We start from the raw sequence: 72,089 nt of genomic DNA on the forward strand, positions 1-72,089 counted from the left end.
ACCCTAATTCGCCGTTAACCGTGATCAACATGGTAGGTGCAGAAAAGAACATCAAAAGTTGATAGAGAAGAAATCCAAAGGGATCGTAGGACGTCACGGGAACGTGCGATCAGGCAGAAGTTATCTAGAGTCAACAAAGCTGCAGCAGGGCCTCGTCTAACGTTTCCAAATCCAAAATACCCCAGTGACATTTCCTATAATTTTTTATTAATCATTCCAATAACACGGCATCTTAAGAGTCCTGTATTGTTATTTATCATCACTACCTCCCCGAGAGTGGGTAATTGCCGCACTCCCCCTCCTTTACTTTAAAGGTTCAGCTTCAATAATTTGTCCCACATTTCCCACATTTCCGCTCGATCACATTTAATTTCATACATTGACATCACTTGGATGTGGTTTCCCATTCTGAACCCTGATTCGCCGCTAACCATGATCAACATGGTAGGCGCAGAAAAGAACATTTAAAGTTGATATAGCAGATATCTAATTGGATCGTGGACATCACAGGGACGTGTGACATGGTGGAGCAGTATGTGTGCACACGCCTACAGGTACTAACTGATGGGTCTGCCCCTTCAACTTCTGGGTCTCCGAATTGGGCACATGGCCTGAGCTTGCCCTTTACGCCTTGCAGGTGCTGGCCTGCCCTGCAGCCAGTGTATTGTCTGAACGTTTGTTTAGCATGGCTGGAGGGGGTTATCACAGGTTATATTTCCCAATGTTTTGGGGTGTACCCTAATTTAAACAAAAAAAATAAAAAATAAAACCAAAAAGCAGTGTAGGCTACCTCCTACACCGCTGCTTCCACCTACACCGCCACATCAACCGTCTCCTCAATCTCCTACTTCATATGGACCTCGTCCCCCAAGATCAAGATTTTTTATTTTTATTTTTACGTATTTTATGTTATTTTAAGTCATTTCCATATCCACATTTGTTTTCAGAGCACTTGCCATGCTCTTAACCACATGTTGATGCCATTTGCTGCCCTCTAGCCCTTTTCATGACTTTTGTAGAGCCATTTTAGTGCTCCAAAGTTCGGGTCCCCATTGACTTCAATGGGGTTCGGGTTCGGGGTCAAGTTTGGGTACCGAACTCAAACTTTTTTGTGAAGTTCGGCTGAACCTGTCAAACCCGAATATCCAGGTGTCCGCTCAACTCTAGACACTATATGTAAATCATCTGGAGTATTGCAGCATAAAAACAGGCATGAAATATTTATCAAATGCAGAAATACAAGTTATTTTTTGGACACAGTGAGACACATATATTGAACAGAGGAGGTGTAAATGGAATTCATGCTTTAATAAACGTGTCTTAAAAAGAATGTTTTAACAGAAAATGGCTATTTTTTAAAATTACATTTTTATGTTAAACATATATAGGGGGTCATTTATCAGACTGGTGTAAAGTTGAACTGGATTTTTTGTCCATGGCAAGCAATCAGATTCTACCTTTCATTTTGAACAATAAAAGGAGGAATCTGATTGGTTGCAATGGGCAACTAAGCAAGTTCTACTTTACACCAGTTTGATAATTGATTCCCATATTTTTTTTAGAACTTTTGTCCTGTCTATTGTTTCTATGGCCTTTGTAGTTGCTCTTAAAAGACAGGAAGTCTTAAAGGGAATCATTCACATAGTTTTCACTAGTATAACTACCAACAATGGCCATCAGAATGTTGTACAAGCATGCTAAACATACCTTTATATCATTTGGCTGTTTAGCGAATGTCTAAGAAATGCACTTTTAAACAGTTCCTAAGTGCTCAACTGGGTGGGCTTGGATTTCAAAATGCAAGTTGCCCTTCCTTCCTCCTCCTAAGACTTCCATCCCTTCTCCCCTGGAGCTGCATCTCCCTGACGTCAGGGAAGAGGAGGAGGGGAGGAGAACAAAGGAATAAGGGCGGTGGGCTTCGGTACTTTGAAATCCAAGCCCAATTGGTGAGCACTTGGCAACTGTTTTTGCTAAGCAGACAAATGACATAAGGGTATGTTTAACATACTTGTCTTATGTGCTAGCCATTGCTGGCAGTTATGCTAGTGAAAACTATGTGACAGACTTCCTTTAACATATTTTAGGCCTAGTGACCTTAGACTGTGTCTAAAGTGTCACAAACTGTTAAAGGGGTTTTCTGCTTTTTCTATATCGTTCTTGGGATAGAGTTGAGAATGATGGACCACCAGTCGCAAAAGACCACATCAACTGTCGTGTGATCAATGGATTATTTTTATTGATAAAACAACGCTTTTCTGAAATATAATTCTCCTCCTTCATGGATAGGTCATCAATATCAGATCGATCGGATCCAACTCTTGGCAGCTCTGCTGATCCGCTGTACAAAGAGCAAATAATGCTCATAGTTGGACCCCAACGATCTGATATTATAACAGAGGTCCAATTTTCAGCTAAATTTTACAACGTTTATTTAGATATAATAAATACATGTAAAAGGTTTTGCAACCTTGTACGTAAATACATTGCATTACTTATTTGTATGATTCCTGAGTTGCAGACTGCATTATCGCTCAATATCATAGTCCAGTCTGCTTCTGCTGGTTGTCTGTGTCCAAAAACAACAGAATTGTGAAGCTGACTGGACTATAATAATGCAGTGAGACGGTATGTTTAGACATGGAAGAAGATTCTGGCCATTAGTATGGTCACAAATCTATATACTGTATGTGGATTTGCAGATTTCATGCTGTACATCAATTATCTAAAAACTATACAAACCTAATGCTTCTCAAAGCTGTGAGTTTGCAACAATTGTATCCAGTCTAAAAAATATATATATATATATATATATAGATACGAAAAATGGCGGCACTGACTACAAAGAAGGAAAAATAGGGTGCACGTTCCAGGGGAATCGACTTCTTACCCCAATCAATAAATCCAGAAAAAGGACGGCACTCCGGTCTTGAAAAGGTGAAAGTGGTTTTTAATCAACCTTGCGGTACAACGTTTCGGCTCCAATACTGAGCCTTTCTCAAGTGCTTGAGAAAGGCTCAGTATTGGAGCCGAAACGTTGTACCGCAAGGTTGATTAAAAACCACTTTCACCTTTTCAAGACCGGAGTGCCGTCCTTTTTCTGGATTTATATATATATATATATATATATATATATATCATACTATTTGTTAGACTCCTCACGGTAGCAAACTCTCATCTCTTTTTAGAAATGATGCCCATTATTATTAAAATGTAAAAATGCCTTCCAATGGCATGCAGCTTTGGAAAGATAATGCTGCAATTTCTTAGTTACTATTATGCTGTTAGGTATTGTAGTATTTTAGAGTGAAAGCTGTAACCATAGTTCATTCCAATTTATTGTTCAACTGAAAACGCAGGAACAGCAAATGTCTGAAAATCTCATTGAACAGACTCTGAATCTTGGCTATGTGTGGAGCTAATGCCTGTATCTGAATCTGTTTCATTTTGTATATCCATGCTAGACAACACATGAGTGATTTCACACAATTCTTTACCACCGTCTGTTTCTAAAGACATGTATTGCTGAGGTGCGTAGCATAAAAAGCTGCTTGAGCTGCTACCACATCCAGATTTTAGCTCATCCTTTAGGATTTCATATTCTTTTTTCTGCTGAAGCAGTATTGAATCGTGATACTGAATTTCTTTCTGCATATAGTTGTACAGACTGTTTAATTGTAATCCCACTTGAAGGCTTTCATCTATCTCTTGTTTAACGCATTTCTCCATGTCAGTGTACCCTTCTTCGACAAAGTTTTCATCTTCCTGGCACAAAGAAGACATCTCCATTTTAATTTCATCTGACAGCTTCCTAATAAGCATATGTTGATAATTCAACTTCTCCTGGATGTCCATTCCATTTTCCAGATTATGCATTTCTGGAAACCTGTCAGCTGAATCTGCTATTATACAGCTCACATTTTCTCCATGACACCCCATTTGACAAGAATCATACTCCTCCAGTTGGCTATCCACTTGTTTCATTCTGTCCATCTGCTGTTTAATAATGTTATTTTGACACATTACTACATGGATCATTTGCTCTATATTGTTTTCTTTGGGGCAGGTCATATCTTTTTTTACTTTTTGTAATTTTCTGAATGCTTTTCTTACAATTTTCTTTCTCATAACTAGCGGCAATTCCTGCACATGAAATGCTGCATTGTGCTGATTTCTGCACTTGTCGAGGTCTATGATTTTTTTCGAAGTCCACCATGTTGAGAATGGATATAATGTACATGTTTTAAATAGAAAAAAGGTCACATTAATGTGTTCTACCCCCCATGAATTTAAAAGTTTTAATATTTTTAATGTAGGAGGCAAAATACGATTGAAGCTCTTCCAGCGTTCCATAATGCTATACTCTTTGTGACTCCCAAATACCACATTGTGGTTTTGAGCTGAAATTTGGTATTCTTCAAGAAGTGCCTCCACCACATCTTCACTGGTTGTGTGCTTTGTTAATCCACAGACTATTTTTTCTTCTTGGCCGATCCAAACATTAATCTGCCTGTCTTCATCATTGATTTCTTCTCTTGATGCACTAAAAAAAAAAAGAAGTTAAAGCTAAATTTTAAAATAGAACAATAGGTAACTTAGCACATAATAATTATTCTACAATGCATTATATTTGAGAACAGTGTTATAAAGTTGCTATAAATAAGACTAGTAGACAGGGGTGTATCTATAGTGGGTGCAGATGTAGCAGTCTCTACAGGGCTTAGGAGCCTGAGGGGGCCTAAAGACCCTTGTGCCACATAAGAAGACACTGAGTTATAGAAAGTGCATGCTAGGAGGGCACTGTTTTTGATTTTGCACTTCAGAAATTTAAAGTTAGTCCTCTGGCTGGAGGAAAGGGATTGAGTCAAGAATTTGGCATGGGGGAGTGTTGTTTCAATTTCTTTCTCAGGCTGCAGGAAGGCTATGAGCTTTCCCTCCCCTGGACACAAAGCTCTGAGGGAAGGGGGGCCCACGCTCAACTCTTGCACCAGGGCCCATGAACCTTTATCTAGCAGAATTATTACTTAATAATAAGAAAAATTGTTACAGTAAAGCAAAGTAGTGATCTGACCATAGTTTAAATAGTGAATATCATCTTGGCATCTCAGATTTCTCTTAAATGGGTTGTGCAGCTCTAGTATATTGATGACCTATCCTCAGGATTAGTTAATCAATACTATATTGGCAGGAGTCTGACTCCCACCACCCCTGTTAATCAGCACTTTAAAGAGGATGTGGTACTTATGTGAGGGCTGCATCCTCTTCACTGTTTAATTGCATGCCGTTTATTTGTATTGGCAATGTAGTGTACAAACATGCATCCTATTCAAGTGAATGGGACGAGCAGTTGTAATTACACAGTATTTCATCTGCAAGTCAGGTGGCATGCTGTAAAATAGTAAAGAGGCCATGGTACCTTGCACAAGGGCCGCAGCCTCTTCCAACAAACTCAGAGACCTGCCAATCTGATATTGATAACTTATCTTGAGGTTAGACCAGAAAAACCCATTAGAAGTATATAAAAAAATATTATAACATGGAGGTACCTCTGAAAAATATATTGTTTTCCCTACCTCAAATGCTTTACCTGGTAAAGCATTGTGTAAAGCATGTATCATTCTATATTTTGAGATTTGTTTCCTGCATTACCTGTCCAAGTATTAGTCATCTTAAAGAGGCCCTGTCAGCTCTCTTGATATGTTTGGCTTGGTACATAATTGTACTCCACGTGAAATAACAATTCTCCTTCTTTTAGAACTCTGTAATGCATTGCTCCTTTGCAATTCCTCCTGGAAATGTATTAATAAATTAACAAATTAGTGTAACCAGTTGACAGTACATTTCTGACTGTGTAGGGACACACTCCTTTTACAAGAGAATGGTTATAGGTGTCAATTTATTAAAAACTTTCTAGGAGGAATAACAGAAGAACGACTCAATACATAATTATAACAACACTGCCGATGCAGAGAGAAGTGGTTGGCTTAGATAATGAACTGAGTTGGCGTGCCAGCCACAGTCATGATATCCCTGACACAGAGAGGAGGAAGAAGTTGACTGTGTTTAAACGCTAGAAGCACAGAACTTCTAGGACCATGAAAGAGACGCTGAGATGACGATGCAAATAGTTTTGAAAGAATAAGTGTATACGTTTGTTTATTTGAAATTTCAAAAACAATAAATAATTTTTTTCAACTGTCAAACTTTTTATAAATATTTTACAGAAAATGGTTTTGCAAGGAGAATTAGATTATATTCAACAGACTAATCTTCCTCAATTACTTACCCGTCGGTGTAATATTTCAACTAAACAAACTCTTTTTCAGGTCCATACGCAATAGGATAGGAGGTGCTATTTATCTTAAAATTAATAACATCCATTGTTTCGTTTGCATAGGTCCCGATGAAGTCATGCAGTACATTTCCTTTAATAACATGTAACACCCTGCTGCTTTTAATTGGTGAAGGGTGTTAAACATATCTAGCATACATAAATGTAATTGTGCTGAAATTAATGAGAAATCATTTTGCTAAGAATAGTAAAAAGCATACGTTCTTTATGTTACTGTGAATCTGTTTAAGGAGCAGCACAACATTTCTAAAGCCAAAAGTTGTAATTTATAATTATCTATTTTGAGACATTGTAATTATCCTTAAATAAAGGTTATAATATAACCTGCACATTAAATGCTGTTACAGTATATACTCATGAGCTTAGCAGTATTTTCTTGAGCAGGTTACTGGGCAACATAGCCAAACATAGTACAATAGGATTCTTCTTGTTTGTATATAAAACACATTACCTACTCATGTCAATCTAGCAAAGTAAATCTGGTCAAAGACATGCTGTATGATAGCATATAGCTCCCTGGTCTCACATAAATATGCACACTTGGCTTGGTATGCCATTTTAACACTATTTTTAAAGGATTGTGAAGTCTTGCCTATGACTTCCTGTTGCAGGTTTGTTCCATGCGGCCTGTGCCCTGCAGGCCCCTTACCACCTTTTCATTTTGGTATGCAGACTATGCCCTGCATGTCCCTGTCCTGTAGGATTTTGCCATTTATCATATGACCTGCAATCATCAATCTCTGATTTGGCCATGCAGCCAGTACTCTTTGACACCCTCCCCCCCTCCAGGATTACTCTAATCAGTCACAGTGTAAAATCTTTGTCCTACAACAAACTGTCCCCCAAACCACAGTCACCTCCATCTCCCTGCAGCCTGTCACTTAAATATCATTGTAACCATTGAAGTGGCCAGAGTACATTAGATGGAACAAAACTTGCACAGTAGAGTAGTAGGATGTTAGACTATGGTTGTGGTTTGTGTGGGTAAGTAGGCCTCAAGGCTCCCTTGGTGATGGTACCACCTGCAATGGCGGTGCTAAATAGTATAGCACCAAAAGAGAGGGGGAGGTATTGCTTCTCCCTCATTCTCTATGACATACAGCTGGACATTAACCCCTCCTCTCTTACCCCCTGTAAAGATAGCAATTTCAGTCTAGCAGGAACTATTGCTGCCTCTGCCAAGGGCTGCCCAAGACACTGGACTTCTAGTGCCTAGTGGCAAATATGACAGTGAGTCAAGTGAGAAAAGCAGACAGGTAATAGGGGGTATTTTGAGCACTGGCACCGATAGACCGGCCACATCAGCTCCCCCTTAACATCTACTAAGCCAGACAGTTGGCTCATCCTGATCAGTAAGTACGTGAAATGGAAACCTGGAGAGATTATTTTGAGTATCTGTATCGATTCTCCTTTGCTTCCTTACAGGTTATCTATCTACTGACAGGATTCAGCATCTTCAGATTCCTCCCACTGACTAGACATAGGAGCTAAGTATAATTTTTTGTTTATATTTTTGGTATCCTTTATTTGTATTATCTATCACCCCCTGATGATCTGCCAGGCGCAGGTGAAACGCGTCGTTTTTTTTTCTCTCCATATTTCTATCTTCAATTATTGACTATCTATGTAAATGATCTATGTAAGTAGGGTCATTATAGGTTGACTATAGCTATAGGTACGGGGACAGGGTATCTCTACCATCTGGGGATATCCCTGGGCTTAGGGCCTAGGTTATCAGGGACATCCAGGGAGAGTCACTCCCCTCCCTTTAAATACCCCCAATTACCTGTCCGCGAATATAAACATCTAATCACCTATATGACTATAGGTTTATTCCTATGAAGTATTTTTTATTATTTTTTGTGGTATCCTAATCACAGTAGGAGTTAAAAAAGACTTAACCAATCCTTTGTTAGGTCATGATCACTATATGAGCAGCTTTCTGCTCCATTTACCCAATAAACTACAATAAAGGTATTGTTTTTATGAGCACGCTATATTCTTCTTTATACGCTTAATACCAATTGATGACGTGTTAACTATCTATACTATCAAATTTATTATTCCTTATACTGTATTTGACACTGAAAATTTATTGGGGACCAGAATATCTGACAATTCCAAATCCAACCTTCCTTTATTATTGATTCTTATGATTTGAGGTGTCATGGATATGCAATTTTTCTTGACAGATGCTGTTATTATCACTCTAGAGATATCTAATTGACCAATGAATAAGATTTGCCATAAATGTATAATTGGATGTTTTTTTCTTAAAAAAAGAAACTCCATCATTACAAAAAAAAAAAAGGACTGTGGTACTTAATACTGTGCTCCTTTGACTATCCTCAACTCTACTAGGTAGACACCAGCTTAGGCCATTATAGTCTATGAGCTGACCTAGTTTTCCTTGTAAAGCTGAATGCAGCTGACAGGAGCCAAATGAGCACAGAAGACTGTTGCAGTCTCTCTGTTACTATGCTGTTCATCGGCCATAAATATAAGTAATTGAAAAAACCCTTAACTTCTTGTTTGGTGAAATGTACGTTTTCTATTATCATTTGATAAGACAGGCATTGTATGCAAAAGTATATTTTTGCTCCAGGAGTACTGACTTGATATCTGTCATGTGCATTCTGTATTTTTCTCACTCCCATCAATAGAAAGGGCTATTTTTGTCCTCAATATGAGCATGTTCTATATTTTTCGTAATAGAAAAAACGATCCGCAAAATACACTGATGTGTGCATGGCCCAATATAAATGAGTTTTGCTATCTACAAAAATGCAGATAGCACATGGAGGAAAAATTAAATTCAATTTATTGTCCTTACACCAATACAGAACTGTACATTTTTAACAAACACTATCAGGCTATTTCTGCAGTCAAAAAGTACAGCTTAAGTTCAGTTCAAGTACAAGCTTATAATAACAAAATTCAAGTACGGAAGCGAACAGCTAAATATACAGAGTGTCAGTTAAGTGCAATGTGCTTACAGTCGTGTGCATGAAAGCCTAAGATAAATACTGTATATAGTGAATAGTGTTAAATACAGTATATAAAGTCAGTCCAGGTGTCTCATTCTTCTATTCTTCTACAAGATCCTCGGCTCATAGAAATCTATTATTCATGACCGAGAAAAAAAAAAAAAAAAAAAAGAGAAAGTAATGTACACAGGTTCAGCAGACAATTACAGACATGTTGAGGGTGTGATAGGTTCTGACTCAACTTTAATAGTGTACAAGCTGAATAACCTATAAATTATGGTGCTGTATTTAGTTTTATAGTAACTATTACAACATATTAAAAAGGTGCATTTGTAGTGTTGCTTTTAATGTGTCAAACCTATTAACCATGAACATGTCAAGTAAGACTATGCACTAGCACTTATGGTCATGGCATACAAAAGAAAAGGTATGTCTGAAAGTTTAACCCTGATGGTGTTCTTGTCTCAATAGTGAGAACCCAGAGCACTTCTCTTGTGGGTAAGGTTTTTCATCTCCTGAGGTAACTTTTTCAGTGCCTATAACTTTTTTTATGAGCTAGTATATTCAGTATTCTCAAAAAGTGTCTGAAAACATGTGATTGTACTATTAGGGCAAAAGCCAGAGATATGATCCCCCACTCAACGTTTAACCTAGTCATAGTTCAGGCAGCAATCTCTGGGAGGTAAACTCCAATCCACCATATGATGTATGAATAATAAAAGAAGGGTCATCTTTCTAGGTTGCAGGTGAACTTCTTAAAGGGCCACTAAACCTAGAATCCAAAGAAAAAAAGAACAACCAACAAATGGTGTCTTTGTTATTTGCTCTTGTTTTATCAGATATCACACCTGCAGACCATGAAAATTACAATAGAAAAGCAGTGCATTGTTTCTCAGGCTGCAACCATGTCTTCTTCACCCTCCCTCTCCCACTATGATCTTTAGGAGGGGGCTTGGTTTAAACTGGATAATTTTTCTCTACATAGTAGGCTCGGTCATTTTGTTGGGAGGTTACTAGTAGTAGAAAATAAATGTGGTAACAGCCTTAAAGTTCAGGGTCCCTGCTGACAACACTGTGCAGCTACATTGATGACAACAGATTATGCTGCCCTGGCACCAAATGATAGATGCACACAGCATATCATGGCGGCACCATGTACATTTTATATAACCGATCTGCACCCATCACCACCCCACAGAGATTGTCACACAGTTTTCCCAGCCTGCAGAGTGCCAGATCAGCCTATTTATAAACTAGTAAATCCCAAGTATTTTACAATATCTAGATGGATTTGCTAGCCAGGAGCCTTGAAAAGCAGAGTAAGAATCCCTGTGACAAATCTTTCCTACTGCAGCATAGCTAGATTTTTCATTTGGAGTCCTGGGAAAGGTGAGTAACAAATTAATAATAACCGTAAAGTGATGCTGAATTGGTTGGGGCTATATACAGTAAGTGAGTAAAATAAATAAATGATATGGACCTGTAATAGGGACTGCTAAATAACAAGTCTACCTGAATAAATCATTCCCCTTACTCCTAATTAGTACTATAGAAAAGCAGGTTTGACTTTTAGGGTCCTGGGAAAGCTGGGTTATCACTATGTAGAGCTGTATGAGAGTCTATACAATAGTACATCTACCAAAGACAAATCCTACTCCTCTCTCCAAAATAGTGGCATAGCTAGGCAGATTTCACTTTCATGGTCCTAGGAGAGGTTGGTTACTTGCACAATGTAAAGGTAACATTATGTGGTCAGCTCCAAAAGACTTGTAATCCATGTCTTCAACACTGATTATAGTCAATTTTGCCTAGACAGACAGTGAGAAATCCCTCCTGGGTACATAAACAAACTGGACATTCAGGCAACTGGGAAAGCTGGGTAGCACTTTTTGTAGTGTAAGTGGTGTGAGCCCTTCATCAGATTCAGTACAAATATGTAGTGGCTCTTTTAATATGTCACAAAAATCTGGGTGCTGGTGCAATTGGCATGTGATTTAATAGGCTTTATATTTTCTTAGATGAAAAATCAAGAAAAAGCTAGTATATTAGAACAGAATCTCTTCTTATTATATGTTGAAAATATATATTCTGTATATCCTTAAAATTAGCTATTGACTTGGCTCTCCTTAGAAGATTTTTTGAACCCCCATTGGATCATTCTGTTCTTCATATTCTTACAATGAGGATGGTACATGTGCTCCATTTAACACTCCCTCTTGACCCTCACATATTCTCTTAGCGTTTATACCATAGTGTGTGTAGGATAGCAAATCATATTGTGTAATTCCTGACATGTGTTTCCTGTACAGTTGATCACTTTCTACAAGGATGGGAGAATATTCAAGTTCTGTTCTTGGCCTAATGGCTGAAACTATAAAGGCAAACATAGGCGGGGGCATTATCACTGACATTGTAGAAGAGGGCATTGTCTGGCGCTTTGATGGAAACATTGGGCAAGGGGTGGCAATGTTATGGAATCATAGTGACTGACACTGGCTAGTACTGTTATGACATCATGTGTCACATAAATGTATCCCTTGGTGCAGAAAGTCCTTTAGTCCTTTTAGCTAGTATACAGTAGCACCACTACTATGTACACAAAGTACAGTACAGTATTCTTCAACCAATCAGCACTCCCATGAAAAACAGTGAGGCTGATTGGCTAAAGAAGATCCGCAGATTGATAGTCCTAATGGGTTGTTTTCTTTTAGTACATCATATATTATCATATATTTGCATCCTGTAGAAGATGCATGCTGATTGGCTTGATATTTCAGCCAGTAGGGTCACTTGGAATGGCCCATTACAGTATATGGTGATTTTTACAAAGTACGTTATACAGTGTTATGCAGTAGCAAAAAAGTCATAAATGTTATTTTCATATGTGCATGTGTCCAAAAAATATTTGGGGCCGATGCTAACCATTAAAGCACCATAGATATAAGTAAGATCGACTAATTAATCTACAAAAAGAACATATGGAACACGTATACTAAGACTAGCATTACAAATGCCAGACTTAGTATAAAATCCATTGGTGCAGAATGCACTAAATTTATTAAGAGACACAGGTCTCTTAATCCTTTCAGCCCTGGAGGGTTTTACATTGCTAGTGTTGGTCTAGCACCCAAGTGCTCGGGTGCTCGAGTAGAACACCTCCAGATGCTCATGTGCTCTACAGAGCACCCAAGCACAATGGAAGTCAATGGGAGAACACAAGCATTAACCCCTTAGGGACCGGGCTCATTTTCACCTTAAGGACCAGGCCATTTTTTGCAAATCTGACCAGTGTCGATTTATGTGGTGATAACATTAAAACGCTTTGACTTATCCAGGCAATTCTGAGATTCTTTTTTGTCACATATTGTACTTCATGACACAGGTAAAATGGAGTTAAAAAAAAACATTTTTATTTATTAAAAAATAAAAAAAATTACCTGCCCACCCCCTCCAGGTACCTATCCCCAGGTAAAAACCTGTTGCTGGTCAGATATAAGGACAAAGAGGGATGTCCTTGTACTGTCCACAATTAAGGGTAACAGCATCACCCCTGTGCGAGGTAATGCGGCAACGGTCCTCAAGCCCGATTGTATCGTCGACTACAATCGGAATATGGGAGGAGTTGATCTCTCTGATCAAGTCCTCAAGCCATATAATGCCATGCGCAAAACCTGGGCATGGTACAAAAAAGTTGCGGTCTACTTGGTACAGGTTGCCATGTACAACTCTTTTGTACTGTCCCAGAGCGCTGGCAACACAGGGACATTCCTTCAGTTCTATGAGGCAGTCCTCAAGGCCCTAATCTTTTCGGACCGGGAAAGAGCAGGCCGGAGTACCTCGGGAACTGGAGGCACCCAGCTCGTCCCTGGCCAACACTTTCCAGGTGTGGTCCCCCATAATGGAAAGAAGGGACGAACGCAAAAAAAGTGCAGAGTGTGTCGCAGAAGGGGGATACGGAAGGACACCACTACTCAGTGCGACACGTGCCCCGATCATCCGGGCCTCTGCATTGACGGTTGCTTCAGGGAGTATCACACTTCCATGGAGTACTAAATTTATATCCCAATTTAGCCACTGACTATCGGATAAAAAAACTGGTTCTCAGACTTGAGACACCCCAAAAAATTGTAAAAACTAAAATAATAAAAAAAAGTATACAAATTAGGTATCGCTGCGTCGGTAATAATCTCTTCTATAAAAATACCCCATGACCTAACCCCCCAGATTAACATGGTCAAAAAAAAAAAAAAGGTGCAAAAAAAGAACTTTTTTTGTCACCTTACATAACAAAAATTTTAATAGCAAGCGATCAAAAAGTCATATAGCCCCAAAATAATGCCAATAAAACCGTCCTCTCATCCTCGAAAAAATTATCCCCTACATAAGATAATCGGCAAAAAGCACTGTCATTTGCATGCTTTATCTAGAACTCACAGGCATCATGGCTTAGTGCCCCTAGATTTCCTTCAGGTTATTTTCCATGTCACTTTATGAATAGGTATGTACTTTGCCAGATATTTTTACTTCAACATGTTGCTCATTCTGCTGTATACTGGGTGTATATATATGGCTGCTCTTTTCCTCCTTTGACCCCTCTGAATACCCTGATCACCTCATTCCAGCGCTGTCACTTGCCTGTATGCGACCGCACTGTAAGAGTTCCCCTGATACAAAGCGAGCATAGCGATGCTCCTCCCCGTGCTGGCATTATGCTGTAGAGAGCGACGGCATCGTCAGGGAGCGCATCACAGGATGCGTCTCTATCCCTGATTGGATGCTGGAGCCGGCACCCACTGGCATGGGGGCGGGTCTTAGATTATTTAGTCTCGGCGTGCGGCTGGCCACACATGGCCATCACAGTGCCGAGAGATGCACGTTACAGTGCAGAGCTTAGATTCTGACACATGATTTTAAGTGTAGCTCGCTCCTGATGAGACATGCGGTCACCCTAGCATGTTGAAACGCGTAGAGCGTAGCACTGGTGTCAGCTGTGTTTAGGGCAGAGGGCACACCACTACAGTGATATTATCACGAGTGCCGCTGCTTCAGCACAGTGTGTTGTACTTCGCTCAGCCTATAGGGGAGCAGTTCCTGGGCAAACCTGGCCCAATGGACTGTAAATACTAATATATGCAAGGATTAGTCTGCTAGTTACACCATTAGCAGCTGCAATAACATTGCATTTATATGGTACTCCCAGGCTGGGTGTTGTACTCATTATACCATATATATTGAGGCTGGATACCAATCAGTGTGCTCCAACACTGGATCCCTGCCACATATAAATTGGTGATTTTTTTTTTCAGGCGATCAGAGTTGTGGATGGTATATTACAGACCCCTCTCCACACTACTGATTCCTGTATGCCTGATTTTATCTATACCCACCCTAATTTTCAATAAAATATTTATTATTTTTGTTATAACGTTCTGTCAGGCTGTGATTTGATATTTAGTAAGTGAACGTATACCCCACACCATATTAATTTGTGTGCCCTGTTTAGTTTCATACTTTATATTGGGGAATGGCAGGTTTCCTGTCAAGTGACTGTAGTGCGGAGAGCTGGTTAGGGGACCCCAGAGAGGTCTTCTCTGAAAAGGAACTGTCATCCCAGACAGCATATGTGAGCATTACATCCTCCTTCAAAAACCTGACCCGTGTATACAAGGACTACATACGGTGCTGGTGGGAAGTCCAAACCTTGGACACATATATTAAAAATAACATTGTCCCAAGAGGATTGAGAAATCCCATTCTTCCTACCGCCCGGGTCCGTAACAGTGATTTCCTCGCCAAGTGGGAACAAGAGTCGATTGATGGTTCCTTACGCCTTATGAGGTTACTACTTGACGAGGAAAAATGGCTGCTGAATAAGAGTGATAGTGAGCTAAAAGAAAGCATAGCTCAAACTAAGAAGTTTGGCGATCATATTGATTTCGCTAAAAAGGAGACCTCATTACAGCAGAACATAGAACGGTTCACGTGTTACATAAAAGAAAAGAAACACCTATTATACAATAGGGACATTAAGGACTTCAAGGAGGGAAAGGTCTTTGATTTTGGGCCTAAACGACCTACTGCATCGGAGGTTGATACGGAACTATCGTCCTCCGAGGCAGATACGGACGTTGAAATAGGCTCTAATACGTATAGAGGTAGAGGGGGACCTAGAGGATCATCACGAACGCGCGGTGGGAGACAGCGTGGTAGATCAGGCAGGGGTTCAAGAGGGGGTTTTTTAGACAATACACCCCCAGTGTCAGACTATCTGCTACGCCACAAAAAGACAACAGAGGGTCCCAAATAGAGGAGCTCCAAGTGGTAAACCTGTCGAAACGAACGCTGTCCCAACCAGAAATGGATGTTTTAAGAAAAGGTCTCTCTTTTGTGCCTCTACAGAAATTTAATTTGTTCAACTGGGTTAAAGACCTTCACCTCTATGCACGTAAGCTCAAATGGAAAAAATTCTTCCTCACTCACGATACTCGTATGTGTCAGGAGTTGGGTATTAGGATGGAGGAGCTAGAAGATGTACAGCTTCTCGCGGGTCTGTATGAGGAAGGTACCAGGGACATTGGTGATGGACCATTCACAGATTTACGACATCCTTCTAGGATATTCCCCCCAATTAGTGACAATACCCCCATTGACACCTTTGTCACGGTTGTCACCCAGGACCTTCGCAATTTGAAGGGCCAAACTGCAGGTCGTGACAACCTTAGTCCCCAGGAAAGAATAGCATTGGGAGGCTTAGAGGGTGATACCAACATAGTTATCAAGCCCTCAGATAAGGGGGGTAATATTCTCATTATGGACCAAGATGCGTATCGTGACATGTGCCTTACCATCCTACGAGATGTAACCACGTACAGACGTCTCCCATCGGACCCAACTTCTATTTTTAGTGAACAACTGTCCACACTCCTAAAGGCAGCGGCTAGGGAGAGACTTATAAGCAAGACCGAGTTTGAGTTTCTGTCACCCAAGTTCCCAATTCGGGCCGTGTTTTACAGCCTCCCTAAGTTGCACAAGCAGAGCATACCATTGAAAGGCAGACCCATCGTGTCGGGGGTTGGGAGCCTCACAGCTAACATTAGCACATACGTTGATGTGATCTTGAGGCCCTTCGTGGCATGTTTACCATCGTATGCCCGAGACACGATGGATGTTTTACAACGCCTTGAGGGTATTGTCTGTGAGGCAGACACGTGGCTGGCCAGTTTGCATGTGGAGGCTCTATACAGCTCTATTCCGCACGACAAAGGGTGTCAAGCTGTACGGACCTTCCTCCAACAGAGAGGTGCACATCTTATCCGCCATAACACCTTCGTGATGGACTTACTGGAATTTGTCCTTAATCACAATGTGTTCTTGTTTGACCGTCAGGTTTTCCACCAGCTCAGGGGAGTTGCGATGGGTAGTCCATGTGCCCCGACTTACGCAAACCTCTACCTGGGCTGGTGGGAAAAGGAGGTCGTGTTTGGCGATTCCATGGAACAGTACACGTCGTCGATATTAATCTGGATCAGGTATATAGACGACGTGTTTCTGCTATGGAAGGGGTCCAAGGACTGGTTTGCGAAATTTGTAGCTGAACTAAACAGTAACCAGTTGGGCCTATTTTTTACGTCCGATATACAGGAGAGGGCAATTACTTTTCTGGATCTGACTGTCACTGTGTCATCAGACAGGAGAATTACGACCAACTTGTTCCGTAAGCAGACAGCTACAAACAGTCTGCTGAGGTGGGACAGTGGCCACCCCCTGGCCCTCAGACGCGGCATTCCTAAAGGCCAGTATCTGAGGGCCAGGAGGAATTGTTCCGAACTTCGGGATTTTAAGGTGGCTGCGAATGACCTGCGCTCACGGTTCACACGCAGGGGTTATCCCGATCATACACTTAGAAAGGCCTACCATCATTCGATGAGTGTGAGCCGTGATCACCTTTTGACACCTAAACAGAGGCCACCGGACTCACATCTCCCTAGAATCATAGCGACATATGATAAAGCAGAAACGCATATACGGGAGATCCTCCAGAAACATTGGCCTATCCTGCAATCGGACCCGGACATTGGTACACTAGTGTCAGATCGTCCCGCCATCACATACCGCCGCAGCTCTAATATTCGTGATCGCCTGGTTCACAGTACCTATCTACACCCCACATCTGATACCTGGCTCAGGAATACGCTTACTGGCACCTTCCCATGTGGGAAATGTGTCATCTGCAGTAACATCATGAGGGGGCCATATTTCGTGAGCCAGGTAACAAAGGAGAGATTTTGCATTAGATCTTTGATCAGATGTACATCAGTGGAAGTAGAGTATCTTATCAACTGCGTGTGCGGTGTACAATATGTGGGCAAAACCAGACGTGAGCTGCGGAGACGTGTTGGCGAACACCTTTTGGATATTAAAAACAAGCGCGACACATCTGTTGCACGTCACGTTTGCGAATTTCATGACGGCAATCCAGACGTGCTTCGCGTCCAGGGTATTGAACATGTCACTCCATCCATCCGTGGAGGTGACATTGATGTGTCACTGCTCCGCAAGGAAACGCAGTGGATTTTTAAGTTAGACACCACATACCCCAAGGGACTTAATGAAGCACTGTCATTTGCATGTTTTATCTAGAACTCACAGGCATCATGGCTTAGTGCCCCTAGATTTCCTTCAGGTTATTTTCCATGTCACTTTATGAATAGGTATGTACTTTGCCAGATATTTTTACTTCAACATGTTGCTCATTCTGCTGTATACTGGGTGTATATATATGGCTGCTCTTTTCCTCCTTTGACCCCTCTGAATACCCTGATCACCTCATTCCAGCGCTGTCACTTGCCTGTATGCGACCGCACTGTAAGAGTTCCCCTGATACAAAGCGAGCATAGCGATGCTCCTCCCCGTGCTGGCATTATGCTGTAGAGAGCGACGGCATCGTCAGGGAGCGCATCACAGGATGCGTCTCTATCCCTGATTGGATGCTGGAGCCGGCACCCACTGGCATGGGGGCGGGTCTTAGATTATTTAGTCTCGGCGTGCGGCTGGCCACACATGGCCATCACAGTGCCGAGAGATGCACGTTACAGTGCAGAGCTTAGATTCTGACACATGATTTTAAGTGTAGCTCGCTCCTGATGAGACATGCGGTCACCCTAGCATGTTGAAACGCGTAGAGCGTAGCACTGGTGTCAGCTGTGTTTAGGGCAGAGGGCACACCGCTACAGTGATATTATCACGAGTGCCGCTGCTTCAGCACAGTGTGTTGTACTTCGCTCAGCCTATAGGGGAGCAGTTCCTGGGCAAACCTGGCCCAATGGACTGTAAATACTAATATATGCAAGGATTAGTCTGCTAGTTACACCATTAGCAGCTGCAATAACATTGCATTTATATGGTACTCCCAGGCTGGGTGTTGTACTCATTATACCATATATATTGAGGCTGGATACCAATCAGTGTGCTCCAACACTGGATCCCTGCCACATATAAATTGGTGATTTTTTTTTTCAGGCGATCAGAGTTGTGGATGGTATATTACAGACCCCTCTCCACACTACTGATTCCTGTATGCCTGATTTTATCTATACCCACCCTAATTTTCAATAAAATATTTATTATTTTTGTTATAACGTTCTGTCAGGCTGTGATTTGATAATCGGCAAAAAACCTAACCCCCCAGATTAACACGGTCCCAAAAAAAAAAATTTGCTAAAACAGCTATTTTTGGCACTTTTTCTATTTCAATCCATTTTTTCCAGTAACAAAGCAAGGGTTAACAACCAAACAAAACTTAATATTTATTACCCTGATACTGCAGTTTACAGAAACACCACATTTGTGGTCGTAAACTCCTGTATCACTAAAAGGCAAGGCGCAAAAGGAAAGGACTGACATGGTTTCTAGAAGGCCGATTTTGATGGCCTTTTTAATTGACACCATGTCCCTTTTGAAGCCCCATGATGCACTCCTAGAGTAGAAACTCTAAAAGTGACTCCATATAGGAAACTACACCCCTCAAGGTATTCAAAACTGATTTCACAAACTTTAATAACCCTTTAGCATTTCCTCAACAGTTAATGACAAATGGAGATAATTTTAGCATTTCAATTTTTGGTAACCTTACCTCACAAAAATGTAATAAAGAGCAACCAAAAACCATATGTACCCTAAAAATAGTCTCAACAAAACCGCCACCTTATACCGTAGTTTCAGAAATGGGGTCACTTTTAGGGAGTTTCTACTCCTTAAAATTTTCAAACTTCATCCCCATTTGCCAATAACTATTGTGCAACACCTAAAGGGTTAACAAAGTTTGTAAAAATCAGTTTTGCATACCTTGAGGGGTGTAGTTTCTAGAATTGGGTCATTTGTGGGTGGTTTCTATTATATAAGCCTCACAAAGTGACTTCAGACCTGAACTGGTCCCTAAAAATTGGGTTTTTGAAAATTTTTTAAAAATTTCTTTAAAATTTTAAAGTTATTACCACTTAAAGTGACACTGGTCAGATTTGCAAAAAATGGCCTGGTCCTTAAGGTGAAATAAGGCTGTGTCCTTAAGGAGTTAAGGACCAGTTCAGGTCTGAAGTCACTTTGTGAGGCTTACATAATAGAAACCACCCAAAAATGACCCCATTCTAGAAACTACACCCCTCAAGATATTCAAAACTGATTTTACAACTTTGTTACCCCTTTAGGTGTTCCACAAGAATTAATGGAAAATACAGATACAATTTCAAAATTTAACTTTTTTTGGCAGATTTTCCATTTTTATATTTTTTTCCAGTTACAAAGCAAGGGTTAAAAGCCAAACAAAACTTAATATTCATGGCCCTGAGTCTGTAGTTTACAGAAACACCCCATATGTGGTCGTAACTGCTGTACGGGCACAGGGAAGTGCGCAGAAGGAAATGGAATGCCATTTTGCTGGACTGTTTTTTTTACACCATGTCCTACTTGTTTTTGAAACAAAAATATCATGTTTTAGTGTTTCCATAGTCTGAGAGCCATAGTTTTCTAATTTTTTGGGCAATTATCTTGGGTAGGGTATGATTTTTTTGGGATGAGATGACGGTTTGGATTGGCACTATTTTGGGGTGCGTATGACTTTTTGATCGCTTGCTATTACACTTTTTGTGATGTAAGGTGACAAAAAATGGCTTTCTTTACACCGTTTTTTTTTTTACGGTGCTCACCTGAGGGGTTAGGTCATGTGGTATTTTTATAGAGCAGGTTATTATGGACGCGGAGATACCTAATATTTATATATTTTTTTTATTTATGTAAGTTTTACGCAATATCATTTTTGAAACAAAAAAAAATCATGTTTTAGTGTCTCCATAGTCTGAGAGCCATAGTTTTTTCAGTTTTCCCATTTATTTTGCGGGACGAGAAGACGGTTTGATTGGCACTATTTTGGGGTGCATATGACTTTTTGATCGCTTGCTATTATACTTTTTGTGATGTAAGGTGACAAAAAATGCCTTTTTTTATACGGTTTTTATTTAAAAATTTTTACGGTGTTCACCTGAGGGGTTAGGTCATGTGATATTTGTATAGAGAAGGTTATTATGGACGCGTCGATACCTAATATGTATACTTTTTAAAATGTATTTAAAGGGAACCTGTCACCAGTTTTATGGTGTCCTAACTATGGGCAACATAAATAAGTGACTGCTTCTCTTAGCAAAATGCTGGGTCACTTTCTTTAATTGACCCAGTAAATCTTCCAACATCTTGTATTGCCAGACCAGAGGAAGCTTTCGATGACTTATGGAAATGGGAACACACGCGGCGCACCTTCACCAGTAGCTTAGGCAAACTGGGGTAGGTTTTGAGAAACCGCTAAACCACTAGGTTGTACATGTGGGCTAGACATGGGATGTGTCTAAGCTTGCAGAGCTCCAAAGCCGCCACCAAGTTACGGCCATTATCAGACACAACCATGCCTGGTTCTAGGTTGAGTGGCGAGACCCACAGCTTAGTCTGGTCCCTTATACCCTGCCACAGCTATGTGGCGGTGTGCTGTTTGTCACCTAAGCAGATCAGTTTAAGCACGGACTGTTGCCGCTTCCCCACTGCAGTGCTACACTGCTTCCAGCTACTGACTGATGTCTGAATGGTGCTGCAAGATGATAATTCAGAGGTGGAAATGGAGGAGGAGGTGGAGGAGGAGAAGGGGGGGTTGCAACCACTAACATAAGTGGTGGTGGCTTTGCGTCGGTAGCACCTGTGCCATCCCAGGGTATGACTCCTGGTCTCCACAGCGTTCACCCAGTGTGCCATCAGGGAAATGTAGCGTCCCTGGCCAAAAGCACTTGTCCATCTGTCAGTCGTCAAGTGGACCTTCCCAATAACTGCATAGGTCAGGGCACGGGTGATGGTATGGGACACATGCTGGTGTAAGGCTGGGACTGCATGCGGTGAATAATATTTGCGGCTCGGGAAAGAGTACCGCGGTACAGCAACCACCATCAGGCTGCGGAAAGCCTTAGGTCCCTTTCACACGAGCGTGATTTCCGCGCGGGTGCAATGCGTGACGTGAACGCATAGCACCTGCACTGAATCCTGACCCATTCATTTCAATGGGGCTGTGTACATGAGCGTTGTTTTTCACGCATCAGTCCTGCGTTGCGTGAAAATCGCAGCATGTTCTATATTCTGCGTTTTTCACGCAGCCCTGGCTCCATAGAAGTGAATGGGGCTGCGTGAATAACGCATTGCATCCGCAAACAGGTGCGGGTGCGATGCGTTTTTCACTGATGGTTGCTAAGAGATGATGTTTGTAAACATTCAGTTTTTTATCACGTGCATGAAAAACGCATCAAAACGCATTGCTACCGCGCGGAAAAAACTGAACAACTAAACGCAATCGCAGACAAAACTGACTGAACTTGCTTGCAAAATAGTGCGAGTTTCACTGAACGCACCCTGAACGCATCCTGAGCCAATCCGCAATGCCCGTGTGAAACCAGCCTTAGGCCTAGTTCACACTTCAGTGTTTGGTCAGTGATTTCCATCAGTGATTTGTGAGCCAAAACCAGGTGCAGCTCTAAACATAGAACAGGAGCAGATCTTTCCCTTCTACCTAATGTCTATGGAGGCTCCACTTCTGGTTTTGGCTCACAAATCACTGATGGAAATCACTGACCAAACACTGAAGTGTGAACGAGGCCTTAGTGTCCACAAGCCTAAATGGCAACATTTCCAGGGCCAGTAATTTAGAAAGGTGCGCATTTAGTGCTATGATCTGTGGATGGGTGGCTGGGTATTTGCGCTTTCTTTCAAAGGCTTGGGGTATAGACATCTGTATGCTGCTCTGGGACACAGAAGTAGATGTGCTAGCTGATGGTGCTTGCGAAGGTCCAGGTGTATGGCGGGAGGCATCCAGGCTTGCGTTTTGGACAGGGGATAGGCCAGCACGTAACACAGGGGAAGAGGAGGCAGTGGTGTGACCCGCAGACACTGGTAGTGGACCCAGGCGTTCGACCCCCCTATTAGGGTGCTTTGATGCCATGTGGTGGATCACGCTGATGGTGGTGAGGTTGCTAGTGTTCACGCTCCTGCTCATTTTGGTATGGCACAGGTTGCAAATGACAATTCTGTTATCATATGCACTTTCCTCAAAAAGGCACCAGACTGCAGAACACCTACCCCTTGGCAAGGGAGATTTCTGCAAGGGGGTGCTCCAGGGAACAGTTGCGGGCCTGTTTGGTGTGCGCTTTCTCCCTTTTGCCACCCCACTGCCTCTTCCAGCCTGTTGCGGTGCTGCGGATCCCTCCCCCTCTGTACTGCTGTCCTCCCTCGGCTTGCCCCCTTCCCAGGTTGGGTCAGTGACTTCATCGTCCAGCACCTCCTCTTCCACTTCCTGACTCTGGTCATCCTTCTGACTTGTTGACCTAACAACAACCTCAATTATTGACAACTGTGTCTCATCCTCATCACGAACCTCTTGACACACTAATTGCAGTTGACTTATTGGCAACTGTGTCTTATCACCTCGTGAAACACTAATTGCCGTTCCCCACCATTATCTTTTTCTGACTTTGGATGCTCCAGAGTTTGGGAATCAGGGCCCAAGATCTCCTCATGTCCCTCTTCAAACGGGCTTGGCGAGAGGTCTAAATTAAGGAATGGCGATGAAAACAGCTCATTGGAATATCCAAGTGTGGGATCACTTGTTTGCCAAGACTCTCCATGGTGGGTCGAAGAAGTATCAGGGTGAGGATTCTGTTGACCAGACTCTTGGCTACTAAGACTGGACTTTGTGGAAGACAGGGTGGTGCTTAACTGACTGGAAGCATTATCTGCTGCAATCTAACTGACCATCTGGTCGCACTGGTCTGACTTTGAGAGTGGTGTCCTGCACTGCCCTACAAACTGGGACATGAAGCTAGGTGTAACGGCACCGTTTCAGCAGACAAGGGGTTAAAATCCGTTTAGGCGATATGCCCCTTTCCGAGCGACAGGCACAGCTACTGCAGAACACCAACCTCCCGAACTGGATACAAAATAGCACTCCAAACTGGAACCTCGCAAATAGCTGTCAGTCAGACGAACAGGAAAAGCGTACAGTCAGCTTACACTCCTGGCAATCAGTCTCCAACAGCATACATGGAATCCCCCCAATAACGAGACAAGGCTCCGTCTTGAGGGTCTAGCAGTGATCTGACTGTACTTCAAGTACAGCCTCTTTTATTGATAAAAACCAAACATAGTACTGCCCACAGGGTTTTGAAATCCAACCAATCAGTAATTCACAACACACACAATGTAAATACAGCAACCCATCGTTCCCGCCCCCTAGAGGACCAGAAGGGAGACTGCGACACAGGACAGATACAACATATCCCCACAATGCATCATGGTTTCCTCCTCTCTACCTGGGAGACGACCGAAGACAATCCAATTATCTCTCAGGACAAAGGGGAGATCACCAATACACATGTGGAGACAACAAGACAGACATCACCATTTAAACACACAATGGGACAATGGGACAATAGAACCACACCCAGCATATTCCTCCCAAGCTGACAAGTTACACTTATTATAAATTGTTATAACTTTGTGAGGTTACATTGTCCATACATATAACTTACATCAATTTAAACAGTATAACTTGGGGGACAAACCTATCCAAAATTCCCTGGAATAGGTTCAGGGGTTTAAAAGTTACTATGGGCCATAATCCTGAGGCAAGAGGCTTTTAAACAGCCCTCTCCAAAACCCAGTGGCGAGGTTGGTTTCGCCACACTAGGTATCGTGGATGAGTGTGTTTCTTGTGCTCTGGCAGCAGGCGCAGTTTCACCAGGCCCAGGGCCACGGCCTCTGCGTGAAGCATCAGCAGCACGGCCAATTCCCCATCCCTTACTGCTCGCCTTGCGCATATTAAATGGTATATATGCTTGCAAGTATGTCACATGTACAGTAGCGCAGGTTTTGTAAGTGTATGCGCAAATAAAGTACACAGAATGTCACAGATATTTAGGTTGCACAAAAGTTATACAGGAGGTATAGTGCAAGTAATCTCGCTGTCACCACCGCCTAATAAACAATTACACTGAATGACTGTCACTGATATTTCGGATACGCAAATGTTATACAGGATATGTAGCACAGGTAATGTAACTGTCCGCAGAAGACACCGTCTACAGAAAAAGTACATTGGATGTCAAAGATATTTTTATGCTGCACACACGTTAGACAGGAGATGTAGAGCAGATAATGTCACTGTCTGCAGCGGCCAAACAATTGCAAGCTATTTAGTGCAGGTTGCGCTAAAAATATACATTGCTGCCAGATACAACTATAGTCCTTAAAAGGACTTTTGGGTCTATAAGGGCTCGTTCACAGGAACGTGTGCTGCCAGTTGCCGTATTGCGGACCGCATTTGCGGATCCGCAATACACGGGCACCGTTCTGTGGCCATTTCGCATCACGGATATGGACCCTTTCATTTCAATGGGTCCGCAAATCCAGAGATGCAGAACGGTGCGGAACGGAAGAACGGAACAGAGCACTACGGAAGCACTACGGAGTGCTTTCTGGGGTTCCGTTCTGTGCTTCCACACCCTAAAAAGATAGAACTTGCTCTTTCTTTTTGCGGAATGGAAGGATTGTGGACCTATTCAAGTGAATGGATCTGCGATCCCCATGCGTCTGCCCCACGGACGGTGCCCGTGCATTGCGGACTGCCATTTGCGGTCCACAGCACGGGCTTTACACGTTCATGTGAATGAGCCCTAACAAGTATAAAAACTAAAATATTGCTATTTCAATCCCTACACTATCTCTCCCTTCTGCTTTCCAGCTCTCCCTGACTAAGGCTACATGCACACGAACGTTGTTTGTTTCCGTGTCTGTTATGTTTTTTTTGCGGATAGGATGCAGACCCATTCATTTCAGTTTTCAGTGTGGACCCATTCATTTTCACCATGTGCTGTCCGCATTAGTGTGTCCATTCCGTAGCCCTGCGAGGAAAAAAATAGAACATGTCCTATTCTTGTCAGTTTTAGGCATTGTTACAATGGATCCGCAAAAATAAAGGATGGCATATGGATGGCATATGGATTTTTCAGGACATGCTCCACTTTCTAACTCCACCATTTAATACTGCATATTATGTAGCAGAGCTGGAAAAAAATTCAATTTAAAAATGGAAATAGAATGCAGTTTTATTGGTTGTTTTTATGGGGTTCCCTATATGGAAAAAAGTGACCTGTTATTTTCATTCTCCAGGTCAGTATTATTATGGCAATACCACAAATGTATAGTTTTTCTTGCGTTTTTATACTGAAAAAAATAAAAACCTAGATTTTTTTTTCATATCCATATTCTTACCCCTAACTTTTTTGTAGTTATGTGTACAGAGCTGTGCTGGGGCTCATTTTTTTGCATACAATCTGTACTTTTCATTGATACGATCTTGGGGTGTGCCTGACTTTTTTATCACTTTTAGTTGAATTTTTTGCGGGAGTTGAATTGACCAAAAAACGGTGAATCATCCATTTTGACTTTTTTTATTTTGCCTTGTGACGTATGGGGAAAAATATTTTTATATTTAAATAATATGGGCATTTTTGCATGTGACAATGCCCAGGATGATAGAAGTTGTGGCGCAATGCATCCAGCTCCCCCAGTCTTCGCTGGGGGGAGCCAGAGCACACCTGAAAGCGAGCGCTCGAACAATGTTACCACTGGTAGCACACATTAGTCCCTTTTGCCTGCTGTTTAACACAGCAGGCACCCGATGGCTATGGCACCTGCTCTGCTTGTGAGCAGGCACCATCTTTAAAGTACTGACCAGCACGGTACATGTACAGAGCTGCTTGGAAAGGGATTAAGGCTCCATTCACACGTCTGCAATGTGTTTTGCGGATACACGGAGCCACGGATCCGCAAAACACGGAAAGCGGCAATGTGAGTTCCGCATTTTGCGGACCGCACATTGCCGGCACTAATAGAATATGCCTGTTCTTGTCCGCAATTGCGGACAAGAATAGGACATGTTCTATTTTTTTGCGGAAACGGAAGCACGGATGCGGAAGTGCGGATCTGCAAATGTGGATGCGGACAGCACATTCCGGCCCCATTGAAAATGAATGGGTCTGCACCCGTTCCGCAGAACGGATGCGGATCCATTTTGCGGACGTGTGAATGGACCCTAAAGGGAATCTGTCACCAGTTTTCTGCTGCCCTGATTTTTTTTATTCTAACAGCTTCAATGCATGCCAATGAGTCCCCATATTCATGAGCTCACCGCTCTGCGCACCCACCTGTCTCTGACAATTATTTTGCAACTGAATTAGCAGCAGGTCGACAGGGAGAGGCATGAGCTCATGAATATGAGGACTCTTTGGCATGTGCTGGAGCTATTTAATACACAATTTTGGCAAAATTACTTGGACAATTAAAGAAAATGACCCAGCATTTTGATAGAGGGGTTTGTCACTTTTTTTAGGTTGTTCTTAGTTAGGACACCATAAAACTGGTGAGATTCCTTTTAATAAATTTGGTGCATCTTACAACATTCCGTGCACCAGAAATTCAAATCTATGCTAGTTATGAGCTGGCATGGATTTGAACCATATGCCAGTGTCTTGTGTAACTGATAATAAAACTGTCAGGCCGTTGGAGACAACCCCCCACACACACACACACACTAAGGCTGGGTTCACACCTGAGCGTTTTACAGCGCATTCCTACGCGCTGTAAAACGCTCAACAAGGAGAAACCAATGATTCCCTACGGGAATGATTCTCAACTGGGCGTTTTACAGCGCGTACGATCGCGCTGTAAAACGCCCGACGCCCCAAGAAGTACATGAGCTTCTTCGGGGCGTCTTGTCGCGCGTTCCCGTACATAGACTTTAGGGAACGCGTGACAATGGGCGTTCCCTTGTCTCTGTATGCCCGATTGCAAACGCCGGTACAATCGCGCATACAGAGCGCTCGTTTCAGAACGCTCAGGTGTGAACCCAGCGTAAGGGTCTATTTAGACGTCTGTAGAATGGGTCCGGATCAGTTTCGCAATTATGCGGAACGGGTGCGGACCCATTAGTTTTCAATGCAGCCAGAAAAGATGCGGACAGCACACATTATGCTGTCCGCATCCGCATTTTTGGTCCGCGGCTCTAGAAAAAAATAAAGCATGTCCTATTCTTGCTTTTTATATGGAGGATCGGGCTGCTTCAATCTCCATCAAGGAGTAGACTTTCGTAGCAGGATTTTTCCACACTTCCCAAATGTAGTGACATATGAAACCTCACGGTCGCTTACACCCTCCCGGTAGATCGTATAACCTTCAAAGAGGGATGTGTGCAGAGTGAAGTACTGCCACAAGAGGTAAAAAAAAGTAAAATTTATTATATTCACAAACACGGATGTTTTAAAATGCCGTTTTAAAAATAGCCTTACGTTCAGACACTGGTTTCGCTTGACTCTTCGTCTGGGGCAAACAAACTGCTAAGTTCTGGGCTGTCTAATAAATCAATGGGAGTCTGCCCTTTCTCTCAACAGGTTAACATCATTAAAAAAATCACTTAAAAATATTCACATGTTCATTACAAACTGGTATTATCTGGCTCGAATCAGACGAATCAAATAGCATGCCAACAGTACTCTATTAAAACCACTAAAATTAATATAAAAAAGCTCTTCTATATAAGCAGGCCAATTTTCAATCACACCCTTCAACCACCACATATCCACTATTGTTGTTCCACTTTCATTCACAAAATGCGGGACCCTGTCACATGGTCCCTACCCACCAATAGGGAATTTTTTCGCATAGCTGACTCCGGAAATAGAGAGAAGATGGAAAATCCTATCCCATATATCGCAACCAACTGTAAATGCTATACTAGGCATGGCTTTAGATCAATTTCTAAGAAATGATCCCATATTAGGGAGCATTATACCCCAAAAACCTGATATCATTTATAAGAGAGCTCCCAATATGCGCAACCATCTGGTGCCTAGTGCTATACAGGAGAATAATGAGCAGTCACAATTCATATGGTGCGGATTTTGCCTGCCATTTAAAAATAGAGCCATGACAGATAGGGAGTGACGCGCACAGACATTTGAATCCACAGTGAAAGACAATCGCCACAAGATTAATGGCAAAATCACCTGTAAAAAAGAAGGTATTATATATTTGCTAGAATGCCTGTGCGGGTTGCAGTATGTCGGGCGTACCACCCGCAAACTAAAAATAAGAATTCAGGAACACATACGAAATATAAAAAAGGGCCTTAAAACCCATAGGCTGGTTTCACATGGGCGTTGCGGGAAAATGTGCGGGTGCGTTGCGGGAACACGCGTGATTTTTCCGCACGAGTGCAAAACATTGTAATGCGTTTTGCACTCGCGTGAGAAAAATCGGGCATGTTTGGATCGGTGTTCTGTAGATTGTATTATTTTCCCTTATAACATGGTTATAAGTAGAGTTGAGCGGACACCTGGATGTTCGGGTTCGAGAAGTTCGGCCGAACTTCCCGGAAATGTTCGGGTTCGGGATCCGAACCCGATCCGAACTTCGTCCCGAACCCCATTGAAGTCAATGGGAAACTGTCATGGAACCATGAACCAGACGTACAACAAGAGCTGAGTGGAAATAAGAAGGCTTTATTGAAAATAAAGCTGTAAGGCAAAAGTCCAAACGGATGGCTAAACCGAAGCAGGGTCTTGCGAAACCAGAGATCAGGAACCAGAAGGGTAGTCAGATGAAGCCAGGATCAGGAACCAACAGGGTAGTCAGACGAAGCCAGGATCAGGAATCAGCAGGGTAGTCAGACGAAGCCAGGATCAGGAACCAGAAGCAGCAGCAGTCTTAGAAGCATGTGAGCACAGGAGGACCAAGCAGGGAACTGAAGCCACAGACCTCCTATATATATGAGCTAGGCATCCAGCTCCTCCCAGTGGGAAGGAGGAGCCGCAGGGTGGGAGGCTACAAGAAACCCAGAAACCAAGATGGCCGCCAGCACATGTCAAACGAAGGAGAACAGCAAGGAGGTAAGACCATGACAGTACCTCCCCCTCAAGGGCCCCTCCTCCGCGGAGTAAGGAACGGTTTCTGAGGGAAGCGTGCGTGGAAGGCTCGGAGCAAGGCAGGAGCATGGACATCTGCGGAGGGAACCCAGGAACGCTCCTCTGGACGATAACCACGCCAATGGACCAAAAACTGCACCCGGCCGCGGACCAGGCATGAGTCCAGGATATTGCTCACCTCATACTCCTCACGATTGCCCACTTGGACCGGACGAGGCCGAGGAATCGAGGAAGTGAAACGATTACACACCAGTGGCTTCAACAGGGAGACATGAAACACGTTGGAGATCCGCATGCCAGGAGGAAGCGCAAGGGCATAGGCTACCGGGTTTACCCTGCGAAGCACTCGGAAGGGACCAACAAAGCGAGGCGCCAGCTTGGGAGTGGGCACTCGAAGGTTGAGGTTGCGGGTGGACAACCATACGCGGTCTCCGACCTGGTAGGAAGGAGCGGGCGCTCGTCTGCGATCAGCCTGGAGTCTCTGGCGCTGCGCAGAGACCTCAAGGGACCTCTGGATCTGTACCCAAGAAGCACGTAGGACGGAAAGGTGATCCTCCACAGCCGGAATATCCTGGGGAGAGAATACCTCCGGTAACACGGCAGGTTGGAACCCATAATTGGCCATGAAGGGAGACGTCCCAGAGGAAGAGTTCACCGCCGTGTTCCTGGCAAACTCAGCCCAAGGCAGGAGGTCAACCCAATTGTCTTGGTGATCGGAGACATAGCAACGAAGGAATTGCTCCAAGGCCTGATTGGATCGTTCTGCGGCCCCATTGGACTGAGGGTGGTAGGCCGATGAGAAAGAGAGATGAATCCCCAACTGGGAGCAAAAGGCGCGCCAGAACCTGGACACAAACTGACTCCCCCGATCCGACACAATCTCCTTGGGCAAACCGTGCAACCGGAAGACCTCCCTGGCAAAAATCGAAGCCAACTCTTGTGCAGAGGGTAACTTCTTGAGAGGTACACAGTGGCACATTTTGGAAAACCGATCCACTATCATGAGAATGACCGTATGGCCTCGGGATGCAGGGAGGTCCACAATGAAATCCATCTCCAGGTGTGACCATGGACGCTCCCCGGTGGCTATGGGTTGCAAAAGGCCCAACGGAAGGTGCCGAGGGGACTTACTCTGGGCACAAACGGAGCATGCCGCTACATATGCGGCGATGTCGGAACGTAGAGAAGGCCACCAGAACAGACGTGAAACATCCCAGGACAGCTGATTCTTTCCAGGATGCCCCGCGGCCTTGGAGTTATGGTAGGTTCGCAACAACCGAGTGCGCAACTCCTCAGGCACAAAACATCTGCCGTTGGGTCTCCCAGAGGGAGCACCAGATTGAGCCGCCAAAATCTGCTCACCCAGGGGAGAGGTCAGGCTGGTGCGAATGGCGGCCAGGATCTGATTCGGAGGTATGACCGAAGTCGGAATCGACTCCTCCCCGGACAGCTCGGAGTACTGCCGTGATAAGGCATCCGCTCTGATGTTCTTGGAACCGGGTAGGTAGGAGACCACGTAATTAAAACGTGACAAGAACAGAGCCCATCTGGCCTGACGTGGTGTCAATCTCTTGGCCTCAGAGAGGTAGGTCAGATTCTTGTGGTCCGTCAGGATGAGGACCGGAACCACCGAGCCCTCGAGCAAGTGCCTCCATTCTTTAAGGGCCTGCACGATGGCCAATAACTCCCTGTCACCAATCTGATAGTTGCACTCCGCGGAAGACAGTTTCCGGGAGTAAAACCCACAAGGAAGCAGAGGACCCTCTGGTGTTCTACGCTGAGACAGGAGGGCGCCTACTCCCGTCTCAGACGCGTCCACCTCGAGGACAAACGGCAACCCAGGGTTGGGATGCGACAGAATCGGAGCCGACACAAAGGCGGACTTTAGAGCCTCAAAAGTTCGGATGGCCTCGGGCGGCCAGACCTGGGGATTACTGCCCTTCCTGGTCAGATCCGTGAGAGGCTTGGCTAGCATGGAAAAGTCCCTGATGAACTTCCGATAATAATTGGCGAAGCCCAAAAAGCGCTGCAGGGCACGAAGACCACTGGGCTGGGGCCACTGTAAGACAGCCGAAACCTTCTCAGGATCCATGGAGAACCCCTCAGCGGAAATGATGTAACCTAAGAAGGTTACCTGGGATCGGTGAAATTCGCATTTCTCAAGCTTACCGAACAGCTTGTTCTCTCGTAACCGTTGCAACACTCGTCTGACATCCAGAATGTGGGCCTCCATGGATTCAGAATATACCAAGATGTCATCCAAATAGACCACCACACACTGCTGCAACAGGTCACGGAAAACATCGTTGATGAATTCCTGGAAAACTGCGGGCGCATTGCACAACCCAAAGGGCATAACCAAGGATTCATAATGACCGGTCCTGGTGTTAAACGCGGTCTTCCACTCATCGCCCGCCTTGATCCTTACCAGGTTATATGCCGCCCTCAGGTCGAGTTTGGTAAAGACCGTGGCCCCTTTGAGGCGATCGAACAGCTCGGAAATCAAGGGTATCGGGTAAGCGTTCTTGATCGTGATGCGATTGAGACCCCTGTAATCGATGCAAGGCCTCAACTCACCGCCCTTCTTTTTCACAAAGAAAAATCCAGCCCCTGCCGGGGACGAGGATTTGCGAATGTGTCCGCGTGAAAGCGCCTCCCTCACGTACTCCTCCATGGCCTCATTCTCCGCTACCGACAGTGGATAGACTTTGCCACGAGGAGGAACGGCACCAGATTGTAACTCTATGGCACAATCGTATGGGCGGTGCGGAGGTAGGGCAACCGCACGCACCTTATCGAATACATCCCGGTACTCCTCGTATTCAGGAGGCAACAGAGAGTCCGAGGAAGTACACAGCAACTTGACAGGCCCATGGATGCAACTAGCCCCACACTGCGGTGACCACGAGAGGATCTCGGCCGATCTCCAATCGAAAGTTGGATTATGCTTCTGGAGCCAGGGGTACCCCAAGACCACCGAGTAGTGTGGAGACGAAATAACCTGGAGACAGACCGACTCTCTGTGAACGGCACCAATGGCCATCCCCACTGGAAGGGTCTCATGAGTCACGTGTGGCGGCAGAAGGGGTCTGCCGTCTATCGCCTCAAGAGCCAGTGGGGAACCTCGAGGCTGCAGAGGAATGGAATTGGCGGCAGCGAACACACTATCAATGAACTAACCACCAGCACCAGAGTCCACCAACGCCTGGGTCGTCACCGAGCCCCCGACCCAGGAGAGGACAACAGTAATCAGTGGTTTGTCAACACGGGAAACCGGGGACGAGGAGACTCCACCCAAGATCTGCCCCCGACAGGATCTCAGGTGCGAGCGTTTCCCGGACGGTTCGGGCATGCCAACCGAAAATGCCCACCGAGACCACAGTACATGCATCGGCCCTCGCGTCTCCGGAGTACCCTCTCCCCCTCGGACAGGCGAGCAAACCCCAGCTGCATGGGTTCACCCCCAGACAAGTCATCCCCAGGAGGCGTGGGAGGAGAGGGAGGCACGGGTGGGACAGCAAACGTAGGCGCCAATCTGTTAGAAGGCCTCCGCAGGCTCTCCTGAAAGGAAGGTCTCTCCCTGAGTCTGGTGTCAATCAAAATCAGGAAAGAAATAAGAGACTCGAGCTCCACAGGTAGGTCCTTAGCTGCAACCTCATCCTTTAAGGCATCCGAGAGACCATGAGAGAAAGCAGTGACCAGAGCCTCATTATTCCAGCCCACCTCTGCTGCCAGGGTACGAAACTCAATGGCGTATTCAGCTACGGATCGTGAACCCTGTCTGATGGACATAAGGAGCTTCGCAGCAGAGGCAGCACGAGCCGGCACATCGAATACCTTCCGAAGAGAAGCAACAAAACCGGAAAACTCGGCAACCACCGGAGTGTTGTTCTCCCATAAAGGGCTGGCCCAGGCCAAGGCCTTGTCCGAGAGCAGCGAGATCAAGAAGCCCACCTTGATCTCTCAGTAGGAAAGGCATGTGGCAGCAACTCGAAGTAAATGCCCACCTGGTTAAGGAAACCTCGGCACTGAGTTGGCTCTCCCCCAAAGCGCTGTGGAAGGGGGGCAGAACCGGTCATACCCCGAAACACCGCAGGCGCAGCAACAGGTGTCGGGGTAGACTCTGGCGCAACAACCGGAGCGGCAGTAGGAGCGGGCCCAGGAGCGACAACCGACCCATCGGCAACGGAAGCTAAATGAGCCGTGCGTTCAAGCAGGGTTTGCAACGCCACAGCGAACCGACCCAACAGGTGATCCTGCTGATCAAGTCTGGCAACCAGCGTAGGTAGAGAGGATGGCCCTGTACCGTCAGAATTCATGGCTTGGTCCTAATGTCATGGAACCATGAACCAGACGTACAACAAGAGCTGAGTGGAAATAAGAAGGCTTTATTGAAAATAAAGCTGTAAGGCAAAAGTCCAAACGGATGGCTAAACCGAAGCAGGGTCTTGCGAAACCAGAGATCAGGAACCAGAAGGGTAGTCAGATGAAGCCAGGATCAGGAACCAACAGGGTAGTCAGACGAAGCCAGGATCAGGAATCAGCAGGGTAGTCAGACGAAGCCAGGATCAGGAACCAGAAGCAGCAGCAGTCTTAGAAGCATGTGAGCACAGGAGGACCAAGCAGGGAACTGAAGCCACAGACCTCCTATATATATGAGCTAGGCATCCAGCTCCTCCCAGTGGGAAGAAGGAGCCGCAGGGTGGGAGGCTACAAGAAACCCAGAAACCAAGATGGCCGCCAGCACATGTCAAACGAAGGAGAACAGCAAGGAGGTAAGACCATGACAGAAACCGAACTTTTCGGCACTAAAAAGGCTGTAAAACAGCCCAGGAAAGAGCTAGAAGGCTGCAAAGGCAGCAACATGTAGATAAATCCCCTGCAAACAAATGTGGATAAGGAAATGAATAAAAATAAAAATAAAATAAATAAAAATTAACCAATATCAATTGGAGAGAGGTCCCATAGCAGAGAATCAGGCTTCACGTCAGCCACCACTGCAACAGTCCATTGGCATATATTTAGGCCCAGGCACCCATGCAGAGGAGAGAGGTCCCGTAACAGAGAATCTGGCTTCATGTCAGCAGAGAATCAGTCTGCATGTCATAGCAGAGAATCAGGCTTCACGTCAGCCACCACTGTAACAGTCCATTGTCAGATATTTAGGCCCAGCACCCAGGCAGAGGAGAGAGGTCCCGTAACAGAGAATCTGGCTTCATGTCAGCAGAGAATCAGTCTGCATGTCATAGCAGAGAATCAGGCTTCACGTCAGCTACCAGTGCAACAGTCCATTGGCATATATTTAGGCCCAGCACCCAGGCAGAGGAGAGAGGTCCCGTAACAGAGAATCTGGCTTCATGTCAGCAGAGAATCAGTCTGCATGTCATAGCAGAGAATCAGGCTTCACGTCACCCAACATTGGAACAGTCCATTGGCATATATTTAGGCCCAGGCACCCAGGCAGAGGAGAGAGGTCCCGTAACAGAGAATCTGGCTTCATGTCAGCAGAGAATAAGTCTTCATGTCATAGCAGAGAATCAGGCTTCACGTCAGCCACCACTGTAAAAGTCCATTGTCATATATTTAGGCCCAGCACCCAGGCAGAGGAGAGAGGTCCCGTAGCAGAGAATCTGGCTTCATGTCAGCATAGAATCAGTCTGCATGTCATAGCAGAGAATCAAGCTTCACGTCAGCCACCACTGCAACCAGTATCGGACTGGGGTGCCTAAGGCCCACCAGTAAAATGAAGTTTAAGGGCCCACCGTATGATACATTCAAATATTACCCTTTTACACTGCAGCAAGATGTTACCAGATAATTGAATATGGGGGTCCCTGCAGCAACTTTAAGAAGGTAGGTCCTGGGGAGAAGAGGATACTGGCAGCTTTCCTCTATACCTAGAAGTCATCTCAGCTCTGATTGTGTCTATAATAATAAACTGGAGAGTTTATTCAATAATATATCAAGTGTTTCATATGAACATAGGCTGGTTGAGGTGCTGCACACTGAATATATGTATGTAATGCAGTAGGTCTACTGTGTTATGTGCCACTTGCGTAGGGAGTAGGAGACTAGGGGCCCACCTTGCTCAGGGGCCCACCGGGGGATTCACCTGTACCCCTGTGGGCCAGTCCGAGCCTGACTGCAACAGTCCATTGTCAGATATTTAGGCCCAGCACCCAGGCAGAGGAGAGAGGTCCCGTAACAGAGAATCTGGCTTCATGTCAGCAGAGAATTAGTCTGCATGTCATAGCAGAGAATCAGGCTTCACGTCACCCAACATTGGAACAGTCCATTGGCATATATTTAGGCCCCGGCACCCAGACAGAGGAGAGGTTCATTCAACTTTGGGTAGCCTCGCAATATAATGGTAAAATTAAAATAAAAATAGGATTGAATGAGGAAGTGCCCTGGAGTACAATAATATATGGTTAAGGGGAGGTAGTTAATGTCTAATCTGCACAAGGGATGGACAGGTCCTGGTTCATTTTTATGAACGCCAGCTTGTCCACATTGGCTGTAGACAGGCGGCTGCGTTTGTCTGTAATGACGCCCCCTGCCGTGCTGAATACACGTTCAGACAAAACGTTGGCCGCCGGGCAGGCCAGCACCTCCAAGGCATAAAAGGCTAGCTCTGGCCACGTGGACAATTTAGAGACCCAGAAGTTGAATGGGGCCGAACCATCAGTCAGTACGTGGAGGGGTGTGCACACGTACTGTTCCACCATGTTAGTGAAATGTTGCCTCCTGCTAACATGTTGCGTATCAGGTGGTGGTGCAGTTAGCTGTGGCGTGTGGACAAAACTTTTCCACATCTCTGCCATGCTAACCCTGCCCTCAGAGGAGCTGGCTGTGACACAGCTGCCTTGGCGACCTCTTGCTCCTCCTCTGCCTTGGCCTTGGGCTTCCACTTGTTCCCCTGTGACATTTGGGAATGCCCTCAGTAGCGCGTCTACCAATGTGCGCTTGTACTCGCGCATCTTCCTATCACGCTCCAGTGCAGGAAGTAAGGTGGGCACATTGTCTTTGTACCGTGGATCCAGCAGGGTGGCAACCCAGTCGTCCGCACACGTTAAAATGTGGGCTGCTCTGCTGTCATTGCGCAGGCACTGCAGCATGTAGTCGCTCATGTGTGCCAGGCTGCCCAGGGGTAAGGACAAGCTGTCCTCTGTGGGAGGCGTATCACCATCGTCCTGCCTTTCCCCCCAGCCACGCACCAGTGATGGGCCCGAGCTGCGTTGGGTGCCACCCCGCTGTGACCATGCTTCATCCTCATCCTCCTCCACCTCCTCCTCGTCCTCCTCATCCTCCAGTAGTGGGCCCTGGCTGGCCACATTTGTACCTGGCCTCTGCTGTTGCAAAAAACCTCCCTCTGAGTCACTTCGAAGAGACTGGCCTGAAAGTGCTAAAAATGACCCCTCTTCCTCCTCCTCCTCCTCCTGGGCCACCTCCTCTTCCATCATCGCCCTAAGTGTTTTCTCAAGGAGACATAGAAGTGGTATTGTAACGCTGATAATGGCGTCATCGCCACTGGCCATGTTGGTGGAGTACTCGAAACAGTGCAACAGGGCACACAGGTCTCGCATGGAGGCCCAGTCATTGGTGGTGAAGTGTGCTGTTCCGTAGTGCGACTGACCCGTGCGTGCTGCAGCTGAAACTCCACTATGGCCTGCTGCTGCTCGCACAGTCTGTCCAGCATGTGCAAGGTGGAGTTCCACCTGGTGGGCACGTCGCATATGAGGCGGTGAGCGGGAAGGCCGAAGTTACGCTGTAGCGCAGACAGGCGAGCAGCGGCAGGATGTGAACGCCGGAGGCGCGAACAGACGGCCCGCACTTTATGCAGCAGCTCTGACATGTCGGGGTAGTTGTGAATGAACTTCTGCACCACCAAATTCAGCACATGCGCCAAGCAAGGGATGTGCATCAAACCGGCTAGTCCCAGAGCTGCAACGAGATTTCGCCCATTATCACACACCACCAGGCCGGACTTGAGGCTCACCGGCAGCAACCACTCGTCCGTCTGTTGTTCTATACCCCGCCACAACTCCTGTGCGGTGTGGGGCCTGTCCCCCAAACATATGAGTTTCAGAATGGCCTGCTGACGTTTACCCCGGGCTGTGCTGAAGTTGGTGGTGAAGCTGTGTGGCTGACTGGATGAGCAGGTGGAAGAAGAGGAGGAGGAAGCTGAGTAGGAGGAGGTGGCAACAGGAGGCAAAGAATCTTGCCCTGCGATCCTTGGCGGCGGAAGGACATGCGCCAAACAGCTCTCCGACTGGGACCCAGCTGCCACTACATTTACCCAGTGTGCAGTTAGGGAGATATAGCGTCCCTGGCCGTGCTTACTGGTCCACGTATCTGTGGTTAGGTGGACCTTGCCACAGATGGCGTTGCGCAGTGCACACTTGATTTTATCGGCTACTTGGTTGTGCAGGGAAGGCACGGCTCTCTTGGAGAAGTAGAGCCGGCTAGGAACAACATACTGTGGGACAGCAAGCGACATGAGCTGTTTGAAGCTGTCTGTGTCCACCAGCCTAAATGACAGCATTTCATAGGCCAGTAGTTTAGAAATGCTGGCATTCAGGGCCAGGGATCGAGGGTGGCTAGGTGGGAATTTACGCTTTCTCTCAAATGTTTGTGAAATGGAGAGCTGAACGCTGCCATGTGACATGGTTGGGATGCTTGGTGACGGAGGTGGTGGTGTTGGTGGTACATCCCCTGTTTGCTGGGCGGCAGGTGCCAACGTTCCTCCAGAGGCGGAGGAAGAGGCCGAGGCGGCAGCAGCAGAAGAGGCCAAGGCGGCAGCAGGAGAAGAGGTAGCAGGGGGAGCCTGAGTGACTTCCTTGTTTTTAAGGTGTTTACTCCACTGCAGTTCATGCTTTGCATGCAGGTGCCTGGTCATGCAGGTTGTGCTAAGGTTCAGAACGTTAATGCCTCGCTTCAGGCTCTGATGGCACAGCGTGCAAACCACTCGGGTCTTGTCATCAGCACATTGTTTGAAGAAGTGCCATGCCAGGGAACTCCTTGAAGCTGCCTCTGGGGTGCTCTGTCCCAGATGGCGGCGGTCAGTAGCAGGCGGAGTCTCTTGGCGGCGGGTGTTCTCCTTTTGCCCACTGCTCCCTCTTTTGCTACGCTGTTGGCTCGGTCTCACCACTGCCTCTTCCTCCGAACTGTGAAAGTCAGTGGCACGACCTTCATTCCACGTGGGGTCTAGGACCTCATCGTACCTTGCATCGTCTTCCACCCAGTCTTGATCCCTGACCTCCTGTTCAGTCTGCACACTGCAGAAAGACGCAGAAGTTGGCACCTGTGTTTCGTCATCATCAGAGACATGCTGAGGTGGTATTCCCATGTCCTCATCATCAGGAAACATAAGTGGTTGTGCGTCAGTGCATTCTATGTCTTCCACCGCTGGGGAAGGGCTAGGTGGATGCCCTTGGGAAACCCTGCCAGCGGAGTCTTCAAACAGCATAAGAGACTGCTGCATAACTTGCGGCTCAGACAGTTTCCCTGGTATGCATGGGGGTGATGTGACAGACTGATGGGCTTGGTTTTCAGGCGCCATCTGTGCGCTTTCTGCAGAAGACTGGGTGGGAAATAATGTGAACGTGCTGGATCCACTGTCGGCCACCCAATTGACTAATGCCTGTACCTGCTCAGGCCTTACCATCCTTAGAACGGCATTGGGCCCCACCAAATATTGCTGTAAATTATGGCGGCTACTGGGACCTGAGGTAGTTGGTACACTAGGACGTGTGGCTGTGGCAGAACGGCCACGTCCTCTCCCAGCACCAGAGGGTCCACTAACACCACCACGACCATGTCCGCGTCCCTTACTAGATGTTTTCCTCATTGTTACCGTTCACCACAATAAGAAAAATATTATTTGGCCCAACGTATTGAATTCAAGTTTAGGCTTTTTTTGTACAGACACCTAACACTATCTGGCTATCTATTTAGGTACTGTATTACACTAATACAGGCACAGCAGTAACGACAGATTTAGCTGGATATAAATTTGAGGCCTATTATTTAGGCGCTGGGTGACAGGTATAGGTTTACTGACAGAATTAGACTTGGAAATGCACAGTAGCATGTGTGTGAAGTTATTCGGAATGACCCTATGTGCACCTTGAATCTTATATACCTTTTTAGGGATAGATTTAAAATAGCTCTGATACAGCAGAAACCACTAAATTAGGAAATTGCTAAATTGGGAATTGTATTTCAACCCAGAACAAAAACTGTGCTTTGACGGACACTAAATAACTTGACCAGCCACAGCAGTAACGACAGATTTAGCTGGATATAAATTTGAGGCCTAGTATTTAGGCGCTGGGTGACAGGTATACGTTTACTGACAGAATTAGACTTGGAAATGCACAGTAGCGTGTGTGTGAAGTTATTTAGAATGACCCTATGTGCACCTTGAATCTTATATACCCTTTTAGGGATAGATTTAAAATAGCTCTGATACAGCAGAAACCACTAAATTAGGAAATTGCTAAATTGGGAATTGTATTTCAACCCAGAACAAAAACTGTGCTTTGACGGACACTAAATAACTTGACCAGCCACAGCAGTAACAACAGATTTAGCTGGATATAAATTTGAGGCCTATTATTTTGGCGCTGGGTGACAGGTATACGTTTACTGACAGAATTAGACTGGGATATGGCCAAAAAATAACCACACTATTGATGGTTAAATGCACTTGGTGTGACAGCTTGACTAACCACACTATTGAGGGTTAAATGCACTTGGTGACACGCTCAGCTTGCCCCTGATGTAGTATATGGCCAAAAAATAACCAGACTATTGATGGTTAAATGCACTTGGTGTGACAGCTTGACCCTGATGTAGGATTTAGCCAAAAAACAACCACACCATTGAGGGTTAAATGCACTTGGTGACAGCTTGCCCCTGATGTAGTATATGGCCAAAAAATAACCAGACTATTGATGGTTAAATGCACTTGGTGTGACAGCTTGACCCTGATGTAGGCTTTAGCCAAAAAACAACCACACCATTGAGGGTTAAATGCACTTGGTGGCAGCTTGTGCTGGCGCACCACAAGACACGAAATGGCCGCCGATCACCCCAGAAAAAAGTGACTGAAAAACGCTCTGGGCAGCCTAAAAACAGTGAGCAATTCAATAGCAGCAATTCAATCATCCACAGCTGCAGATCGATCTCTGAATGAAGTCTTTTGGAGGAGTTAATCACTGCCTAATCTCGCCCTAACGTCGCCGCTGCAACCTCTCCCTATGCTGATCAGAGCAGAGTGACGGGCGGCGCTATGTGACTCCAGCTTAAATAGAGGTTGGGTCACATGCTGCACTGGCCAATCACAGCCATGCCAATAGAAGGCATGGCTGTGACGGCCTCTTGGGGCAAGTAGTATGACGCTTGTTGATTGGCTGCTTTGCAGCCTTTCAAAAAGCGCCAAGAAAGCAACGAACACCGAACCCGAACCCGGACTTTTACGAAAATGTCCGGGTTCGGGTCCGTGTCACGGACACCCCAAAATTCGGTACGAACCCAAACTATACAGTTCGGGTTCGCTCATCCCTAGTTATAAGGGAAAATAATAGCATTCAGAATACAGAATGCATAGTACAATAGGGCTGGAGGGGTTAATTATTATTTATTTTAACTCACCTTAATCCACTTGCTCGCGCAGCCCGGCATCTCTCCTGTCTCTTTCTTTGCTGATGGAGTCAAAGGACCTGTGGTGACGTCACTCCGGTCATCACATGATCCATCACATGATCTTTTACCATGGTGATGGATCATGTGATGACCGGAGTGACGTCACCACAGCTCCTTTTCCTGCACACAGCAAATAAGAAGACAGAAGAGAAGCCGGGCTGCGTGATCAAGTGGATTAAGGTGAGTTTAATTATTTTTTTTAACCCCTCCAGCGCTATTTTACTATGCATTCTATATTCAGAATGCTATTATTTTCCCTTATAACCATGTTACAAGGGAAAATAATACAATCTACAGAATAATAAAATGATTGGGTCTCCATCCCGATCGTCTCAGGGCAACCGTGCATGAAAATCGCACCGCATCCGCACTTGCTTGAGGATGCTTGCGATTTTTACGCAGCCCCATTCACTTCTATGGGGCCTGCGTTGCATGGATTATCGCAACGCAACGCACAATATAGAACATGCTGCGATTTTCACGCAATGCATAAGTGATGCGTGAAAATCACCGCTCGTGTGCACAGCCCCATAGAAATGAATGGGTCCAGATTCAGTGCGGGTGCAATGCGTTCACATCATGCATTGCACCCGCGCGGAATACTCGGCCGTGTGAAAGAGACCATAGTGTTTCATTACATTTCAAAAAGACGCACCAAAAAAATCCAAAGGGTTTGAAGTTCATGGGCATAGAACTGGTTAAACCATACTGGCGGGTTGGAGACCAGATTGCTAGAATCAACAAACGCGAGGTTGAGTGGATTTATAAGTTGGGGACTTTGCAGCCAGGCAGCTTAAACGTTAAATTTGATCTAAAGCCATGCCTAGTATAGCACTCACAGTTGGTTGCGATATATGGGATAGGATTTTCCATCTCCTCTCTATTTCCGAAATCAGCTATGCGAAAAAATTCCCTATTGGTGGGTAGGGACCATGTGACCGGGTCCCACATTTTGTGAATGAAAGTGGAACAGCAATAGTGGATACGTGGTGGTTGAAGGGTGTGATTTAAAATTGGCCCGCTTATATAGAAGAGCTTTTTGTTATAAATTGTAGTGGTTTTAATAGAGTACTGTTGGTATGCGATTTTATGCGATAATGCAAAGATATTATATGTCTGATTCGAGCCAGATAATATATGTTTGTAATGAACATGTGAATATTTTTAAGTGATTTTTTTATGATGTTAACCTGTTGAGAGAAAGGGCGGACTCCCATTAATTTATTAGACAGCCCAAAACTTAGTAGTTTGTTCGCCCCAGACGACGCGTCAAGCGAAACCCGGGTCGGGTCTGAACATAAAGTTATGTTTTAAGGCATTTTAAAACATCCGTGTTTGTGAGTATAATAAATTGTACTTTTTTACCTCTTGTGGCGGTACTTCACTATCTGCGCACATCCCTCTTTGAAGGTTATACGATCTACCGGGAGGGTGCAAGCGACAGTGAGGATTCATATGTCACTATATTTGGGAAGTGCAGAAAAATCCTGCTACGAAAGTCTACTCCTTGATGGAGATTTAAGCAGCGTGGTCCTCCATATAAAACGCATTGCTGTGTGAACTTGCCCATATCACTTCAGGACCTGCAGCGCACAGAAGACAGGCAACGTATTTTGAGACTTTTTATTTTTATTTTTTCTGCATGTCCTATTCTTGTCTGCAGCGGAGGACAAGAATAGGAATCCTCTATTAAGTGCCGGCGATGTGCGGCATCAGTGTTTTGCAGTCCTCAATATGCAGACCGCAAAACATTACGGACGTCTGAATGGACTCTATGGGTGGGTTCACATCAGCGTTATGAACTCCGTTATTTCAGTTATAACATGGTTAGAATGGAAAATAAGATTATTCGTAAGATGGAATTTAAAAAGGAAACCTTTAGGCCTCTTTCACACAGACATCGCATGTAAGGGCCGGATAGGAAGCGGGTGCGTCGCAGGAAAATGCGCAATTTCTCCGCGTGAGTACAAAGCGTTTTAATGCGTTTTGCACGCGCGCAAGAAAAATTGGCATGTTTGGTACCCGAACCCGCACTTCTTCACAGAAGTTCGGGTTTGGGTTAGGTGTTGTGTAGATTTTATTATTTTCCCTTATAACATGGTTATAAGGGAAAATAATAGCATTCTTAATACAGAATGCTTAGTAAAATAGGGATGGAGGGGTTAAAAAAAAAATATTATAATTTAACTCACCTCATCCACTTGTTTGCGCAGCCCGGCTTCTCTTCCGTCTTCTTCTTTGATGCCCAGGAGGAAAATGACCTGTGGTGACGTCACTGTGCTCATCACATGGTCCATCACATGATCCCGATTGTCTCCTAGCAACCACGCGTGAAAATCTATGGGAACTGCGTTGCGTGAAAAATGCTGAATATAGAGCATGCTGCGATTTTCACGCAACGCACAAGTAATGCAGGAAAATCACAGCTTATGTGCACAGCACCATAGAAATGAATGGGTCCGGATTCAGTGCAGGTGCAATGCGTTCACCTCACACATTGCACCCACGCGGAAATCTCGCCTGTGTGAAAGAGGCTGTAGAGACATTTAGTTTTGATCCGTCATAATAGGGGTCTATGGGTAAGCATAACAGATCTGTCTGGTTTCCGTTATGCAGGACGGAAAAGAAAGTCCTGTCCTCTGGGATCACCTTGCAAGGTAACATGCTGAACTGGATAGACAGATGTCTTTTTTCAGCCTTACAAACTATGTTACTATGAACCATATTGGTAGACCAGGGTTTCAGATAAATGTAGTATCCAAAGCTCATTATTGCATGTAGCCCATAATACATGATGCAGTGACTCACTGGTCATAGTCAAGCAAAGTCACATAAAAATACAGTGAAACATCATAGAGGCATACTGCTCATACGACATGCACCCATATAGACCAAGATAGTCCATGCACCCCTGGTGTTACCTTCATACCGACCAAGATAGTCCTATGCTTCTATGTTATTTCTTTATGTAACAAGCCTTTGGTTTTCACTGTGTGATATTTGCTTCCTCATGTTGTGTATGGTTTTATCCCATTTGTTTCTCAGTAAAACTGTGGGCATGTGGTGTACATTTATCACTAATGGTGCTGAAGAAAACTGGCCTAGTTGCCCATAACAACCAATCAGATTGATCCTTTTATTTTCCAAAGAAGCTCTGAAAAATGAAAGGGGCAATCTGATTGGTTGCTATGGGAAATTAAGCCTGTTTTCCTTTGCACCAGTCTTGTAAATCTCCACCGTGAAATATAAATTCTATCTATAGGTGAAAAACATATAGAAATAGGCAACATCTTACAACCGAAACAAGAACTTTTTGTAATACACCCAGTTAACCCTAATTCCTTAAATTTTTTCTTATAGTTGACCTAAAAGCGACAGAATTACCAAAAGATATTCACTCACAGAGAGCATTTATATACCATTCAACAGTTTTCATTAATCAATTTACTTGCCAGGAGAATATACCATGCGATCTGAGGTAGAATGGAACTGAATAAATTTGCTTAAGGCTTAAGTAAATTCTTCAAACTGCATTACTATTTCTCCTATGATGGAAACTATGAATAAATCATCTTCATTTTATGTATTTTAAGTTTGGAGAAAAGTAGAAAAGTCTGCAATGGAATTCCGGTTTATTGACTTTCTTCATTTCCGACTGCACTTCCTCATACTTTTGTACTGCCTAGCCCTTTGTTGCCACGATCACTAGGCCTGCTGAGCTCTGCATGAAAGGCCTATCATTTTCACACCACTTAGTATTATATTTTTTAATATGCATCACAATCTGTTAATGTTCTTTTCCCTCTGACAATATGATCCGGAAAATCTGTAAATCCGAGTTTTCTCAAAAGTCATTTATTTAGTGAATTACCTTGTCTGAAAACTAAAGCTCAGAGGCTGACTGTAACATTAGCCAAATAATTGATTATAAAAGTGTGGTGTAGCTTTTTTTAGGCATACAGTCAAGATAAGAGAGTGGGAAGGACATTTTCTGTTGCACTAAATGTGAATTAAAATGTCTAAACTATTGCAGTACCCCAGAATAGGATATGTGCACAGTTTTTGTTGTTTAATGTTTCGATATATTGCGACAGGCATAGATTTGTATGGATAGGTTAGGATTAACAATTCTGATTCTGCCCTCACCGCTCACAGGAGGCTAGGAGTTGGGCCTAGGTCCGCCCCTAGTTTTAGTCGATGAGTCTGCTGGGCGTCTGCCCGCACTGCTCCCTCATATAGTGGGGCTAATAAAGTGATAACTAGTGTACATATATAGTAATATAGTACAGTATAGGGGCTTCCCTCTGCCTCCCTGCATTCCCTGTAGTGAGCGCTTACCGCTCACAGAGGCATCTTTCCCGGCTGGTTAATCACACAACGCTCCAGGAATAGAGGGGGATTGCTGACTGACAGCACTGTCCACACTGCTCAGTAAGCAGGAACTTATGTAAATGTATTTATATATTCATATATATGTACACTATTTATGCCTTCATTAGCCCCACTATATGAGGAAGCTGCCTAGGTTTACCCTAAATAAAGTATACTGTATTAGAAAAATGCTCCCTATCGCTGTTCCTACTCCTTAGCAAAAAATATATTTTTTTTACTGTTAGGCCTCTTTCACACTTGCGTTGTCCGGATCCGGCGTGTACTCCACTTGCCGGAATTACACGCCGGATCCGGAAAAACGCAAGTGTACTGAAAGCATTTGAAGACGGATCCGTCTTCAAAATGCTTTCAGTGTTACTATGGCAGCCAGGACGCTATTAAAGTCCTGGTTGCCATAGTAGGAGCGGGGAGCGGGGGAGCGGTATACTTACAGTCCTCGCGGCTCCCGGGGCGCTCCAGAATGACGTCAGAGCGCCCCATGCGCATGGATGACGTGCCATGTGATCACGTGATCCATGCGCTTGGGGCACCCTGACGTCACTCTGGAGCGCCCCGGGAGCCGCACGGACAGTAAGTATGCTGCTCCCCCGCTCCCCACTACACTTTACCATGGCTGCCAGGACTTTAGCGTCCCGGCAGCCATGGTAACCATTGAGAAAAAGCTAAATGTCGGATCCGGCAATGCGCCGAAACGACGTTTAGCTTAAGGCCGGATCCGGATCAATGCCTTTCAATGGGCATTAATTCCGGATCCGGCCTTGCGGCAAGTCTTCAGGATTTTTGGCCGGAGCAAAAAGCGCAGCATGCTGTGGTATTTTCTCCGGCCAAAAAACTTTCCGGAACTGAAGACATCCTGATGCATTCTGAATGGAGTGAAATCCGTTCAGGATGCATTAGGATAAAACTGATCAGGATTCTTCCGGCATAGAGCCCCGACGACAGAACTCTATGCCGGAAGAAAAGAACGCAGGTGTGAAGAGCCCTTAGGCCTAGTTCACACAAACGTTTTTTTGCGAGTGTACGGGACGTTTTTTTGTGTTCCGTATACGGTCTGTATACGGAACCATTTATTTCAATGGTTCCGCAAAAAAAATGGAATGTGTTCCGTATGCATTCGGTTTCCGTATTTCCGTTTTTCCGTTCCATTGACAGATAGAGCTTGTCATATATTTGTACGTAAATCACGGGTCGTGGCTCAATTAAAGTCAATGGGTCCGCAAAAAAAAACGGAACACATACGGAAATGCATCCGTATGTCTTCCGTATCCGTTCCATTTTTACTGAACCATCTATTGAATATGTTATGCCCAGCCCAATATTTTCTATGTAATTATTGTATACTGTACATGGCATACGGAAAAACTGAACTTAAACACAACGGAAACAAAAAACGGAAACGTGAAAAACGGACCGCAAAACACTGAAAAAGCCATACGTTCTTGTGAACTAGGCCTTACATACAGGCTGGCAAATATTTTACTGCAGTGCTGATACATCCTTCCACACTTTGACATGGTCCTGTCTAGCTATATCCTAAAGTTTATTTTTTTTACTTCAGCAAATACCATTTAATATGTAGAGAAAGTTAATACAAGACACTTACTGGCTGGATTCATTTTTCCATCACATTAACACTGCTTGTTTTCATGGTTACAACCACCCTGCAATCCCTCAGTGGGGGCCGTACTTGCATACTATACAGAAAAGCACCAGGCTAAGTGAGCTCCCATGGTCCTAGCCACCAGACAGGCCAGCACTTTTTTCTATAGTGTGCAAACACAGGCACCGCTGATGGATTGCAGGGTGGTCATCACCATGAAATGAGCAGTGTATAATTTGATGGAAAAATGAATCCAGCCAGCAAAGGAAACAATATGGACAATGACAATACATTAGAAAGTGCCTTGTATTAACTTTCTGTTCATAATAAATGCCACTTGCTGAAGTGACACAACCCCTTTAATTCTGTACCTCTGAATCCAGGAATCACATGAAAGTTTGCCACAGCCTTATTGCCAGCCTTAGATTCTGCATAGAGATATAAAGATAGTGGGAAGGAGTACTACAACCTCCATCTTTGCCAATATCCATACATTGCTATCAAGGAGTATTTCCACTGTGCTTGTGATTGGTACACATGCCTCACACACATAACACCAGTGGCACCCCAACTACCATCAAGCAAGAGAGCCAACATCAGGGTTTGCTGCAATGGAGGAATTTCTGTCAATGCCCTGGGCATAGGGAGTATCGATGTAAGGACTGCAACTGTGGTCCAGAGCCAATACCACTCCCATCTTCCTCTCCTCCCAGGCCACGGAACTATCTGTTAACAAAACCCCAGACTTCACAGTTTGCAACGACAAGCTGTCCTCTGTGGGAGGTGTATCGTCTGTGTCTTCTTTATCCCCCCAGCGACGCTCCAGTGATGCCCATGAGCTGCTTTGGGTGCCATCCTGCTGTGAACACGGTTCCTCCTACTCCTCATCCTCCTCATCCTCCAGAACTGTGCCCTGGCTGGACAGTTATGTACCTGGCCTCTGTTGATGCAGGAACCCACCCTCTGAGCCACTTGCGAATGACTGGCCTGATAACCATGGAAATGATCTCTCTTCCTCCTGTGCCACATCCTTTTACATCATCTCCTAAAGTGCTTTTTCAAGGAGACATAGAAGTGGGATAGTAACGCTGATAATGGCGTCATCGGCACTAGCCATGTTGGTGGAATACTCGAAACAGCGCAACACGGCACACACGTCCCGCATGTATGCCCACTAGTTGGTGACGAAGTGTTGCTGTTCCGTGCGTGCTGCAGCTGAAACTCCACTATCGCCTGCTGCTGCTCGCACAGTCTGGCCAGCATGTGCAAGGTGGAGTTCCACCTTGTTGGTACGTCGCATATGAGGAGGTGAGCTGGAAGGCCAAAGCGCAGACAGGCAAATAGCAGCAGGCTGAGAACGCCAAAAGTGCGCATAGACAGCCCACACTTTCTGCAGCAGCTCTGACATATCGGGGTAATTTTTCAGGAACCTCTGCACCACCAAATTCAGCACATGCAAGCAAGGGATGGGCGTCAAACCGGCTAGGCCCAGAGCTGCTACAAGATTTTTGCCCGTTATCGCACACCATCAGGCCTGGCTTGAGGCTCAGCGGCATCAACCATCGGTCTGTTGTTCCATACCCGTCCACAGCCCCTGCGCGGTATGGGGTTTTTCCCCCAAACAGATGAGTTTAAAAACTGTCTGCTGTCGTTTCCCCCTGGCTGTGGTGAAGTTGGTGGTGAAAGTGTTATGCTGACCGGATGAGGAGGTGGTAGAGGAGGAAGTAGAGTAGGAGGAAGAGGCAAAGAGAAACGTCCCGCAATCCTTGGTGGCGGACGGACATGCGCCAAACTGCTATCCCCTAGTGGCGGCTGGGAACCGTGTACTGTGGGACAGCCACCGCCATAAGGTCTTTAAAAGTCTCCGTCTCCCCCAGATGGAATGACAGCATTTCAAAGGCCAGGAATTTTGAAATGCTGGCAGTCAGGGCCAGGGATCGAGGGTGGGTAAGGGGATACTTCCTCTTTCTCTCCAGTGTTTGGGAGATGGACAGTTGAACACTTTCATGGGACAGTGTGGAGATGCTTGGTGATGGAGGTGGTGGTGTTGCTGCCACATCCTCTGTTTGCTGGGTGGTAGGTGCCATTGTCACTCCAGAGGGGGAGGAAGAGGCCGAGACTGCAGCAGAAGAGAGAGCAGGAGAAGCCTGAGATCTTTTGTGGTTTTTGAGGTGTTTACTCCACTGCAGCTCGTGCTTTGCATTTAGATGCCTGGTCATGCAGGTGGTGCTCAGGTTTAGAACATTTAAGCCTCGCTTCAGGCTCTGATTGCACAGCGTGCAAACCACTCGCGTCTTGTCGTCAGCACATTGCCTGAAGAACTGCCATGCCAGGGAATTCCTTGGAGCTGGTTTTGGTGTGCCAAGTTCCTCGGTGTGGTGGGCAGTAAAAGGTGTACTGGCTAGGGGATGGCCACTCTGCTTTTGCAACCTGCTCCCTCTTTTGTTGTGCCGCTGGCGCTGTGTGACCACCACCTCTTCCTCCGAACTGCACACGTTACTCGCAAGACCTTGATTCCATGTGGGGTCGACGACCTCATCATCCTCCACATCATCTTCCACCCACTCTTCACCCCTACCCTCCTTGTCGGTCTGCACACTGTAGAAAGGCGCAGCAGTTGGCACCTATGTTTCGTCATCATCACAGACGTGCTGCGGTGGTCCTCCCATGTCCACATCCTGAAACATAAGTGGTTGGGCATCGGTGCTTTCAATATCTTCAAATTCTGGGCCAGGGCTAGGTGGATGGCCCACGCAAACCCCGCCAGCAGGGTCATCAAAAGGCATAAGAGACTGCTGCATGACTTGGGGCTCAGACTTTTTGGCTGATTTGCAAGGGGGGTGAGGTGATAGACAGATGCCCATTGGCTGCAGGTGCCAACTGTGGTCTTTCAGCAGGGGACTGGGTGGGAGACAATGTGAAAGAACTGGAGGCACTATCAGCCACCCAATCTACTACCGCCTCTACTTGTTCTGGCCTCACTATTCATACACCGGTATTCGGGCCTACAAAATAATGCTGACGTTTTTGTCAGCTACGTGCACCTGAGGAAGGTGTATCATTTGGGCTTATAGCTGGCACAGATCGACCACGTCCTCTCCCTGCAGCAGGAGCTCCACCAATACCAGCAGCACCACGACCAGGGCCACGTCCCTTATTTGATGCTTTCCTCAATCTTTGATGTCACCCACCGAACTAACAGACGGATTAACTATATTAATTTCCCATTCACGTATGCAATGCAGGTGTACCTGAGACAAAAATTGGGTATATGTCACCCACCGAACTAACAGACAAATAACCTATGTCAATTTCACTCTCACGTATGCAATGCAGTTGTACCTCACGCAAAAATTGGGTATATTTAACCAGCAAACTAACAGATGAATTAATTATATAAATTTCCCTGTCACGTATGCAATGCAGGTGCACCTCAGACAAAAAATGGGTATATGTCACCCACCGAACTAACAGACGGATTAACTGTATTTATTTCCCTGTCAGGTATGCTATGCAGGTGTACCTCACAACAAGAATGGGAATATGTCACCCACCAATCTAACAGACGGATTAACTATATCAATTTTACTGTCATGTATGCAATGCAGGTGTAACTCACACAAAAATTGGGTATATTTCACCCACTGAACTAACAGATAAATTAACTATATTAATTTCACTGTCACATATGCAATGCAGGTGTACCTCAGACATAAAATGGGTATATGTCACCCACCAAATTAACAGACAGATTAACTGTATTTATTTCTCTATCAAGTATGTAGTGCATGTGTACCTCACAACAAGAATAGAAATATTTCACCCACCAATCTAACAGATAAATTAACTATGTCAAGTTCACTGTCACATATGCAATGCAGGTGTGCCTCAGACAAAAAATGGGCATATGTCACCCACCGAACTAATAGACGGATTAACTGTATTTATTTCCCAGTCAGGTATGCAGTGCAGGTGCACTTCACAACAAGAATGGGAATATATCACCCACCAATCTAACAGACAAAGTAACTATATCAATTTCACTGTCACGTATGCAGTGCAGGTGTACCTCACACAAAAATTGGGTATATGTCACCCACCAAACTAACAGACTTATTAACTATGTCAATTTCTCTGTCACATATGCAGTGCACGTGTATCTCACACAAAAAAATGGGAATATGTCACCAACTGAACTAACTATAAACACTATAGGTCACCCACAGAATTAACAGCCAGATTAATAATATTTCTGTGTCAGGGGTGCAAAACTGGTGTATTGCACCCACAAAAAATCTTTATACTGTGGGTCACGCACGAAACAAATAGCCAGATTACAAACTCTCTCCCTCAGTTCAGCTGCCTGTTTCCTGTCGCTGCAATACTCAGAGCCGATAGCCGGTGCTACATGTGATCCAGGTTTTATAGAAGCTGGGTCACATGATGCACCGGCCAATCACAGCCATGCCATTAGTAGGCATGGCTGCGATGGCTTCTAAGTGCCCACAGTTTAAAAGCTTGTGGATTGGCTGCCCTGCAGCCTTTCAACAAGCTTTATTAAATGCCCGAACAATGAATTCGAACCCAAACTTTTCCGGCAAAGTTCGGTGCGGACCCGAACATTACAGTTCTGGTTCGCTCAACACTACCTATGAGTCAATATCCAACTTTTTAACAAGCTCTTGTACATGACAACCAAAAATAGCCAAGCCAAATATCCATTCACATAGCTGTTTTGGGTTCTTGTCCCTTGTTAGTATGGTGTCAGATTCTGGCTGGATGTGTGCAATGCCTTCGATGCAGTTTAGGCAGTGTGCCAGGTCTCCTTAAAAAAAGCAGCTGTGTATGGAGCCTTATAGTTATAGGCAATGTTCCATGGAAGAATAATATGCAAACAGGTATCTCCCAAAGGATGTGATGTGCAACCATGCCACTTTGCCTTAGCACCAGTTTTGATAAATCTCCCCCTATGTTTTAATAAGCCAGGTACCTGAGTGCTCATCACATCAGGGCAGGTTGTCTTTCTCACGGTACTTTGTCTTCGACTCACCAGGTAATTATCTGGAATAAACAATATTATACGAATGCTTGTTCCCAAAAATCTGCCCAATAATCTGCCCTTGCAAAGAGGCCTTTAGTATAGGGAGCTATGCACCTGTATGATTATCAATGACGTGATAGATTTCCATCCTATAGAAGTAAATAAGGAAGCCTTCTTTTGACTGACCACAAGCTAAGGTTTTGAACATTTTTAGAAACTGAGATGCAGGGCATACTTGTAAATGGAAGTATTTTCATTGCAAAATAAATAAGCTTTAAACCCTTATAAAGTTCGGTATATTGTGATTGCTCTTCTCATGGAAATGTATTTAATTGTCAAAAGTAACCGGTTGGGTATCTGAATTACAAAGGGTTAATTGCAGGACAACTACTACGTAGTTATGCAGAATTTCTAGGCTGTACTTCAGAAGATGTTGAAGATTGGGCTTAGACTAAGGGCTGATTCAGACGACTGTATCCGTTTTTAAGGACCATAAATTGCAGATCCGCAAAACACCGATACCGGTTTTGAGCGTTCCCCATTTTGCGGAACGGCCAGGCCTATGATAGAAATGCTTATTCTTGTCCGAAATTGAGGACAAGAATAGGAAATGTTCTATCTTTTTTGCAGGGCCACTCAACAGAAGTATGGATGCGGACTGATCGGATGTGGATCAATCAATTTCAATGGGACCGCAAAAGATGTGCTGTCCACATCTTTTGCGGTCCCATTAAAATGAATGGATCCACATCCGATCCGCAAAATTGTGGAACAGATGCAGGCAGTAATATTTGGTCGTGTGAATGTACCCTAAGGCTGAGTTCACATCTCGTTTTTGTCTTACGTTTAAGGCTACTTTAACACTAGCGTTTTCTATTCCGCTATTGAGATCCGTCATAGGATCTCAATAGCGGAAGAAAACGCTTCGTTTTGTCCCCATTCATTGTCAATGGGGACAAAACTGAGCAAAACGGAATGCACCACCAAAATGCATTCCGTTCCGTTTGGTTGCGCTCCCATCGCGGACAGAATAATGCTGCAAGCATTGTCCGCGATGTGGTGCAGAGCAAGACAGATCCGTCCTGACACACAATGTAAGTCAATTTTTTCTGACAATACTGACTTTCAATGGAGTTTATGACGGATCCGTCTTGGCTAAGACATAATACAACCATAACGGATGCAGACGGTTGTATTATTGTAACGGAAGCGTTTTTGCATATCCATGATGCATCCGCCAAAAAACGCTAGTGTGAAAGTAGCCTTATGTATACAAAGAACATATACATTTAATGAATACCTCAGACAGAGGCATCGGTCACCATAGAGTTACATTGTGAAAAACGTATAGTTTTTTTGCCAGATTCTGCAGGATGAAAAAACTGAGTGTACTGAACTTTTGCCTCCTCTTTTCCCCCAGTATATGCATTCGACGTAGGACAAAAACATGGTGTGAACCCAGCCTTACAGATGTCTTAAACCAGTATCGATGTCTTATTTATCTGAGCGGGAGGTTTACACACAAAGGGAGAGATTTATCAAAACTGGTGTAAAGCCTGTATTACACTGACCGATTTTTTTCGGCAGATAATTAATCGCTAATGAGCATTCACATGAACACTTGTTAGCAATCATTTGGCAGTGTAATACTGCTGATAATTGCCTGAAGAATGAGCAATCCAAATCTTTTGCTTGCAGGCGGCAGTTTGTAGCGTCTACTAACGGTCTGCCGTCGGCGAACCATTATACAGCATGGGGACAAGCAATGGCATAGAGATCACTCCTTCCCATGCTGCTGAAGAGATCACTGCATGTAATGGCAGTGGTCTCCTCTGCTAGTGGGTAGACTATTGTCGGGAGGGAACGCTTCCCTTCTGACATTTGTCTGCCACATAGACCAGTGTAATACAACATTAAACGAAAATGTCTTTGTTGTCCATAGCATCCTTTGGGAAATGAAAGGTGGAATCTGATTGCTTTTCTGCCCAAAAAAAAGACACAATACAAATGTAAAACTGAAATATTTTGTTGTATAAATTTTGATTGATATTGATGAGAGACAAAGCTGGACTGTAAACCTAACCTGGTTTATATAGCGCAGTTTTTATACAGGCTACAGGATTTTAGTGAATTTTTGCCAAAACCAGTATAGGATACTAAACAGTTACAATGATGGAATGCATTTATTTATACTTCTATTTTTTTAATCTAAAATAAAAGATGACACAATATTCTACCATTTTGTGCTTACAACTCTTATGCAGACCTATGTGTTTCCATGATTACAAACAACGTTCAAAAAAGCATGCATGTTTATTCCAGTGCAGAGGGAAATGTAATATGTCCAATCTTTCTTTCTCCCAGTATTGGTTGTTGGGGCATAGTCAGAAAAATCCCATGCATAATATTGTTGGCTGATCCTGCCAAAACTGGCCAACAGTTATCTAATGTGGAAGGCTAGTTCAATGCAAAACTGAATAAAATTACCTGTGACTTAAATCTGACAGATATGCAGTTTGTCCAAGGCCTCTTGCACACGACCATTGTTTTGGTCCGCATCTGAGCCGCAGTTTTTGCGGCTTGGATGTGGGCCCATTCACTTCACTGGGGCCGCAAAAGACACGGACAGCACTCCGGATCACAAGACACACAACGGTCGTGTGCATGTAGCCTAAAGGACACACGGTTGACGTATCTCTGCCTCATAAGAGTCCATGGGTACTATACAGATTCATATTGTGAACTGTGAAGTCAAAACTGATATGAATAGAGCCTTACTTGTGCACATACTGTATAATGGGAGTCTGTCAGCAGTTTTATTGATGCAGAACTGCTGACGGACATGGGTAGGGACAGAGGACAGGAGACAATGCATACATCTGTTCCTGCTTTTAATTACTGAAGTGCTTTGAATTCAATCGGTGCCACTTCTGCAAGAGCACCAGAAGTGCAGTATACTGGGGTGGGCCCACAGGCTGCAGTGCTTCAGCCTCGTGTATAAGCCACTGCATAGCCCCTCCACTCTGCTGTGACGGACAGCTATGGCAGACTCCTGATTAGAGCTGCTCTTAGGCTGAGCCTAGAGAACTGCAGTCTGTGGGTCTGAGTGAGGGAGTCGGACCTCTTGCATAACAAAACTGCTGACAGACTCCCTTTAAGCATTCTAATTTTCCTTTCTTTAGAAATATATTTTTTATTCTTAATGACTAACAGAAGGAATAATATTATTGGTGAAACTGGCATAGTGACTGGCTATAAAGGGTGCTAAGGATATAGTAGTGTTAAGGTTCTGAGCAAACCAATGACCCTTTATGGCCCCTTTCATGTATATCAGTGTCCAGACAACTAATTCAGGCTGGGAGCTGGACACAACTGATACATATGTGTAGTGTACAGTTCTGGTGTCTGTACACTGCTTTGTTTTTCTGTCCGCTGCTGTTATCACTGATGTTCCTGCTGAATATGAACAATCTCACAGAATACTATGGGATCAGTTTTCGCTTCCATTTACCGGAGCCAGAGTGCTTGGCATATGTGAAGCTGGCCTATGCCACACATGGACTGAAGTTTATGTATTGCTTATATAGCACCAAAATATTCTGCTGTGTTTTATAAACATGATAGTAATCCTCTGTCCATGGTAGAGCTCAGTCTAAATTCGGTATGTCTTTGGAAATCTGAGTAACTGGAGGAAACCCATACAAACACAGGGAGAACATACAAACCCCACGCAGATGTAGTACTTGGTCAGATTTTAACCACAATGCTAATCAATGAGCCACCATGCTGCCCATGATGGCATAGCATATCCTGAGAGAGAGAGAGAAAGAGAGAGAGAGAGATGGGCAGCCATTCCTTGCATTGGAATGCTGGAGCTAAGGAAGGGACATCTATCTCTGAAATCTTGCCAATGATGTCTCAGAGATCCTTCCAGCATAAAGTACAAGATGAACTACTCTTATCTTCGATAAGTGGACAGATTTTTCTCTATGTTTTAATTTAATTTAATTTTTGTATGACCCGATTCATACTAACATAGCAAAAAGAATCTCTGATTTGTCCATCCTAAGCTGCTATTTTTCCATTTAGAAAAGTTACTGCAAAATATGTGTAAAATCAAAAGCTTGACTGTACATATTTGCTACAGATATTTATTTGTGTTGTTAATGAAATTCACAGTGCACTTTTCTAAGGGAATATCTAAAGCTACATTTGGAGCAGCTATTCTATCATGTCTTGTAAAATACCATTACGAGACAGAAGTCAGCTTTTCTACAGTTCGGCATAATAGAGGTTGTCGTTCTGTGGAGTAGAAAATGAAACCCTGCTTAGTTCTGCACTCTTACAAAACACAGAAAATCTATTAGCACTTTGCAGTCATTACAATAAGGTTACCTAGTTTTATGACTCGTCTTCAACAGTTTTTTCTTCACATGATCCATAATGACGGCTGAAGAAGTGGAGCCGAGTGTAATGACTTGCTTGGTGAAGATTAGCTGGTCGCTGCCCTTGCTACACAGTTAACTAAGCAGAGAAGAAGGAAGTTGAGCAACTTCAGCTGCCTTTGAACTAGTGCTTCTGTTACACCTTTGGAGAACTGCCCATTTTCTGAGTGAGGGAGTCATTAGCCTGCAAACCAAGTGCTGAACAGATCATTTCTCTGTCTTCTAAATGTATATGCAAAAGGAGTCAATTTCAGTGTTGTAATGGTATTACAGTACTTGCAACACAGCAGGGGGGAAGGATTTGTTGCTGAGATCGTCTGTCTATCTATCTATCTATCTACAGTATCTATTTATCTATATTATTTATATATCTATTTATCTATCTATCACAGTATCTATCTATCTATCTATCTATCTATCTATCTATCTATCTATCTATCTATCGTGGGGTTTTGCTGTGATAGATAAGGCAGAGTATAGAGGCAAAATACAAGTTCTTAACTCAAAACTTCAGTGTTTATTCACACTTGAGGCAATTGCACAAAACAGCACATAACCTGACCGATCCAGTGCTAGAGAGGGGGTGGCAGAGCCCTCCAGAACATATCAGCCAATAGTTTATCCAGAAAAGCCATGGGACTCAGCACATCAGGCTGTAGCCACTTTTGCAAGAGGTGGAGTAAGTTATAATACTGGGTCCTTGCAGGCTCAGCTGGCTTAAACCTCCACTGATGTACCCGCTGGGCCCGGATCAACACATTCACCCCCAGTCTTGCCAAAATCTCACCCTTTACTTTTTGGTAGTCGGCCGCTTGATCATCCGGCAAGTCGAAATACACCCGCTGGGAATCGGATGCCAAGAATGGAGCGACGACTTTAGCCCATAGTGTCATGGGGTAGATTTTCCCTAAAGGCCACTTTCTCGTACATCGCCAGGTACTTTCGATGTTGTCTGCGGGGGTCATCTTAGGAATCGCGGTACGGACTGCTTTCCGGGCATCGGGGACGCTCGGGGTTGCTCCTGCTGTCTGCAAAGCCATCACGTGTTGTAGCAGCAACTGGTTAGTCTCTTGCTGCTGCTTATTAGACTCCCGTTGCTGCAGGTTTGTCTCTCGCTGCTGCAGATTAGCCTCCATGATGGCCTTCACAACAGCCTTCATTTTGTCATGGGGCAATGGTTATATAATACAGCTGGTTCAATGTACAACATACAACTGTGCCTGAAAAATGCAGAAACCAAAAATATCGGCGTTCACGCCAACCTCGCGCTCTTGCCTGCATCCTCTACCAATTGTGGGGTTTTGCTTTGGTAGATACGGTAAGCGCGCGGAGTACAGAGGCAAAGTACAACTCAAAACGTCAGTGTTTATTCACACTTGAGGCAATTGCACAAAACAGCACGTAACTTTGCAGTCTTGGTGTTAATTCCCACACAATAGAAAGGTCATACTGTATAACACAAGTCACTTTGCTGGCAGTTCTGCCTCCAGTAGTCCACAGCAGGCTTTAGGGGCTCTGTTTCCCCAGCATGTGGCTCTCAGCCCTCCAGCACAGCACAAAGGCTCAGATTACAAAAACAGAGACCTCTCTGCTGAGCCCAGCTGTCTATCTATGGAAAAGGAGGCATCATTCCAAAATCTAGCAAAAAAAATGTGGATGTCTTTACTCACTCTTACTTCTGCAACGTTTCAGCTAAAATCACTGAGCCTTTGTCAAGCACTGTATCATGTGCCAAACAGCATAAATATACACACGTGATAATCATCATAAAGTGCATAATACAAAAATAAACAAACTTGTAATCATGATTCAAAAATATACAAAAACTGCACATTCCTGTGTCCCACTCCATGATCCAGTGAAATTAATTCCTTGTTTAGAATCCAGTGATGAATCAATATTATACATGCTTGGTGCTAATGAATAAAAAAGTGCCTCTGTGCAAATTGAGAACAACAATCCATGTTATGTACTAGGTTCACCCTGCCCTGGACTCAATGTGGACAGATAATAATATTAGCATCCTGTATCCTCAACTGCACATGCACCACCAAGGTGTGGGATCACAATATTGCAAGATGCATGTCAAAAGGAGGAGAACCACATCAAAGATGATGTAAATACAGTCAGCGCACGCACTTAACTCAATAAAGACATGTAGCTGAAGATCCTGGGTAACAACAAACTAAAAGCACTGTTCTCCCATGGGGAAGGGGGGGGGGGGGGAGGACCAGACTAGCCAGATATTCCCACCCCTTAAGGAGTGGGGGAAAAAGATGTGGGGCACCGTCAAGTGTCACAAATCTCACCCCTCTTGAAGAAGAGCAAAGATGCATATGCCACTCCTCAGTGGCACCCATACAAAACATAGACGTGTGGAGGCAGATGTGCATCACTCGGGAGAGGTGGCCCCCTGGACATAATCAGGAGAACCCACCTTCCCAATTAGGGGAAGAGGAATCCGGCACACAGATCACGTATCCCAGATCCTCACCCTATTTCATAGGATACCATCAATCCACTACAAAGCACTTGGTGATAAACCCTAAAAGGGAAAAAAGAGAACAGGATAGGGACACATGATCCCTCTCACCTATGTCCACCAAACAGGGAGGGGAGGGGAGAGAGGAAGCAAAATGACTCAACCAGCAATCTCCTTACTATGCATATGAAATAAAAAAAATGCTACATACTGCCTAGTAATGAGGTTCAGCATTTTTCAAAAAAATAATAATCAAGAAATAAGATAAACAAAAAATATGTTACTAAACTATCCAGGAGTCCAGAAGTTGATGAACCATTACATCCAAGAAGTCGTATAAATCATATTCTCCATAAAAGAGAGAAAAATAATAAGGTAAGTATCGACAGGAATATGTATCCCCAATATCCAACAGGATATGGATCAATAATTAGTGTTGATCGCGCACCAAAGTGCTCGGGTGCTCTGGCCGAACACATCGGGATGCTCAGGTGCTCTACCGAGCATCTGAGTATAATGGAAGTCAGACGGAGAACCCGAGCATTAAACCAGACACTCACTACTCTGAAGAGGTGAGTGTGCCTGGTTCATAGGAAAAGGTCAGAAATTGATGAAACACCACCAAAATGGTTCGGGAACAGCATGGGGGGATGTCTGGATGCATCTTGGACTCCTAGGTCACTGCTGGGAACAATGTGGTCCAAGTAGTACACCACCTTTAAAGACTGACAATAGAACGCGCCAAACCGAAGATAAAATCGAAAAATTGTTAGGAAACATTCTGAGTTCACTTAAAAGACTACCCCACCGTGCTGGAGTCTCTAACCACGGTGGCCAGTAGATGGACCAACGAGGTGGCTGTTGCCACAAATCTGCGTTATGAACTCATAATAGGGAGAGACTTCCCGACACTGTGGCCTGCTATGAGAATTACCGATACCCATGAGACAGGGGTAACCCCAGCAGAGTGGCCTTGCTCAGGGGGGAGACCACAACCCTAAGAACCCGAGACCAAAGGGCCAGCGGTAGGGTGACCGCCGCTTCGGTGGAAGAGGGGGAGGCGGTGCCACTGCGACATACATCGGCCAAACTCATAGCTAAGGAGTTAATGGAGATGTTTTCCCGAGTAGGACAACCTAAAGAGGTTTGACCGATCAGGGGACTCCTTTTATGTCCAAGGTGATGAGTGAACTCTGTAAGTTGCTGCACATAAAACAGCTACAGAAGTGCGCTTACCATCCGCAAACGGATGGTCTGGTAGAAAGGTTTAACCAAACATTAAAAAATATGTTGAAAAGGGTGGTGGCTAAAGATGGGAAGGGAACTTCTGGGAACTTCTTCTGCCCTATCTCATGTTTGCAGTGCGGTGAGGTATCCCAGGCCTCTACTGGGGTCTCGCCCTTCAAACTGCTATATGGCACCCTTGCGGTCTCTTGGATGTAGCCAGAGAGGCATAGGAACAACAACCCACTCTGTAAGTGTTATTGAGTACGTTACCCAGATGCAAGAATGGATAGAGACAATGTTGCCTCTTGTTAGGAAGCATATGGAGGCAGTTCAGCGAGCCCAGAGTCAGTTCTATAACTGGCAGGCTCGGCTCCGGATCCGGGTGATCGGATTTTGTCTCTGGTACCAGCCGTGGACAGTAAGTTTCTGGATAGGTGGCAAGGGCCCTACGAGGTACTCGAGAAAGTTGGAGATGTGAACTACAAGGTACACCAGCTAGGGCGGCGAAAGCCAGAACAGATCTACCATGTTAATTTGCTTAAGCCATGGAACGATAGGGAAACATCTCTACGGAAGACAGCCTGCGTCCAGGTTTTCTAGGGGAAGAGGTTCTGGCCCCTTTGTCTGATGCAAGGGAAGTGGTTGCCGCCGTAAAAGTTGCTGACAGCCTCTACTATAAACAGACTTAGGAGGCCAGGGAGTTCATTAGTTGGAACACGGATGTGTTCTCTGACCTCACCGGATGCACTTCCACAATCCAGCATGACATTGTCATGGAACCTCAGGCCAAAGTCCACTTAAAACCATACCGGGTACCCGAGGCTCGGCGACAATCCATCTCGGAGGAAGTGCAGTTAATGTTGCAAGTAGATGTCATTGAGGAGTCTAAAAGTGAGTGGGCCAGTCCTATAGGCTTAATACCCAAGCCAGATGGGACGTTACGGTTCTGTAATGATTTTCGTAAACTGAACGTGATTTCCAAATTTGATGCGTATCCCAACCCCCGGATGGATGAGCTTATCGACAGGTTTGGACAAGCCCGGTATTTTTCTGTTTTGGACCTCACAAAAGGGTACTGGCAGGTGCCCTTAATTGGGTCTGCCAAAGAGAAAACTGCCTTCATCACACCTGAGGGGCTGTATCAGTACAATGTGCTACCCTTTGAGCTGCATGGTGCCCCCGCCACTTTTCAACGGCTTATGGACATTGTGCTGTGTCCACATCATCAGTACGCTTCAGCTTACCTGGACAATATTGTCATCCACAGTACTGACTGGGAAAGTCACCTACCCAAAGTGCAGGCTGTAGTGGACTCCCTTTGGAGGGCGGGACTAACTGCTAACAACCAAAAAATGTGTGATAGGGTTAGAGGAGACTAAGTACCTGGGGTATGTCATTGGGAGCGGAGTCATCAAACCCCAAGTGAACAAAATAGAGGCAATACAAAATTGGCCCCGAAATGTCACCACTAGGCAAGTAAAGTCATTCCTGGGAATGGTGGGCTATTACATGAGGTTTGTCCCCCACTTTGCTACAGTGGCCATGTCATTGACAGGGCTCTTGAAATTAAATGATGGTTCACTGGGATGATCGGGCGGAAGAGTCTTTCTCTGCTTTGAAGTCAGCCCTATGCGGGTCCCCGGTTTTGGTGATGCCCGACGTCAAAAGGGAGATTATAGTACATACTGATGCCTCTGAAAAAGGCCTCAGTGCTGTACTGTCTCAGGAAGTCAACGGCGAGGAGCATCCCGTTGTCTTCCTCAGCCATAAGCTCACCCCAGCCGAGACCCGGTATAGTATAGTGGAGAGAGAGTGCCTGGCTATCAAATGGGCACTCGAGTCTCTCCGCTATTATTTATTGGGGTCACCCGATGGTTTCTCTCCCTACAAAACTTTTAGTTTTCGGTGGCACACAGGGCAGGCCTGTTACAGGGAAATGCAGATGCCCTGTCCTTTTGGCGTGTGTTCACCCCCTCAGGGTAGAACAAAGGGGGGGTATGTAACACAGTGAGAGGTTTGGTGTGGGAAAATGTAACGGGGTGCCGAGGGCGCACTCGGTCTCCCATCAGCCGCAGACCTGCTGCTTAGCTTCGGAAGCGAGGATCTGTGTTTGACCTCGTTCCCAGGGCGGCTTTGCTAGCTGGGAGGCTCCCTGCTCCTAGGTCTGCCTTGAGCGCTGAGCTGATCACTCGACTGGTCGGTCTGTCGGTCATGTGAAGCTGGCTACGTCACATCCCCACTATAAATACAGGCAGCCTGCTGGCCACAGGTTGCCTGTTAATTCTAGGTTCCTGGCTATTTGTTGGACTACTGAATACTCACCTGATCCTGTTCTCTGACGATCCTTTGCCTGCTCCTCCTGTACTGCGCATCCCTCCTGGTATTGTGACCTCGGCTCCCACCTGACTACTCTTTGCAGACTCCTCTGGTACTTCTCTACTCTCCTGGTATTTGACCCCAGCTTCTCCTGACCATTGTTTGCTTAACCCTTTGTACTGCTTAGCTCTCTTGGTTCTGACCCGGTCCGTTCACGTTCCGTATTTTGTCTTGTCTGTCTTCCCTTCCTAAGTAAGGGACTGTCGTCCAGTTGTCCCCTGTCATCATGAGGCAAGTAGGCAGGGCCAGGGGTGAGGGTGGAGCGCAGTGGTCACTATCCTGCCCCCTGTGTGTGTGTGGACGTGACCGTTTACAGAAAACAGGTGTTTTCCTCCCAGCATGTGCTGCTTGTCTGTTTTACAGCCATGTGAGGTCAAATACCGGACTGGATTTTAAGTGCCGCTCTTTCCTTAAATAGGCAGCTGGGCTCAGAAGCCATGTTTGTGTGCTGGGATCTGAGGCCTGTGCTGGGCTGGAGAGCTGAGACCTCCTAAAGCCTGTATTTGGACTTTCAGAGGCAGAACTGCCACCATGGTACCTTTTTGTTATATTAACTTGCCATTGGGTGTGAAGTAACACCAACACTGCAAAAGTGACATTTTGTTTGTGGCACCATGTGTGAATAAACACTAAAGTTTGAATTATGAACTTGTTTTTATTGCCTCTGTACTGCACCCTCTTATCCTAACTACCAGAGCGAATCCCCACAGTATCTATCTGTCTATCTATCAATCTGCAGTGACCGGGACCGCAGAAACAGTGTGTGAGTGTAGTAGCCTGATATGTGTAGTAGTTGGTACTTACCGTTTCTGCAGCGGCATGCAGTGACAGGAAGGATCCTTCAGGGCACTCTCTAGTATTGAGGGATCTCCTGCAAGATATTGGTTGAGGTGGAGTTTAAGGTGCAGGGAAGGCAGATTCCCTGAGGTTTGTGACGCCAGCAGCCTTGGGTGAAAAGGAGGTGTAGAGGAGTCAGTTTGTATAAATAACTGGAACATTTACTGGTATTCAGTAGTGATGAGCACATTTTTCAAAAATTTGATTTTCTGGTTCACTGCGGCAAATTTTGTTAAACAGCTATTTCCTGGCTGCAGTGAGCCTTTATAGTGGTGTAGAACACTGTACCTTGCAGTAACACGCATAAGGATTCTGCTTTGGTAGTGAAATAGTACTGTCAGTATGACATGCAGATGTCAGGCGTCACTCTTAGAATCACTGCACACTTCATTTATTTGAGCAGTCACAGGGCCAAAACTGACCAAATAACTCAATTATGAACTCAACCTTACAGGTCGATGTTAGCGCCAAGAATAAGCACACTCCTTTTGCACTGTTGCCAGCTGATTCCACATAGATGTCTACAGACCCTGTTCTATTAAACGCTTATACAAGTAGATCCCCCTGAGGGGGAGAGGGTGTCAGCAGTAAGTTTGTGTTGATGTCACTGATTATTTTGCCCTTCCTCTGATCCATCAGAACAATAACCCCCAAAGAACGGATCCTGTCTGTGGAGCAAACGAGGTGCAGAAGGGAAGGACAGACAGCTCTCTTCGACTGAGGTGGTGGAGCCTTGACTGCCGGAAATTGGCTTCATACCATTGGGTGATGCAGCGGTTGCTGCGGCAGGCTGGATCACCACATCTGAGCCACGGTTCTCCCATGCCACTTTATGGTGACACTGCGTATGTTGACGCAGGGCCGTGGTGCCAACATTGGCATCCTGGTCATGCTTGACCTTCTGCCCACAGATTCTACATATGGCCATGTTCACCTCCTTGATTGACTTAACAAAAAACTGCCACACCGCTGAATAGGCGATTTTAACCCCAACACTATGCACTGACTGACTGCCTCAGGCCGCTGCCTCCATAAACCCATGCACAGCTACTTCCCAGGCAGGTAGGCTTCTGTGAAGCGGGTGGTCTTCCCTGGACATGTTTGGCTACTGACCTCCCACTGCTGCCACCCTGCTGACTCCTGGCCACGGTAGCGACTTGCTAGCTCCACCGCCACCTTACGGCCAAGCTGCCACCCTCTTCTCCCGATGATGAAGCCCTTTTGTCAGAGGGGGTGAAGACGTGATGATGTAGGTTTGCTACGTCGCTCCTCCCTCCGACCGTTCTATCCCGCTGCACTATGCAAGACACGAGCCTCTTTATCTGAAACGCGGGACGCCCCCACCTTTAAGCCCTTTGCTTTCTGCTGGACTGAACTCTCGATGGATTTCCTGCATTTGTCAACTTTGTCTGGCGGTGTCTGCTTGCTGCCTCGCTTGCAGATGGGGAGGCTGCCCTCCGCTGCTTCCTGCTGCCCCCCTCCTTGGATCTTCGGTATCGGCTGGATCCTCATTGCAGGTTTGAAGTTTGAAGTATCGAATATATGTTGCTTCGTGTCCTCCTCTGTCTTCATGTTTGACCCCTCTTCCCCCATGCCCTGTGTAATTGTTTTCTTGATCTCCCCACTTTGTCTATTCATTTATAGGGAATATGGAACAGAAGGTTAAAATCTCTCAACTTTATAAAGTGTTGCTTAAAACACGATTTAATAATACATGTTCTCTGCGACAAAAGGCTTGGCAAACTGATTGTCCTGGAATTTTCCTCAAAGATTGAGATAATATATTGGCAAATTTAAGTTTAGTTTCTTATCATTTTAATCAAGTTTTGGTTCAATTTTATATTTTAAATTTAATTTAACAGATTGAAGAATGGAGACAATTCGATCTGATAATTGGTGGCAGTCCTTGTAATGGCTTATCTGTGGTTAAACCGCACCGGAAAGGCCTTTATGGGGGCAGTGGACAACAGTTTTTTGACTTTCCACGATTACTCAATAAAGTGTTGCCTCTGGTTATTCGAGAACGTGGTTGTGATGGAGAAAGCATTCCAAAAAACTATTTCTCTCCACCTGGAGACGAATCCTGTCAAGATTGATGCAAGTGCGGTATCGGCTGCTCATCGAGCTAGATACTTCTGGGGGAACCTGCCTGGCATGAACAGGCCTCTAGTAGCTAAAGACAATGAGAAGACAAAGCTTCAAGATTACTTGTAGCCCGGAAGAGTAGCGAAGTTCATCAAGATTCAAACCATAGCTACCAGCCCCTGGTCTCTTCGTCAGGGAAATAATCACGAGTTCCCAGTCATCATGGATGGGAAGTAGAACATCCTGCTTTGCACAGAGATGGAAATGGTCTTCGGCTTAGCCCCACACTATATGGACATCTCCAAAATGAACCACTGCTCCCGAAAGAAGCTCCTGGGAAGGTCATGGAGCGTCCAAGTCATCCGGCATCTGTTTGTCCCGCTGAAGGATTATTTTGAAAGTGTGCAGAAGCCACACGGGGCCCCCATGCTGCAGATTTATCATGGAGACACCGGATTTTATAATATTACATTATTATGTAAAGAAAAAAAAATGAAGCCCCTTCGTCACCCGGCTCCCAAGTGCGATCAGCTACATCCTCATCATCAAGTACTGCCTGCACGTCACTGATGTTGTCCTCAATAGAGTTGAGCGGACACCTGGATGTTCGGGTTCGGCAAGTTCGGCCGAACTTGAAAAAAAAAGTTCGGGCGTCGGGACCCGAACTTGACCCCGAACCCGAACTCCATTGAATTCAATAGGGACCTGAACTTTTGGCCACTAAAATAGCTCTAAAATAGTCCTGGAAAGGGCTAGAGGGCTGCAGAAGGCATCAAAATGTGCTTAAGAGCATGGCAACTGTTCTGCAAACAAATGTGGATAGGGAAATTACTTAAAGTACAGAAAATTTTAAAATAACAATCTGGATCTAGGAGTAGGAGGTTGATGTGGTGGTGTAGGTTGACGTGGCGGTGTAGGTGGATACAGCGGTGAAGGAGGAATAGGTAGCCAACACTTATTTGTGTTATTTTTTATTTTTAAATTGGGGTATCCCCCAAAATATTGGGAGATATAACAAAATAAAACTAAGAATTAGTGCACTTGAGTACAAGAATGGATGGTTGAGGCTGGTACAAATGTCTATTCTGCACAAGGTACGAACAAGTCCTGTGGGATCCATGCCTGGTTCATTTTAATAAATGTAAGCTTGTCCACATTGGCTGTGGCCTGTGATAATGCTCTCTGCCATGCTAAACACACGTTCACACTATACACTGTCTGCAGGGCAGGTCAGCACCTCCAAGGCTGACAAAGCTTTTCCACATTTGGGCCATGCTAACCCTGCCTTCTCAAGTGCTGGCGGTGCCCCAGCTGCGTTGGCGACCTCTTCCTCCTCCGCTGCCTTCGCCTTGTGCTTCCACTGTGCCCCCGCTGTCAGGTGGGAATGCTATCATCAGCATGTGCTTGTAGTCGCGCATCTTCCGATCAGTAACAGATGTTTTCACAAAATTTAGTTCCCTGTCAGCAATGCAGTGCAGGGATTCATTTACGGCAAAAGGGGGTACATGTCACCCAGCAATACAACAGAGGATTTTGAGAGATTTAGGCCCCTGTCACCAAGGCACAGCAGGGGTTTGTATACGCCAAAAATGGTAAAATGTCACCCGACAATTAAAAATAAGATTTTTTTTCAATTTAGGGCACTAAAATTGCCACTTATTTAAATTAAAATGGCTCTAAAATAGTCCTTGAAAAGGCTAGAGGGATGTAAAAGATAGTAAAATGTGCTTAAGAGCATGGCAACTGCTCTGCAAACAAATGTGGATAGGGAAATAACTTAAAATGAAATAAAATAACTAAAAATTATTAATTATTAACCTGCAACTCAGAGAAGGAGGTGGATATGGAGTCGGAGGTTGAGGAGGCGGTGAATGTGGTATTGTAGGTGGAGGCAGCAATGGAGGAGGAACAGGTAGCCAACAATGTTTTATTTATTTATTTTTTATTGGGTAGGTAGCCCCCCCCAAATATTGGGACAAATAAAAATAAAATAAAACAAAGAATCATTGCACTTGACTTGAGTACAAGAATGTATGTTTGATGGTGGTATAAAGGTCTATTCTGCACAAGGTACAAACAAGTCTTGTGGGATCCAAGCCTGGTTCATTTTAATGAACGTGAGCATGCCCACGTTGGCTGTGGACAGACAGCTGCGTCTGTCTGTAATGACGCCTTTTGCCATGCTAAATACACGTTCAGAGAGTACACAGGCTGCAGAGCAGGCCAGCACCTCCAAGGCATACAGGGCAATCTCTGGCCATGTGGACAATTTGGAGACCCAGAAGTTGAATGGGGCAGAACCATCAGTCAGTACATGTAGTCGTGTGCACATGTACTGTTCAACCATATTGTTCAAATGCTGCCTCCTGCTAACACGCTCCATATCAGCAGTTGGAGTCGGTTTTTGCGGCAAGGTGACAAAGCTTTTCCACATGTCGGCCATGCTAACCCTGCCTTCTGAGGTGCTGGCGCTGACACAGCTGCGTTGGTGACCTCTTCCTCCTTCCCTGCCTTCGCCTTGTGCTTCCACTTGTCCCCCGGCATCAGTCGGGAATGCTCTCAGGAGCACGGTTATCCGCGTGCGCCTTTAGTCGCGCATCTTCCGATCACGCTCCAGTGAGGGAATTAAGAACGGCATATTGTCTTTGTAACGGGTATCCAGCAGGGTGGCCACCCAGTAGTCAGCATACGTTAAAATGTGGGCAACTCTGCAGTCGTTGTGCAGGCACTGCAGCATGTAGTCGCTCATGTGTGCCAGGCTGCCCAGAGGTAAGGACAAGCTGTCCTCTGTGGGAGGCGCATCGTATGCGTCCTCTGTATCCCCCCAGCCATGCACCAGTGATGGACCCGAGCTGCATTGGATGCCACCCCGCTGTGAACATGCTTCATCTCCATCCTCCTCATCCTCCAGTAGTGGGCCCTGGCTGGCCAAACTTGTACCTGGCCTCTGCTGTTGCAAAAATCCTCTTTTTGAGCCACTTCTAAAATACTGGCCTGAAAGTGTTAGAGATGACCCCTCTTCCTCCTCCTCGTCCTGGGCCACATCCTCTTGAGTGTTTTCTCAAGGAGACATAGAAGTGGTATTGTAACGCTGATAACGGCGTCATCGCCACTGGCCATGTTGGTTGAGTACTCGAAACAGCGCAAAACGGAACACAGGTCTCGCATGGAGGCCCAGTCATTGGTGGTGAAGTGGTGCTGTTCCGCAGTGTGACTTAGCCGTGCATGCTGCAGCTTAAACTCCACTATGGCCTGCTGCTGCTCGCACAGTCTCTCCAGCATGTGCAAGGTGGAGTTCCACCTGGTGGGCACATTGCATAAGAGGTGGTGGGCGGGAAGGCCGAAGTTATGCTGCAGCAGCAGGGTGAGAACGCCGAAAGTGCGCACAGACGGCCCGCACTTTATGCAGCAGCTCAGACATGTCGGGGTAGTTCTGAATGAATTTCTGCACCACCAAATTCAGCACATGCGCCAGGCAAGGGATGTGCGTCAAACCGGCAACGAGATTGCAATGAGATTTCGCCCATTATCGCACACCACCAGGCCGCGCTTGAGGTCCACTGGCAGACACCACTCGTCGGTCTGTTGTTCTATACCCCGCCATAACTCCTACGCAGTGTGGGGCCTGTCCCCCAAACACATTTTCAGAATGGCCTGCTGACGTTTACCCCTGGCTGTGCTGAAGTTGGTGGTGAAGGTCTGTCGCTGACCGGATGAGGAGGTCGAAGAAGAGGAGGAGGAAGCCGAGTAGGAACAAGAGGCAACAGGAGGCAAAGAATGATGCCCTGCAATCCTTGGCGGCGGAAGGACGTGCACCAAAAAGCTCTCCGCCTGGGGCCCAGCCGCCACTACATTTACCCAGTGTGCAGTTAGGGAGATATAGCGTCCCTGGCCATGCTTACTGGTCCACGTATCTGTGGTTAGGTGGACCTTGCCACAGATGGCGTTGCGCAGTGCACACTTGATTTTATCCGATACTTGGTTGTGCAGGGAGGGCACGGCTCTCCTGGAGAAGTAGTGGCGGCTGGGAATGACGTACTGTGGGACAGCAAGCGACATGAGCTGTTTGAAGCTGTCCGTCTCCACCATCCTGAATGACAGCATTTCAAAGGCCAGCAGTTTAGAAATGCTGGCATTCAGGACTAGGGATCGAGGGTGGAGATGCTTGGTGATGGAGGTGCTGTTGTTGGTGGCACATCCTCTGTTTGCTGGGCGGCAGGTGCCAACGTTCCTCCAGAGGCAGAGGAAGAGGCTGAGGCAGCAGCAGAATAGGGAGCAGGAGGGGCCTGAGCCCTTTCTTGGTTTTGAAGGTGCTTACTCCACTGCAGCCCGTGTCTCGCATGTAGATGCCTGGTCATGGAGGTTGTGCTAAGGTTCAGAACGTTAATGCCTCGCTTCAGGCTCTGATGGCACAGCGTGCAAACCATTCGGGTCTTGTCGTCAGCACATTGTGTGAAGAAGTGCCATGCCTTTGGTATGCTCGTTCCCTGGTGACGGTGGCCAGTAGCAGGCGAACTGTTTTGGCTCTGCTTTTGCACCCTGCTCCTGCTTTTGCTACGCTGTTGGCTCGGTCTCACCACTGCCTCTTCCTCCGAACTCTGAAAGTCAGTGGCATGACCTTCATTCCATGTGGGGTCTAGGACCTCATCGTCCCCTGCATCATCTTCCACCAAGTCTTCCTCCCTGACCTCCTTTTCGCAGCAGTTGGCACCTGTGTTTCGTCATCATCAGAGAGGTGCTGATGTGGTATTCCCAAGTCCTCATCAGGAAACATAAGTGGTTGTGCGTCAGTGCATTCTATGTCTTCCACCCCTGGGGAAGGGCTAGGTGGATGCCCTTGGGATACCCTGCCAGCAGAGTCTTCAAACAGCATAAGAGACTGCTGCATGACTTGAGGCTCAGACAAGTTCCCTGATATGCACGGGGGGGATGTGACAGACTGATGGGCATGGGTTTCAGGCATCACCTGTGCGCTTTCTGCAGAAGACTGGGTGGGAGATAATGTGAACGTGCTGGATCCACTGTCGGACACCCAATTGACTAGCGCCTGTACTTGCTCAGGCCTTATCATCCTTAGAACAACATTAGGACCGACCAAATATCGCAGTAGATTCTGGCGGCTACTGGGACCTGAGGTAGTAGGTTCAGTAGGATGTGTAGCTGTGGCAGAATGGCCACGTCCTCTCCCTGCACCAGAGGCTCCACCAACACCACCACCACGACCGCGTCGCTTATTAGATGTTTGCCTCATAGTTAGCGTTTACAAAGCAAAGTAAAAAGTGGTTAAGTCTGTTAAAAATAATTAACCACCAATAAAAACCCTGATGTAGGGTATTGCACTCAATATTTTTTTTAAACTCTATATGACAGCGTTATTTGTGGCCTAAATGTGACACTCACTTATGCATGTCTTATCCCAGATGTGCAGTATATCAGAGGCTTTTTTCACCCCAGTAACCAAAAAGGCGTATTTCTGGCCTAAATGTGACACTTACTTATGCATGTGTAATCCCAGATGTGCAATATATTAGAGGCTTATTTCACCCCAGTAACCAAAAAGGCGTATTTCTAGCCTAAATGTGAAAATCACTTATACAGGTGTAATCAGAGATGTGCAGTATATCAGAGTTTTTTTTTCACCCCAGTAAGAAAAAAGCTGTTATTCTGTCCTAAATGTGACAGTGACTTATGCACGTGTAATCACAGATGTGCAGTATATCAGAGGGTTTTTTCACCCTAATCAAAATGCTGTATTTTTGTCCTAAATGTGACAGTGACTTATGCACTTGTAATTTACAGATGTGCAGTATATCAGAGGATTTTTTTTACCCTAACCAAAAATCTGTATTTCTGTCCTAAATGTGACAGTGACTTATGCTTGTCTAATCCCAGATGTGCAGTATATTAGAAGGTTTTTTCACCCCAGTATGCCAAAGCTGTATTTCTGGACTTGCAGATGGCCTATGCTGGTGCACTATCGTTGCATAAAATGGCTTCCGAT

General features: G+C 45.3%; 1 protein-coding gene across 1 annotated transcript; it reads right to left on the minus strand.

Moving 5' to 3' along the window:
• Window positions 1–3,131: 3,131 nt before the first annotated feature.
• RASSF9 (Ras association domain family member 9) lies at window positions 3,132–57,153 on the minus strand. The gene is made up of 2 exons (XM_044277196.1): window positions 57,032–57,153; window positions 3,132–4,540 (listed from the first exon to the last, which is right to left on the minus strand). Exons 1-2 carry the CDS (start codon window positions 57,076–57,078, stop codon window positions 3,379–3,381), a joined length of 1,209 nt encoding a protein of 402 aa, XP_044133131.1. The 5' UTR covers window positions 57,079–57,153; the 3' UTR covers window positions 3,132–3,378.
• Window positions 57,154–72,089: the final 14,936 nt, after the last annotated feature.

This window comes from Bufo gargarizans, chromosome 2 (genome assembly GCF_014858855.1).
Source record: "Bufo gargarizans isolate SCDJY-AF-19 chromosome 2, ASM1485885v1, whole genome shotgun sequence".
Lineage (NCBI taxonomy): Eukaryota > Metazoa > Chordata > Amphibia > Anura > Bufonidae > Bufo > Bufo gargarizans.

Bases quoted from the DNA above. Each gene is read 5' to 3' on its own strand.
- RASSF9 (XM_044277196.1), bottom strand. From the start codon at position 57,078: ATGGATCATGTGAAGAAAAAACTGTTGAAGACGAGTCATAAAACTAG. The intron at 4,541-57,031 runs GTAACCTTATTG...TTTTTTTTTTAG, and splicing joins AAGACGAGTCATAAAACTAG to TGCATCAAGAGAAGAAATCA.